The following is a 72,089-nucleotide window of genomic DNA, read 5'->3' as shown; positions in this document are numbered from 1 at the left end:
AGAATCACACAGATTCTAGGAGAACATTTTAATGCTAGTCAGCTGAAACATAAAGCTGAAATTTCCAAAAAGAAATTCCCAGTCATATTATAAAATTAAGTAAGGCAGTATTTTTTTTTCCTTCTCATAGTCCCTACCTCTGGGCTGGGCTACTTCTTCTCCTACCCCCTGAAATTCTCCATCTGGTCCCCACAAATTTTCACTTAGCCTGATCTGTTTCTCCCATCTGTTTACTGTCCTAAGAAGCTATTTTTATTTGTTTGTTAAATGTATATATCCTGCCTTTTTTTAGGAACTGTGTAGTTATTCCTGAGATCAATATCATTGAAGCTAGTTTTCAGCTAATTTACACTTGATTTGTTTATAATCCCACCCTTCAACAAATGATTGGATGATTTTCTTTTTCCATTTTATTTTGATTCTTCTGCTTCCTTTCTTAGGGATCCTGACCTTGATTTATGCACTACCTATTTCTGTACACTAATGGTAACAATTGAACATACTGTCCATTACCCCTTCAGTAGATTTTTCCATTCTTGTTTCCTCCCCAACAATCAATAGTAGTAACAAAAAAATAATAATGATAGAACTGCCAGTATATGCTACCCATCCTTCTGTGTGAGGAATGTTGCCCTGTTGAGCTGCAAAGTTGCACTTTACAGTAAATGAAAACAATATTTCTCCATTCTCACTCTGGCCTGAATGCTGGAAGAAAAGGGAGGGGGGGAGAGGATTTTGAGAAAAAGAAGTGCGTAATACTTACACGTTGACTTGTGACGGCTTCTTTATTATCAATGTAATTAATCAGATCTAAGTTTCTTTCCTTCAGTGCATTGTACTTTGATTGGAGCTCAGAAACTTTGCTAGCCAACACCTAGGTTGAAGCATATAATTGAAAAAAGGATGTGCTTTTGTAAATAAAATGAGGTCCTTATTTTAAGAGTGGTTTTCTCTCCCCCAATAAAATATAAATCTGGGCTGGACAGGGTCCAGGAGCAGAACAACTGCTTTGCTTGTCAACATCCCAGTATAATCTGATACCTTCTATACAGTGATGGGATTCAAATAATTTAACAACTGGTTCTCTGCCCTAATGATTTCTTCCAACAACCAGTTCACCAAATTGCTCAGAAATGTAACAACTGGTTCTTCCAAAGTGGTGCGAACTGGCTGAATCCTACCACTGCTTCTATAACAATGTTCATATAGCAGGTAAGCAAATATTTCTCTCTAAGAGAATTACAGAATGCAGATCAGATTCTTCTAAGTTCTCTCACTGACTTGCAACAAATTGCAAAATAAGTCTGGTTCAACATATTGCTGATGTACTAAACTAACTAAAATTCCCAGCATCTCTTATTATTCGTTATGCTAGCTAGAACTGCTACTAGGTGTAACTACATCTGAAGAAATATTGTCTTCTTACCTTTGTGCTGTTAAGAGGAACAAGCCCATCCATTGGCTATAATGAATACTTATTTTATTGTTTAATTTAACATTTATATAATCACCTGTGTTTTATCAAACTCTGAGTGGCTCCCAACCAACATTAAAACAACATCAATAGTAAAAATAATAGGGTGAGGTAGATGAGGGAATTTAACAATAGACTGCATTTGGAAGCTTAACTTTGGTGGCAGATTTTTAATAGTTATGCTTTCAATAGTTATAAATATTAAACTTAAACAATGTATTAAAACCATAACTATTAAAAACCTGGCTACAAAATTAAGTTGTGCATGCAGTCCATCTTTAAATCCCCTCCTCCACCTCGCCCTATCTCAATGCTTGGAGGAAAAGTCAGATTAGTATATTCGTGAGATCATACGCTGGCACGGGATCAAATGTCATCAATATGCGGACGATACTCAATTGTATCTGTCCGCCCCGTGCCAACTCAGCGAAGCAGTTGAAGTGATGTGCCAGTGCCTGGAGGCTGTCAGGGTCTGGATGGGAACGAACAAGGTTGCACTCAATCCAGACAAGACCGAGTGGCTATTGATGCTGCCTCCCAAGGATGGTCCAGATATTCCACCTCTTAGCCTGGGGGGTGAAATTATACACCCTTGGAGAGGGCCCGCAATTTGGGTGTCCTCCTGGATCCACAGCTGACATTAGAACACCATCTGTCAGCTGTGACCAGGGGGGCCTTTGCCCAGGTTCGCCTGGTGCACCAGTTGCGGCCCTACCTGGACCGGGAGGCACTTCGAATGGTCACTCATGCCCTCATCACCTCAAGACTGGATTACTGTAACACGCTCTATTTGGGGCTGCCCCTGAAGAGTGTTTGAAGACTACAGTTGATCCAGAATGCAGCCACGCAAGCGATAATGGGTGTACCTAGATACACCCATGTTACACCTATCCTCCGCGAGCTGCACTGGCTCCCCATTGGTCTCCAGACACACTTCAAGGTGCTAGTCGTTACTTTTAAAGCCCTACATGGTATAGGACCTGGCTACCTGAGAGACCGCCTCCTGCCATTCACCTCCCAACGACCAATAAGATCGCACAGGTTGGGTCTTCTCCGGGATGCCGTCGACCGGGCAATGCTGGCTGGCGGCCCCCCAAGGGAGGGCTTTCTCTGTAGCTGCACCGGCCCTGTGGAACGATCTACCCATAGAGATCCGGACCCTTACTTTCCCGGCCTTCCGTAAAGCAACCAAGACTTGGCTGTTCCGGCAGGCCTGGGGCTGTTGATTATATCCAGCTCCACTTAGACTGAATGGATGTTGTATTATTTTAATAATTGTATCTTTTCTTAAAATTTTTAAATGCTTTTATCTTGCTTGTGAGCTGCCCAGAGACCCAATGGGAGTGGGCGGCATACAAATTTTGTTAAACTGAAATTTTATTAAACTAATAAATAGCTTGCTTACTTTAATAAGGCAATTCTGAAATTTATAAAATAGTATACACTGAAAAGGAAGGTTGTAGTCTTTTTTTTGTCTCCTGATAAATTATCCATTTATATTCCATTCATAAAACTAGAATCAAACATTCTGGGTTTGTGGCATGACCATAGTTAGACCCAGGAGTGGGATTCAAACATTTTAGCAACTGGTTCTCTGTCTGGTTGCTGGGTGGCAGTGGCCATGATGGGGTGGCCTCCTGTACCAAGGTGGTGGGGGGCATTTTTGCCTTCCCCAAGCTCTTGAGGCTTTCTTCGAGCCTCCAGTAGAGCGAAAATGGCCTCCCCTGTACTCCGGAGGCCAGAAACAGGCCCATTTCTAGACTTTTGGAACTTCCAGGAGGCTCATTTTTCACCTTCCCAGAGCCTCTGCAGTGCCCTGGACTTACCTGGCATCCAAAATGGGCCACGTGGAGACTCCTGGGAGAGGCAGAGTGGGCGAGGCCAGCAAGTCCTTTGCAACTACCGTTTGGTGAACCAAATGTAAAATTAGCATCCGGTTCGCCTGAACCAGTACGAACCAGCTGAATCCCACCCTTGGTTAGATCCTGCTCCGAGAATAGGTGTATCAATAATTAGAGAATAAAGTACAAGAATCACAGGGTGAGTGTGCTTTGCATTGATAATAGTTTTTAAAGCTTTATCCTTTTCAGAAAGCAGAACTGACTCCATATTAAGAAATCAGTAGAGAATTAACAGACTCTGTAGCATGGCTAACCAGGCCTCTGAAGTAAATGGACAATCGTAATTTAGCATCATAAAACCATATGGTCAGGTATTGGTAGCCTTACAAATCTCATGGTGTTATTTTTTTCTTTTGTAGCAGCACATTTATGATGCATTATCTCAATGTTTTCTTCTTGGTTTAACAAATGATTCTTCAGGTTCTGATTGGTAGAGACCAGGGTCTTATGCCTTTGTGTGAGGGTTTTAATCACAGAATCTTCCTGATATCCCCAAAAGTCTGTAATAGGAAAGAGAAGTCATATTATTCATGGACAATACACATTCAGCAATGGTTACAGAAGAGCTTAGGACCCCCACCTGAGTGAAGCAGAAAGGCCAGTCCATCACATTCCTGTACACGCATGTGCACATGTGCACTCTAGTGCAGCATCAGTTTGGGAGACTGCTTTTATGAGAATAGGCCCATAAAAATCATTCATATATATTAGATCCGGTAAAGGAAGGCACACAAAGGCTCCAGTAACAACAGCTCTTTATTGCAAGTCAGGTAAACATCTGGCTGAAGACGGGTCGGCATTCCCTTTTAAAGGGATCTGTCAGACCTCTTGACCAATGGTATTCGACCTCTGTTCCTGCTGGAACAGAGGACCTTGGTGGAAACCTCTATCAGTGGGGGGGGGATATCTAACAATATGCGTTAGAGACAGTGACGTGCAGTGAGGTTTATGGCAGTGAGGCACTGACACAAGGGTTTTCAATTTTTTTTAGACTTGTGGACTTCAACTCCCAGAATTCCACAGCCAGGCATGCTCAGTTCCTATTTAAAGTGACAGCATTTGTTTTTCTCCTTTGCGAAAAAGTTTTTCTTTTTCTTCTCCCTCCCCCTCCTTCCTCCCTCTCTCTCTCTCCCTCCCCCCTCTCTCAAACAGACACACGCACACAGAGAAGTTGGATCCCTCTCTCACTCACTCACTCTCAAACAAACACAAACACAGAAGTTGGATTGGATATATTTTCCTATGGCTTGAAAGCAGCTCCTCTGCCATACCCCCCCCTTCCCCTGCTGCTTCCGATCCAAGCCTTTGATTGCAGGTGGAGCCATGTTGCTTTTTCAAACTTGTAATCAGTGAAACAGGCTTATATACTTTTATCCAGCTGTGTGTGTGTGTGTGTGTGTGTGTGTGTGTGTGTGTGTGGTGTGTATGTGAAAAGGCAACGTAGCTCTGCATGCAATCAAACTACACTTGGGGAGGGATCTACACTTGAGGATGAAGTTTGAATTCCTCTCCCTCCCTCTGACCCACATGTACCTTTTCCAGCTGTTTCAGAGGATTTCAACTCTGCTTTTGCCTGCCATCATGAAAAGAAAAAAATGTAAAAGGAAAAAGGCAAGAGCTGAGGTCAGGCTGAGCTAGTTGCTGCCAGATGACTTTGCTTAGTGCTTAACTGTTTAAAAAAGCCTCTAAAAGAGTGCCCTCTACAGGAGGAGGCGGGAGAACAACATGCCTCACCTACGTCAGGAATTTTTCGGCTTTTAACCCTTGCTTAACTCTGCTCAAGTGATCATAAAACACCAGAATAGATGAGGCACATCATTCTCCTGCCTCCTCCTGTAGAGGGCACTTTTTAAGAGGCTTTTTTAAACAGTTAAGCACTAACCAGAGTCATCCACTGTGACTCTAGCAGCAATTAGCTCAGCCTTTTTCCTTTTACATTTTTTTTCCTTTTCATGATGACAGTGGTGAGACTCTGCCTCCCCTGCCTCCCCTGACTGCACGTCCCTGGTTAGAGGAGATTCGATTTCTCCAAGGCCAAAGTAGCGTATTTTTCAGAAATGCCCTTCTGTCCTTGAAGAACATATAAAAGGCAGAAACTGATCATAAATGAGAGGATTGCTGGTTTTGCCTTTTAGAAATGAAGAAACACTAAAATAGCACTGCAGTCCTACTGTATAATCTGCCTCTGAAAAATAAGACATTCCATTCACTGTGCCTCACTTCCAGAATATACAAATAATCAACATTGTATGATACAAAGGATTTTATGTGATGAGAAAAGACGACCTGTCAAGGGAAAGCCTGGGATCTGAAGGAAAGCGCCAAGCCCTTCCTTGCCCACTTTTTCATCTAAACTACCAAGTCTAATAAATCTCTACATTGTCTTACATCAGTTTCATTAATTATTTCAAAATTTGTGCATCTGTGAAGCAGGGAAGGGCTGATTGATATTGTCAATAATTTCTGCTTTAAGCCTCAGAATCTTATTTGCAGCCTCTTTGAATATATATGTCATTTGATTTGTTACTTTATTATTTAAGCGATGATTAATGAGATGAACATAACTATTTTAAATAACGATAAATGGGCATTAAAACTAGAGGTGAGTTGCTACCAGTTTGCACTGGTACGGGTGAACTGGTAGTGGCAATTGGGACTGGGTCGCCAAACCAGTAACGCTGGCAACAACCCACCCCTGATTAAAACAGTTTTGCAAAGGGTCATGTGGCTTTTTAAGGATATGGTACAATTTCAAGCAAATCATTCTCAAGGAATGTTTTAATGATTGGTACACACCTGGTGGCAACAGGTTGATAATTTTTTTCAAAAAATGTTCGTAACTTTTATATTTGTCTATCTTCTTCTGTAGTTCCTGTTGTCTGAAGAAACAAATCAAAGACACTTATTGATGTTTTATCAAAAATACCTTGCTAGGAGATAGTTATATATTATGTCATATAGTGCAAGGTTCCCAATCCCCTGTCCATGGACCGGCAATGGTCTGCAGCATGCCAGAAATGTGCAAACAAGTGAAGCCCCATCCACTGAATGCAGGCAGCACACAAAACTATGCTACCTCTGGTCCATGAAAAAACCTCTTAGAAAAGCATACAGAGGGGGGGAAGACTGAATGGTTTGAATATGTTTATGTTTTTAAATCGTGCTAGATTTGCTTTGAGTCTTCTAAGGTGTTAGGAGAAAGAAAGGGTCCATTTTCAGGAAAGGACTGAATTTTCTTTTCCTTGGCAACAGCTTCTCAACTAGCAACTATGTAAAACAGAGCTATGCTGAATTCAAGAGGACTTTAAGAAACTGTACAGTGAAAATTCAACCAATCTTTCACTTCAAACTCATTCTGGCTTATATCAGAACAATTATTCATTAATCTAGTCCAGTTTAGTCCACCCTTTCCTACAGGAACATAGCCCATTCCCTGAGATCTATTAACTAGAAATATCCAAAATAAAATCTGCTACGCCCACTAAGCCACATCTACCAAGCCATGCTATGCTCACCAAGCCATGCCTACAGAACCAGTAGTAAAAATTTTTGAATCCCACCACTGCCCTGAAGCCTCTAGAACAGAGGTCGGGAACTGTGGCTCTTTTATATGATTTGTGGACTTCAATGCCCAGAATTCTTGAGCCATACTGGCTCAGGAATTCTGGGAGTTAAAGTCCACAAGGCATAAAAGAGCCATAATTCCCCACCCCTGTTCTAGAAGGTCAAGCTTGAAACCCTGAATCTATTCATTCCAAATGCAGAACTACTTGGGCGAAATATTTTAGGCTTGTTTTATTTTTAACAGAATTGAAATATTTTTCCATTGTATTTTATGTTTTAATTTGTAAAGATAATTACCCATGCCATGTGTCTGGTGATCCCAATATTATTTTTATCTTGCTATGGCAAATTACCATCAGATTTGGAACTCCAATCATACAAATTGACTATATAATCTCAGGCTCAAATTCATGGTGTCTCTTCAATCTGCCACATACCTTATTTTCAGTTTTTGAAGCTCTCTTTTCAATGTATGTATTTCTTGCCTCTTTAGTGCATTGTTTTTTTGTTCAAGCTTGTATTTTGCAAGTGCGCGTTCCTTTTTCAGATCACATTCTTGGAGATAATTTTGGAATCCATAACCCTGAGTCCTGTTCTGATTAAGAAAGGAGAGAAAATGTTTACTGAATTTTGCATTAATTTTACTACTCAGAAGATCTGCTTCCTCTACATCAAATCTGGCTTTGCTTTGTTCAGTTCTTGGGAGGTTGTTGTGCTGGCAAACAGACAGACAGACAGTTAGACAAAGTCCTGACCTTTATATCATTCCTTTTCAAATTATGTTGAAGAGGGGAGGGGGGAATAGACTGAGGGTAGATCTGTGACTCATTTACAAACATGTGAGAGGCTACATATGTAAAACGTGGCAGATTTGTTCTCTGATAAAACAGAGGCTAGGACAAGAAGTGGCAAAATAATATCATTCCTCTTCATAAATGTTGGCATATAAATACTTTATGTTGCTTCAGTGATAGTGCCAGTGATGACAGATGGAGCAGAGACATGCCCAGCTTCTACTGATCTCTTCCATCTATTGTGGCACACCATTCTCCATTTGGTTACTCAACGGGACCCACTACATGCATTTCGGTTTGGGCTAGAAAAGAGATTGGACATCTGGCTTACACAGTATAGATCTATCAGTTGGAGTATATTCTTGTTTTGTTTGACAGAAGACTATTAATCACATTCCTCTTAGTGTATCTCCTAAAAGTTAGAAAAAAATCATCTTACATCTTTAAATTGTGTAACAGCTCTCCTGGTTTTTGAGGATGCTGTCAAATATTAGAAACATGCTTCAACTTCATAGTCAAAGGCAGGGAAGCTGGCATAGTGATTTCAAAGAATCATAGATATATAGAATTAGAATGGACCATATAGATAAGTGGTTCCCAACGTGGGGCCCAGGCCCTACAGTGGGGCAATTTGATTTTTAATAGGGACAATTTGAACCTTGTTTAAACCAAGTGAATGGCCTTTTAGGCTTCCTCCCTGTGAGTAGAGTTCACTTTTTGAGTAGAGTAAGAATTATATGTCACAGGAGGCAGGGGGCACCAGGATTTTAAAGGGTTCCACCACAAAACTGCAGACGACAAAATTGCGGTCGACGAAAGCGCGCATTTGACGTCATCACAGCGCGATGAAAACATCGCGCTGTGATCGAAAAATGTAAAAATAAAGCGAAAACCTTACCCTAACCCCCCCAAACCTAACCCTAAACCTAACCCTAAACCTAACCCTTAACCTAAGCCTAAATCTAACCCTAAACCTAACCCTTAACCTAACGCTAAACCTAACGCTAACCTTTAACGTAAAATTTAACGTAACCCTAACGCTCTAAACCTAACCCTAACCCTTAACCTAACCCTAACCCTAACCCTAACCCTAAACCTAACCCTTACCTTTATGTGAATCGGCTTGCTTTAATTTTATTGTTATTTCAATTTTTAATTTTTTTCGTCGTGCTGTGATGACGTCAAATGCGCGCTTTTGGCGATCGCACTTTTGTGGACCGCGGTTTTGACGGGTCACGATTTTAAAGATGCTTAGGTGGGGCATGGCCGCACAAAAGTTGGGAACCACTGATATAGATCATCTAATCCAAACCTTTGTGATATGCAGAAAGACCAAATAAATAGCCAAGTACTATTCTCTGGAGACTTGGTGAGAATGCTGCCTTCTGACCTTCCAATGACTATATGCACCAGCCTTCCATCTGGAGAAACCAACCTGTTGTAAACCATGCTGTGAGATACTCTCAAGAGGAGCCTTGCCATGGTGCTAGTGAACCAAGAAAGTCGAGTGACTTTGGGCTTAGAAGAACTATGGCACATCCCTGAAGCCAACATGCCCAAGACAAGCAATGCTGTTGGTTTTGTTCCTCTTCTCTTCCCAAAGGAGGGGGAAGAGACCTTGCAAACATGAGAGGGCATTGGTAATCTCTTCACTGTCTCATAGTCTCCATGTATTTCCTGAATAGCTTCCCCGTTCTGACCACCAGCAGCTATTTGTGAGTCAGCCGCTTGACTTCGGTGGTTGAGGTTCTTCTTGAAGGCCTAACTTTCTAAAAGTTGATCTTTGGTCACTCAATCTCTCTCACCAAATTATCTGGTAGAGTGTTTGGGGGGTGGAGAACAGGCTTCTGCAGAATATGTTCTATTATGGTCATTTCTCTTTCACTCTTTTTAGATTTTCCATAGGAATATCAATCTCACAGAATATAAAATATAAAAATATTTTTAAAAATTATGGGAAAACAGGAAGTGATGCCTAAGATCAATATTAATAAGAAAAACATCAGAAAGAAAAGAGGAGATAAGAAGACTCTAGTCAAGAGAAAGCACAGAAGGAAAAATATGTTACTGTACAAAAAGCCAAGAAAATTAGCATCCACAAAAATTTCCAATGTAGGCCACCCATTAAAGTTGTTTCAATTTCATATCCCAGCTTAAAAGCAGAAGCAAGTGTCTCCTCCACATAGTTGGATAAGAAGAGGAATACTCATTTGCATGCCCAGTTTACACTTTTATGTTTTACATTTTGTGTAAAAGAGATGGTAGACCTTTCTCACAGTTGAAAAATACTTGCATTCTCATTTTTTTGTTGAAGTTTCTCTCTGCACTCGGCCACCTTTTCCATCCTCATTTTGACCTCTTGCCTCTTAGCAATCAAGTCAGCACTAATAATGTCACGTTTAGCCCTTTTCTTCAAGAGATGAAACTGTTGCTGTGTTTTCTTACTAAAAACAGTTGTAGGAGGTTGTAGAATCTTGCTGGAAGCCTAGAAAATGAATTATAAGTTTATGTTACTAAAAGAACATGCCAAAAAGGAAAAGTGGAGAAGAGCAAGCTTTAGTCCAGAAATTCCCACAAGCATTTCTAATAGTGACTAGGATGAGCTAAAAATCATTAATAGCAATAGCAGTAGACTTATATACCGCTTCATAGGGCTTTCAGCCCTCTCTAAGCGGTTTACAGAGAGTCAGCATATTGCCCCCAACAATCTGGGTCCTTATTTTACCCACCTCGGAAGGATGGAAGGCTGAGTCAACCCTGAGCCGGTGAGATTTGAACCGCTGAACTGCTGATCTAGCAGTAGCCTGCAGTGCTGCATTTAACCACTGCGCCACCTTGGCTCTGCCAATAAAGATACTATTCTCAAGATAATAAGGACATAACATGTTTATCAAACTCTCTATGAAAATGGCTTGTTGTCTGTAAGCAAAAGAATGATACAGAAAATTATGGTGTTACTAGCAGCTGGATGCACCCCAAGAAATAGCTCAGGTGGCTGACACCATGGAAAGATGTTATGGAGGCACTGCAAGGCTCTGTCTGAAGAAATGCATCATACACTGGGAGAAAACCTCTGCTGCTGCATGAAGACCATATTCATATCCAAAGAAAATATTACTAATAGTCTCTCTAATTCACTGGAGTTTTACTATGCATAAGAGTTGGCTTCATGCTTGGAGTACAGTATGTCTTTCTAATGATCATGCAATGCTGGAGTGTTCATTGTACAGGAAAGGGAAGAGAGAAGAAGGGAAAGTCACAATATAATATTAAGAAGAGATTTCCTAATGGTGAGAACAGCCAACCAGTGGAACAGCTGGCCTTCAGAAGTCGTGGATGTTCCACCACTCGAGGCTTTTAAGAGCAGATTGGACAGCCATTTGTCTGAAATGGTGTAGGGTCTCCTACTCGAGCAGGAGGTTTGACAAGAAGACCTCCAAAGTCCCTTCCAGTTCTGTTATTCTATGTTCTAATTTGGTGGATAATATAACCCATTCCCTGCTTATATAGTTTTAGAAAGAGACATTTTCCTTTAGAAAAATGCTCATTCCTAGAACAGACTACGTATTACCCAGTCTTTATGAATATTTGAATAGCTGGAAATTTATCTATCCACTTCCCAACTTTAGTAAGTAGTGTATCAAAGTATACAAATTCATATACTTGTCCTTGTATTTTGCTTTTTGTATATACACTTGCACTTGTTCACTCCTTGTTCTTATATATCATTGTAAATACAAATTACCAAAGAAACCAAACTGAGGTTACTATTTGCCTCTGGAATTTTTCATGTTTGGAAAAATAAGATGCACCCAAGCAAATTGTATTAGGAACTGTGGACCATGGACAATTTGCCTAAATAACATGCATCATATCACAGAGGCATGTTTCTCCAAAGGCTAAAATAAAATTCAATCTATTGGAATTGTCCAATCCATTTCATTCACACACAGATGTCAGGAGGACAGATAGTCTTCATTTAACAATGCTAATTGGAACCAGAAATTCTGGCATTAAACAATGTGGTCATAAGTATAACCTTCACCACTTAGTGATAGCAGTTACAGAAGTCATGGTTGCCATCATTAAGCAAGGACCACATGTGACCATGACTTCCGACTTCCTGATGGCTCTCCCAATGACATTCCTTATGGGAAGTTGAAAGGGAAGGTCGTGTGACCTGTGAACACTGTGAGAGCCATAAATAGAATGAAGGAGGTGGGCAGTTCACAAAAAAGAAAGGGAAGAAAGAAAGAAGCAAGGAAAGAACGAAGGAAGGAAGGAAAGAAGGAAGGAAGGATAGATGGATGGATGGATGGATGGATGGATGGATGGATGGATGGATGGATGGATAGATAGATAGATAGATAGATAGATAGAAAGATAGAAAGATAGAAAGATAGAAAGATAGAAAGATAGAAAGATAGAAAGATAGAAAGATAGAAAGATAGAAAGATAGAAAGATAGAAAGATAGAAAGATAGAAAGATAGATAGATAGATAGATAGATAGATAGATAGATAGATAGATAGATAGATAGATAGATAGATAGATCTGATCATAAGTACCACTCATTCAGTGATAGAAGGGTCATTAAATGAGAACCACTGTAATACTGAGTAAGCCAGAATCATGAAGTTTCTACTAAACTTCTATTCTCACATTCCTAAAAAGAAATACAGCTACTGTAATGGTACATGGAATGGCCTTGGAAGATAGAAGGAAGAACTGCAGATTAGACAACTGTCATGCAGGAACTATATCAGCCTACAGGGCAAGAAAAGGGACAGTGGAAGGATTTGAGATGGGACTCTCTAGTTTTCTAGAACATGAAAATTAAAGGAGACTTGCAAGATCGATGCTGTATCTTACAATAAGAGTACTGTTAGTACTCATAGTTTGTGCTTCATGTCTGGACTATTCTGAAGGACTGCTCTGTATTTAATCTGGGAATCTTACTGAAAATAATATGGAATTTAAAAAATAGCAACAAACCGGAATGGGAACAGGAGTGATACGTTCACTGCCTTCATCCCTGTAAAACGTAAAAGTAGAATTATTGTCACAACTCTTATTAACTCCTAGAAGTAGTTATCTCTATGTAAAAGGCAGCTCTCAACATTCTGTCATTCTTGTGTGACCTAGAAATGGAATCCAAGTGTGGCTATGCAACCCAGGTCCTATCATCTATCCATCTCCTGGGTGAGCCATTTGCTTTTCTTTCTAAGGCGTGTTACCTGGCAACATTATGGCTTCCTTGCTGTAGTCCTAGGTCAGCCTTCCAGAAGTATGGACTTTGATTCCCAGGATTTCCTAGCCAGAATAGTTAGTGCTAAGGATTTGGGAAAGTAAAATCCACACATCCAGAAAATGTCCAGATTAACATTTTGTGTAATGGGAGAGATTTGGACAATGTTGCTTGGTGCAGAAACCATATCACCAAAGTCTTCATTTCATTCATTGTCACATCAGTGGTGACAATGAATGGCTTTGCTAATCAAAACTTCCTTTGTTCTAAGATCCAATCTTTGTTTGGTATACTTTACAACAGGGGTGTCAAACTCGCATTGTCATGGCATTGTCACGTGACATATCATGACTTCCCCCTCTTTGCTAAACCGGGCATGAACATGGCCAGCATGTGACGTATCCAAGGGGTGGCACAGTGGATAGAGTTTAGTACTGCAGGCTACTTCAGCTGACTGCTAGCTGCAATTCAGCAGTTCGAATGTCACCAGGCCCAAGGTTGACTCAGCCTTCCATTCTTCTGAGATGGAAAAAATAAGGACTCAGATTGTTGGGGGCATTGTGCTGACGCTGTAAACTGCTTAGAGAGGCCTGTAAAAGCACTATGAGGTGGTATATAAGTCTATTACTTTTGCTATCCAGCCCAAGGGTCGTGAGTTTGACACCCCTGCTTCACAAGAAAATAGTTTTGAAAAAGAACATAATATAAAAGATCATAGAACAGCAGCCCCCAACCTTTTGGACACCAGGGACCAGTTCCATGGAGAGAGTTTTTTTTCTGTGGACCGAATGGGACATGGTTCCGCATGCTGCATGCATCCCGCAAATGGGGTTTTGTTTGCTCAGCCCAGTTTCTGGCATGCCACAGACCAGTGCTGGTCCACGGATCAGGGTTTGGGGACCCCTATGATAGAGGATTTAACTCAATCGTCCCTAGTTTAGTTTAGTGCTTTCCATAGGTGGTATTTAGTTTCTATAATTTTCATCCAGTTGGCCAACTATCTAAGTTATCTAAACTTTACAAGTAATATCTCACACTGTTTTTGAGGGGAGGGGAGGGGAGGGGGAAGCATCATGCATACCACATGTTTCCTAGCATCCGAAATTTGAAAACTCTGAAGAAGGTTTGGGTCACTGACAACAATGATCATGACATACTCTAGCAATGTGTAGAAATAACATGAAGCATCACAATGGCACCTCCATCTCCATGACATCTCTTTGTTTCATTCTTAAGCCACCTTAACCACAGGGAAAATTAATTCACAAGATTACACCAGACTCTCCTTGTTTAAACCCAATCACCATTAAGCAACGTAGTTGTATAATTCCTTTCTGAATAGCTGTACTACGGATAGCATGGTGCTGCAAGAATGTAAGGAAAGACATGAGCTGCATCATTATAACTCCTGGGGTAGCAGGAGCCAAGGGAACAATCCCACCACCCATCCATTATTAGTAGGTGATCAGTAATAGCACCTGTTTCTGTGGCTTAGAGGTGGAGCTCTCACCTCACAATCAGGAGGTTGTGAGTTTGATCCTAGGTAGAGGCAGATGTAGGGTCTCCTGCTTGGGCAGGGGGCTGGACTAGATGACCTGCAAGGTACCTTCCAACTTAGTTAATACAGTAGAAATAGATGCAGAATAAGGGCTTGTAGAGGAGGGTATTCTATTTTATCACATAGTTTTAGGGCTGTTAATTAAATGTATATATAATTTATTCTATTAGTTTTGTTAATGTTACCCACACACAAAACACACACACACACACACACCAGTCTATTGCTTGAGAAGCATCTTTAATCACCCATCACACAAACATATATACATTCATACTCTTACTTGCTCAGACATTTTCTTTGTCATTGGGTTTATGTTAAATTTAGTTGTATTGAACCTAATAAAGCATTCTGTTTCTCACAGTGGCCAACTAGATGTCCCTAGAAATTTACAACTTGACTTAGAGGGATCAGGCTATTCTTTGAGGTTGGTCTTCAACATTCCAGTATCTCAATACATGGGGGGAGGGATTCATTTAGCTGTCACAGCTGTGCCATTATTCCTGCTAATGTATTATATGCCATCCATCAACACATTTCTTGGACAGCTTACAATACCAGAAATGAAATACAACATTCAAAGTCAAGATACAGCCATAACTTTAAAAATAAAAACCATTAACATTTAGTATCAAAAGGTTACTTGACAAAGGCTCCGTTGTGAAAATAAAGCACAGCTTATGGACTCAGAATCAAATTCTATATGCATAAATCAGTGGTGATTTAAATGCCTTGGTGGCTTTTTAAAAAAAGTCTTTAGCTAGTGCTAAAATTAGTATCAGACAAGCTTCTTTGGGAAATGATTCTGCATCAGCATACCACTTTAATGATATCAGTCAACAAAATTGCCCTCTAGGGAAGTGTATAATATTGCTATACAAGTTACTATCCACCAATATTGTTGAGGTTAATGACTAGATATTTCACTGACATAGGTTTTCCACCTTATTTCTTCTTTTGGCATTCAGCATTCTCTAAAGCAGGGGTCTCCAACCTTGGCAACTTTAAGACTTGTGGACTTCAACTCCCAGAGCTGGCTGAGGAACTCTTGGAGTTGAAGTCCACAAGTCTTAAAGTTGCCAAGGTTGGGGACCCCAGCTCTAAAGGATGCACCATAGATGATGAGAATAGAATAGAATTCTTTATTGACCAAGTGTGATTGGACACACAAGGAATTTGTCTTTGGTACATATGTTCTCAGTGTACATAAAAAGACAAGATACATTTATCAAGAATCATAAAGTACAAAACTTAATGATAGTCATAGGGTACAAATAAGCAATCAGGAAACAATCAATATGAATATAAATCGTAAGGATACAAGCAACAAAGTTACAGTCATGCAGTCATAAGTGGGAGGAGATGGGTGATAGGAACGATGAGAAGACTAATAGTAATAGTAATGCAGCCTTAGTAAATAGTATGACAGTGGTGAGGAAATTATTTGTTTAGCAGAGTGATGGTGTTTTGGAAAAAAACTGTTCTTGTGTATAATTGTCTTGGTGTGCAGTATTCTATAGTGTCATTTTGAAAGTAGGAGTTGAAACAATTTATGTCCAGGATCCAAGGGGTCTGTAAATATTTTCATGGCTCTCTTTTTGACTCATGCAGTATACAGGTCCTCAATGGAAGACAGGTTGGTAGTAATTAGAGTCTGCTTGGATTGAGGCTGCAAGTAAATCACATAAATAATCAATTTTTACCTGTATTTCCCTAACTAGCTATAACCCCCTCCAAAAAAAACCCTTAACTCACCCTTTTTCCTCGAGTTCCTTTCTATTTGCAGAATATATGTGTGAATATTATCTCTTGTTATCATTAGAATAGTTTTTCCTTTAAAATCAAGATAGATAAGAACAAACTCATGTTGCAAAATTTATAAATATAGTAGGGGGATATATTCTGGGTTCTGGGCTCAGCAATACCAGATATGGCTTGGAAAAATCCCATCAACCACTGGATAATTTTCCATATCCATCATTTGCCGCCATCTAGTAATCATTTTAGCAGCCCAGATCTGATCATCCTACATGCATTCAGTGGCTTCCATGTTCACCTAACAACCCCAACATATCTTGTGGACGAAGTCCTGAAATGCCAGGAGACAATATGTTCTCTGTAGAAAATAATCTGGACATCTAGACACAATTTAAGTAGATATCATAACAGCCAACTATTAAATCACTCAAGAGATTATCCAAAAGATCTTTCTTCCAGGCCAATTTGTGCTAAATCTGTAGGCAGAATAGGGAAAATATATGTCAAGTGCCAAGGAAATCAGGAGATCCAGGTACTTAAAATGGCTAACAAATTTTATTGCAAGCTTAAGTTCCCTACAAGAATCTGAACTACTAATGATCAAAGCAATTCGGTGGTACATAAGGAATTCAAGGTGGGCTGGACTTAGATCTCTTGTGGGTGCAAAGTGACTCATGACTAATGGCACATTTGACCCCACCCTTGGGCTCAGCCTGGTCATCTCCTACAATATCACAGGTCAATAATTAAAGTATATGCGTTGTTTTCAGAAGGTTCCAGATTCACCATTAGTATTTCAAAGGGCCACAGCCTTGTGGCAAGATGGGTGGCAATCAAACTTAATGAGTAAAATTTTTAAAAAAACAGAAATCGTTTTCAAACTGCATATGTAGCATTTGGCAAAACACATAGTATGCTGTCATCTTAGGCAGTTTCTTAAAGTGTTGTCTTAAAGTAACTTGGGAAATAACCTGAGAAATTGTACCCCCTGATTCCTAGGTCGAGCCCTATCATTAAACAGAATGAAAAAGCTTCTTCGGGAGATAAAGCAAAGAGAACAGCAGCCAAAGGTCATAGAATGTCATTCACTCAACCCTGGAGACTCTGTAACATTTTCTACAGCATTTGTAAAGTACTTCATCTGGCTAACGGGTGTTAAAATAAGATTTGGCTAAAGGGATATTAGTTAGGGGGCATAACCTTTTGAATGTGAAATATAATGACCATGAAACATTCTGCATTTATTTATTTATTTATTTGTTTGTTTGTTTGTTTGTTTGTTTATTTATTATTTGCAGGATAGTTGGAACAAATCATTTTAGATTCTCTTCACTGTTCTACAGATTATTTGGTCAGTGGTCTTTGCAATAAATTTTGTACCCAAAAGTTTTATTATCCAGATCTTATTTGGCATAGCTGTTTGGAATCACCCATTTCTTACCCTCTACAGCTGTGCTCCTCAACTTCAGCAACTTTAAGATTGGTGGACTCCAACTCCCAGATTTCTCCTCAAAATTAATGATGGCTAGCCAATACTATGTTATTTTCCTTTTTCTTGAACACATTTTCCCTTTTGAAAGAGAAGATGCTCAGGTATGGTTCAGTGAGGATTTGCTGAAATCAAACTTGCTTAGATTACCCTTTCAATCCATTTTTGTACATCATTATCCTAACCAAACTATCTGCTTTGATCCTAGTAAATGAACCACTCCTGGTTATTCTTCAGTTCCTAGCCTAATATGCTTCAGCTTAAGTATTTAAACCAGTCATTTTAAATGCTGTAAGTTATCCTTGGGTAGAAGAGGCATGATATGACTCCGTCAGGATCCAATTGGACTGGGTCTGCAAGCTTTAAAGGCATGCCCACGAGGCTTCTCCCCCAGCTTAGACTCAGTCGATCCTTCGATTAGCTGTGTCTGTGTATCTCTCCTTGCTAAATAATTTGATTTTAAACTAAATTCTTGCTAAAAATTTCCAAATTTCTTCTAATTGGGTCCCTTTCCAAATTTAATTCAATTGGCTGTGGTCTTTCGCTTTGGAGGCTTCCTAGCCTTCCAAGAGGCTCTTGCCTCTCTCTCTCTCGGCCCAAACCATCGTGGAGATCATTACCGGCTAGCCTACGAGGTTTACCTCAGGCTCTGATCATCTGGCTGATTGCTGCAGCCACACCGCCTGAAGAGCTGATCGCTGCAGCTGTGCAACTAGAAGAACCTGCGATTGTTGCATTCTCGTTGGCTGAAGAGTCTTTGAATCGCTGCAGCTGCCCAAAAGCTATTTCGCACGCCGCCACTCTTCCTTGCCACCTCAGCAGCGTTCCCCCTTTTGACTGCAGAGGGTGCTTCTGTTTGGGTGATCATTCTCCTTGCACCAGGGTCATTGTCGGGTGGTAAATTCCATCGAGCATTTAGCTGCCTTGTCGGTTTGCTCCCTCAGCCTGGTCTACTCCGGTGGCCATTTTTGTTGGTCGGGAAAACTGTGGCGGGTATTTTGTGTGCTACCAACTATGAGTAATGTCAGCCAATGAGGCCTCTACCCCTCAGGGGGATATTCAATCTCCTCCAGCCACCATTCCTCCTTCTCTGCCCTCTGAACCATGGAGTAAAAAGAGAATCTCCACTTCTCAGCCACCATCATCCAAGCTGGCTAAGGCCTCTAAGATTTTTTCATCTCAGGAGGCCTCAAATGTTACTGCCCCTGGTTCAAACCATGACAAGGCCTCAGATTCTGCCCCACGAAAGGCTACCTCTAAGGCCAAGCATTGCATTGGTCCTCTCTCTGCCCAGTGGTTTCTCCTCAAGTAGTGGTCAATCCTCCTGAGGATCTCTCTACTGACACTGATGGGGATATTTCCACTCCTACTTCCCCCTTGAACCTGGAGGATGGGATTGGGTTTCAAGAGGAGTATGATTCTGAAGGGGATGTTAGTGTCACTCCGGGTTCTTCTTCCCCCATAGCTATTACTGTCAATCCTAATGATATAGCTGATATCATAGCAGCAGCTATAGAACAGGGGATCACAGCAGGACTTCAACTCCGGGGCCTGGCTGCTACCACCCCTCAGTGTTCCACTTCTAAGTCAAAGAAGGGCCACTCCTCCCGTTCCCTGGATGAGTACCCCTGGAAGTACTTCTCAGCCTTCTGCTGCAGAAACTGAGGAACAGGTAACCCGGGATTCCAATCTTTCAGATCATGAGGACTTGACACCTGCCCCTTTGGCCTTAGTGGGTCTGTTCAAGCCTGCCTTGATTCGCTTGCTCTTAATCAAGGCCAAAAATGTGTCTGGCATCCCGGCCTCAAAACCATCCTCAACTGCAGAGGTTGACAAGTCTCATACCACAGACCCACTCTTTTCGCATCCACCTGTCGAAAAGGACATGGTTCCTTCCCCAAAGCTATTCTTAGAAGTAATTCAAAATCAGTGGGTATCTCCTGGGGCAGGTCCTCTCCTTTCTACTCTGGACAAACAATTGTACAATGTCAGTCCAGAGCTCTCTAAGCTCTTGGAAGTCCCTTCCATTGACCTACCTGTAGTTTCTCTTTCAACGCCTAATGCAGCTTCTAATGCTCCAGAGGACGCTCTTCGTCCTGAGGACAAACACTTTGAACAGTCATTAATTAAAGGTCATCTGTCATCTGCATGAGCCTCCTCTTCTGCCTCTTTTTTTTAAGAGGGAGGCTCCGCCCAATATCACGACGCACTCACCCGCAGCTCGGCCACCTCTGCTGCCTGGTCATCTCAAGCTTCACTTGAGGAGATCTGCTGGGCAGCCACTTGGACTACTATCTCTCCATTCATCTGCAACTACAGGCTCAATAGATATGCCTCAGCTGACGCTTCATTCGGCCGGCACGTGTTGCAGCGAGTGATTTCTACTTAGGATTATTAACTTATATTCAGGACCCTCCCGATGGGATTGATTGGGCTTTGGTATGTCCCATGCCTGGATGGTGTCTCCATCTATTAGGAGAATGGGCGTTGGTTACTTACCTGATACTCCTTTTCTCGGGAAAGTGGAGACATCATCCAGCCCCACTCTTCATTTATTTATGCCTTTGTTCTTGCATTTTCTCCTTTCTTACTTCAAGGAGAGATAATATCTATCATCTGAGACTGTTTACACAGTGATCTACAAGTCACGCCTTCGTCTAAGCTGGGGAAGGAACCTCATGGGTGTGTCTTTAAAGCTTGTAGACCCTAATGCATATAAAGAGGATATATAATGTATTAATACAGATGGATTTGGAAACAGAATTAATTAAAGACTGCATGATAAAGTGGGCTCAAAATATTGAAGAACCAATAATGTTGGATACGTGGGAAAGAATTTGGGAAAGGAATGTGAAATTCACACAAGCCCAAAACCTGAGAGAAAATTTCTACAAGATGTTCTATAGATGGCATTTAGATCCTAAAAAATTGGCTTCGATGTATTCGAATTTACAACCCAAATGTTGGAGATGTGGTTCTCTTGATGCTACATATTTTCATATATGGTGGACTTGCCAAAAGGTTAAGGCATTTTGGATAAAAATATGGTGGATTATACAAAATATTCTTTAAAAAAGGATAAAATTTACTCCTCAGTTATTTTTGTTAGGTATAATTACTGATTGTACAGTGGTAGAGGTTAATCTGATCTTGCATTTAATAACGGCCGCAAGACTGTTGGTGGCGCAATACTGGAAGAAGGAAGATTTGCCTACAATCCAAGAATGGACACTGAAAGTTACAAATTTAGCTGAGATGGTGAAAATATCTGCATATCTTAAAGACCATTCAAATGAGAGATACAAACAAGACTGGAAAAAATGGATTGATTATATACAAAATAAATATGGAACTAAGAAATTCCAGATAGCCTATGCTTAAGACTAAGAATGATTTGAACTGTTTAAAGTTAATTTAGCAAGGAGGAGCTAAGTTCAATGTAAAGAGGTTATTAATTTCTTACTTTTATTTTTTATCAATATATCTTAGACTGTGATTGTTAAATATCTACTGTGTACGGGTTCTGGGAAGTCGGGGGGGGGTAGGTTGTGGGGGCTCGGGGGCTCGGGTGGGGGGGAACTATTCCAGGTTTGATTTTAAAGTAGTATGATTGCACATGTATATTGTCTTCTCTTACAACATGATATTGTCTATGTAATAATATACATGTGATTATATGTTATGGAAATGAAAATAAAATATTCTTAAAAAAAAAAAAGCTTGTAGACCCAGTCCAATTGGATCCTGACAGAGTCATAACCATGCCTGGATGATGTCTCCACCTTCCCGGGAAAGGGCGTATCAGGTAAGTAACCAATGCCCATTTTAGACTAATATAGCCTTCCACCCAATTTCCTCTAGTCCAATTTCTTGTCAATTGGAAAGCATTGGACTCTTGACCGTCTGGTTTTATAGCCCTTCCCACAGGAATCCAGTTCAGAGAAAGCAGTTAGAATTAAGATTCCTTATGTGACAGGTTCTATTTATCAAATCATCAAAGATGCTACCACTATGAAAGCCTTATCACATGAGCCACTTAAATGTTGAAGGTGAAGGAACCTGGATATATTTAGCTTGAGAAATGTTTTCCTGCTACTGCATCTGCAGAAATAGATTGAAAGTTCTATCTTTGATATTGAAATATCTAATATTTTATTGTATCAATAGTCAGTTGTTCAAAATACTGAATGTGCTTTTCTGTTTGGAAGCTATTTAAATGTACAGAATTGATAATTCCTATTTAACAGCTTCTGATTCAAAGCTTCAGTTTACCTTCTCTCCCACTCATTTTAGTGTAGTTATTATTTTCCTTCTGTTAGTATTATTTGGAAGAGAATTCCCCTCCTCTTTATTTAAAATTGTTAGGGTGTTTTAAAAAACATCAGCCAGATGAGAATTAATGTTATTAATATAAACATATGTCCCTCATCCAACAAAAAATAAAAAAATAATTTAAAAATAATAAATTAATTAAAAAGAAAACAAAAAATACCCAAATAACTTAAAGGGCAGACTTGATGGACCATTATGTTTTATTCAGCCATCAGCTTTCTACATTTCTATGTTTCTAATATGTTTGTTTGTTGTTGGTTTTCATGATCCATCTTTCCAGTTTAAGTCGATTTCTGTTATTGCTGTGTACAGTTTGTTTATCACATCATTAGATATAATCCAGGAGCCTGCCATGTTTGTTAAGTGTGGTGTTATTTTTAACTGATTTAAATGCTACACATTTGATGGTATGTTGTGCAACAGATATTTTTTAGCGTCATCTGACATTTCGTCCAGACGCTTGTGCTAATTTTAACTTCCCAGCATAGATATAGGGCAAACAAATAAATGTCAGTTTTTCAAAACAAGTTGGTGATAGGAAAATCTGATTCCTTCAAAATGATTTTAATAGCAAGTGATTGAGGCAATTAAGATTGTATTTAGGTCAAATTGTATAATTGCTTATAAAAATGTTTATGAAATGAAGTGTTAAAAAGTGGTATTGTGGAATGGAAAAGAGATAAAGAAAGTTATTAATAATACCCATGAAAAGGCTATGATTCTATTTTACTCCCAAGAGAGCCTGACTTCTATCTAGTGGTGGGATTCATATTTTTTTACTACTGGTTCTGTGGGCGTGGCTTGGTGGGCATGGCAGGGGAAGGATACTGTAAAATCTCCATTCCCTCCCCACTCTAGGAGAAGCTTACTGCAAAATCCCCATTTCCTTCCAATCAGCTGGGACTCAGAAGGCAGAGAAAAGATGGGGGCAGGGCCAGTCAGAGGTGGTATTTACTGGTTCTCCAAACTACTCAAAATTTCCACTACTGGTTCTCCAGAACTGGTCAGAACCTGCTGAATACCACTTCTGCTTCTAGCCCTATCCCTAAAGGCAAAATGTTGAATATGAATGTTTAGTGGATCGGCAGAAGGACAAGGCTGGAGGCAGAACTGTAGAACGAGGAACGCTTTATTCAAGTAAGAACTATTTACGGGCGATTCAGCACCTTCCCTGCTTGACAGCTATTTAAACAGAGCTGTCAAGCAGGGAAAGCCAATGAGCGCACCCCTAGCGGCCTGCGCTCAGCCAAGCCATGCCTTAGCCAATCAGGGCACGGCTTGGCTGGTTGCTAGCCGCCAGGTCGTAAGTCAAGGACTTTCCGAGTCCTCAACAGAATATCTATGGGGAAAGCCTATGTACTTAAACCTGGGGAATCAGAAATCTCAAACATGTATAAAGCCACTGTGGGTTGCAGATATAATTTTTATGTGCAGATGTTCATGCTAAATGTTGGGTTGTCGTAGACAAAGATAAAAGACAACTTAAAGGGTGAAAATAAGTTTCTCCAACTTTTTCCAATGAGGCATCCCTAACATCCTATGGTGCAGTAAGAGTTGTAGAAACAGGAGAAAAATTTATTACTATTCACGTTTACTTTTTCTGTACTGGTTGAACCATGGCTTACAGGCATATGTTGAACCCCTATTTTGTGGCTTAGAAATTGCAGGATCCGATATTTTTAGAAAGCTACTAAGAAGGTAATACATTCTTTTTCTGATTTTCCATGGGAAAAAAATGAAATGTATAATACTTTAAGTCTTAACACAGGCATTCTTCGACTTAACAACAATTCATTTAATGACTGTTCAAAGTTATTATGGCACTGAAAAAAGTGACATGACCATTTTTCACACTTATGACCATTTTGGCATCCCCAAGGTCACATGATCAAAATTCAGATGCTTGGCAACTGACTCATATTTATGAAGGTTGCAGTGTCCCAGGGTCATGTGATTAGTTTCTGTGACCTTCTAACAAGTAATGTCAATGGGGAAACCAGATTCACTTAACAACTATGTTATTAATTTAACAACTGCAATGATTCACTTAACAACTATAGCAAGAAAGGCCAAAAAATGGGGCAAAACTCATTTAACAAATGTCTCACGTAACAACATAAATTTTTGGCTCAATTATTTTTTATGTTTTGTATACCAAAACATTACAAAATCAAATACCTACCATATTTTTTAAAACTTTGGCCACTAAAAGATTTCCATTCTGTTTTGTTAATTGTGAATTGTTTATTTGGGCTAGTTTTAGGCCCGGGCTTAACATTCTGTAGGCAGTTAGCTACATTAAGAACTAGAGTTAGACATGTGGAGACATTTACAATTATGTAATGGGTATCATTTCAAAGAATTTTAGTCAGCCATTGGGGATAGATAAGCTCCCTGTTCCACAAACAATTTTTCTGATTAAAATTACTTCTGTTCTTTATTTTGATCTGCAATTTTGCTAGCTAGTGCGTTGACTGACTATCTGCTATAGAATCAGTATTGGTTTTTAGCAATCTCTTTTTTTATATAAGTTTTTATTTTAAACACATAAACACATCAACAAAAACAAACACATGACTTAAGACAACATAGGAACAAGAAGTTCCATCATATATCATACAGCAGTTCCGTATCAATTCCTTTGCAGTTAGTGTTTTCCCTTTCTATACCTTTCTATCTTACATTCATTGTCTCTTTATTCTTTATCCATTTTTATGTACAATTCTATATTTATTTATACTTAGCTATTTATAACCAAATATTGTTTACCTATAATGTGCTATATATTCTTACTATCATTTATTCTCTTACATACAATTCTAGGTATACATTCACATGGTTATTTTTTTTCTTTGCCAATCTTATACTATTGTTATTCAATTTAAAAGATTAAAGGGTACAGTTTGGATTGTATTGTTTACCATCCCTAGCGCCTGTTTTGACACCACCTTATTTTCTCTTTCTTTTCTTTTCTCTCTCCCTTCCTTCTCTACTTCCTTCCTTCCTCTTCTCCTTCCCCTTCTTTCTTCCCTTACTTCTCCCCTACTCTTCCCCTCTCTTCCCCTTCCTACCCTCTCTCCTTCTCTTTTTCTCCCTCCCTCCTCTCCTTCTCTTTCTCTCCCTTCCACCCATCTTTCCTTATCTCTTTCTTCTTCCCTTACCTCTCCTCCCCTCTTCCTCCTCCTTTCCTACTATCTCTCCTTCTCTTTCTCTCCCTTCCATCCTCCTCTCCTTTCCCTTCCTTCTCCCCTCCCTTCTCTACTTCCTTCCTCCTCTCATGGTTTTTATCAATCTCAATTAGCCCTTATCTAGTATGATCTGATATATTTTCTTAGAGTTATTTTCCTTCAAATCAGAGGTTGGACCAGACTTACTTCACATAAAGATTTACTCTTCAAAAATATGACAAAGGACTATGAGGATCAAATTAGTGAACGTTCAGTTGATGCTGTCAGATTGGTAAGCGGTCTGGTTCGTGAGCGTTAGGGAGGGCCATTTTATTGGAGGCCCCACACTTGTGGAATTCCTTCTTTTAAACATTTCCCATTAACATTTCTCTTAAATCCTCAGAAATGGAGCCAACATCTTACTTTGATAACATCTTACTTTGATTTTACCAAATCAACTCTTATTTTTGTTACCAGGCCCGTTTATGTGTTTTTAATCTAAAATTGTTTTCTTATGACATTTTGATCAGTTTTATTTTTTATGGTTTTTTTAAAATAAACTATCTCCTGAAATCTTTTCCTGTGATACTTAATAGTGACTGAGGTGAGTTATAAATGGATGATAAATGGATAATGAATGAATGAATGAATGATGATGATAATGATGATAATGATGATGATGATCCCTGCAGTTGTTTTGGATTTCTGTTTTCTTTGCACTATTCCTTAATCTTTATGAATGAAAAATGGTCAGTTTGTAATAAATGTCCTTTGAACATTTCTCTTCATTTATGTCAAATGTGCACAGTGTCAAGATACTGGCTATTTTTATAGGTCAAAATCATGTCAGGACTGAATCTTAGCTCTTAAAACCAGTTTGGTAGTGTAATCCTTTTTTAATGAGTAGAAGTTCAATCACACACTTTTAGTAACAGTATTTGTCACATAATTATGTTTGTTGTTTTCCTTGCTCTGCTTTGACTACTGCTAACTAGACAAGCTTTCCAAATATTTCTTAAAATTCAGCAATTAAATTTAATTAAAAATTCCTCTTAACCACATCTGAAAACAAATGATATTTGCTAAGCAAAGACCAGCTAGACAACCATGTTTATTCACTAAGGGACTGTACATTTGTATATACTCCCCTTTATGTTAGTTTAAAATCCAGTTCTATTTATAACTCCATGTTCCACTTTAACTTTACTTCCATTCTGAAGCTGTGTGCCTGACCTTCTCTTGATATTTACACAAAGTGAATCTAAGATTGTAATAACAGTCAGTTCTTCTAAGGTTTGACTTATCAGCCTAAGACAGCAGACAGCTAAAATGGCATTGAGAGGCTCAGATAACTATACTGTTTCTGTATACCAGTTTTCCCATATTGGTGCTTTTGAAGTTTATTCAAACAGGGTTAGAAAACATAAGACCCAATAGGCCGTGTGACATCAGATAGATATAGAAGGAAAAGAAGGGGGAGAGGGGAGGAGATGGTGGAGGAAGGCCTGTTCACATCCTGCAAATGGTGGGGCGGGGGAGGCTCCAGCTACAGTAACCCGTGACCTGACAAAACAGCGATCGTCAAAATAGCACCGACAAAATAGGGCCGACTACAACGCGACGTCATAATTGCGCCCACAACTTCCGTCGATATAAGCGCGCCAACAAAACCGCGATGAAGATCACCCGAATCCCACAGAAGAAAATTTTCACAACGTGTTGTCACCTTTATAGTGTCTGGAAGAATAATGTCTTGAATAGATTGTGGTCTAGGATTGGTGACATCAGGCCTCTTCTGTTTCCGCTCTACAGTCCGTTGGCTTGCTGAATACAATGGCAAAAGATGGGCTGCTTCCAGCAAGACTCCTGCTGTGCTGTTCACAATAATTTGGCGAGGTTTTTCAACACTATTTTCAGCTCGTTCGCGTATAGCCGCTTTTATTTTTTCACTTTCATTTTTGGCAGTATCTGGAGCGTGCATGTGATCAGTACTTGTTTGTAACGTCCCGTCTGTTCTCATCTTAAGTCTGCCGGCACACTCTTTTTTAATGCACCTCCATGAAGACGATCCATCTTGGTTTAACTTGTCGCATCGATATCTATATCCTTCATACAGCACTTGTTGTTTCCCTTTCTGTGACTTAATAATATCCATGGAGTCAGTTTAATTTAAAGTAATATTCAGTTGGTGAGTGTTGACTGCGTTTTAACATACTTATACGCGTTCTTCCAGCACGCATTTTTGATTTTAAAGGCACAGCACGTGATTTTGCCAGCGCATACATGTCGGTGCGCTACTGTCGCAAAACAATTAGTGGTTAAGACGGCGCACATTTGACCCTTGCGGTTCTGTCGACGCAGAAAAGTCTTTCGCGCATTTGTCGGTGAACCACAGTAACCACAATACAGAACAATAAAACTCCATACATGGAAGCATGATATAATATCACAACTGTTATGTCTTTGCTATGAGAGTGTAGTAGAAAGTATATATATCATTCAGAGTGACTGGCTGGTTAAGACAGATTGGGACCAATTCTAAGCCTATTTATCACACTTTTTCTTAAAAGGGAACCCTAATTATGCACATTAATTCTTCATCAGGTCCTTAAATCTCTGTATTTTCCATACAGATAGAGCTAAGCTACCTCCAAAACTCAAAGCACAACTCTCTGAGTGGTGGGATTCAATTTTTTTACTACCGGTTCTGTGGGTGTGGCTTAGTGGGCGTAGCATGGCTTGGTGGGTGTGGCAGGAGAAGGATACTGTAAAATCTCCATTCCCTCCCCACTCCAGGGGAAGGTTACTGTAAACTCCCCACTTCCTCCCAATCAGTTAGGACTCAGGAGGCAGAGAACAGATGGGGGAGGGGGTCAGTTAGAAGTGATATTTACTGGTTCTCCGAACTATTCAAAATTTCCATTACCGGTTCTCCAGAACTGGTCAGAACCTGCTGAATACACCTCTGTCTCTGTGTCTTATGGAATGGTAGCTCTCCTGCTGTTGCAAACCACAGTCAAGATATGTTTTTCCAATGGTCCTTTGGAAACAGGTATAACCGCCAAAGAATTACTGTAGAAATTACAGTAAGTAATTTGGGGGCCATATATATTTGCTTCTATGTGTGTGTGTATGTTGACCAAGATGCTTGGTGTATGTTTTTGTTTATTGTAAGTTATTTAAAACTGCAGAATGAGATCACATATTTAAATATTTATCAGATCTTAATGAATGTAATTGCTCAACTTATTTAGAACAGGCTTCCATACTAGTGCAGAGTTGAAAAGAAGGTTAATTTTAGTTTTAGGAACCAACCCGGGCTTTCTCACGCCAGAAGCAAAAACCTTTCCTAAAAACTGCACTTCTCACTTAATTTTGCTGCTTTCAGTTCCCCTCTGCCTTCTGGGTTTTTTTATTTTATTTTTTATTTTGCAAGCCTGTCTTCCACTTGGCCATTCCTTTCCCTTGGCAGTTCTTTGTTTGATTATGTTATCACAGTTCTATTTAGAGCAGGGGTGGGCAACTATGGCCTCTGAGCATGACTGGCTCAGGAATTCTGGGAGTTGAAGTCCACAGGTCATGAAGGGGCCCTAGTTGCCCATCCCAATTTAGAGAAACAATAAGTACCACATTCTCCAAAGACAAAGGTTTAGGATTTAGTTCTGCAGGTGACATATAACGAACTTTTACAAATACTGTGCAATTCAATATTAAATTATGAACATTAAATGGACCTGCTGGAGGAATTTCTCCTGTAGGATCCACAATGCTAATGAAGACTAATCATTTTTATTTGACATTCTTAATCTGTTTAGGTAAAACTCTGAGTGGCTTTCTGGCATCCATTCAATTCCACCAGGAAAAAGGCATAGCTATTTCTACACAAGCTTTTGAATATGACTGTTTATCAGATATTATGGTTGTGCTGAACATGGGCGTTGGCTAAAGTAATTATATGGAGAAATTATTGTAGGTGTCAAGGATATTATTCTAGGTGTCAAGAAATGGTTGTTGGATATGCGTGATTTATCTGTTTTGAAATAGACAGTATAAAAGATAAAAGAATGCAACAATACGTTGTTTATTAGTTTTGTATGCTGCCCACTCCCGAAGGACACCGTGTAATATGGCAGACATTTTGGGATATCTTATAATAATATCATACTATATTATAATTGAATTCATTAGTAAGTCAGTGACTGTTGACTATGCAATAGGTTTTTCTTCTTTTTTCTTAGTTTTGTATTATTCAAATTGTATTTTTTTTTCCTTTAAGATTAAAGATTGTCTTTAATCTTAACAAACTCACTAAATAAATAAATAAATAAATAATCTATTTCTACAAATATAAATTGGAATATTTAATATATGTGTATGTGTGTGTGTTATATATGTACAAAATAACCAACACACAACCCCCACACACATATATATGAAATAATTCTAAACTTCATGTTCTGAAATAAACAGGCGGTCCTATAATACTTACATCAGAGTGAGTGTCAAACGTAATGAGACATTGTAAATAGATATAAATAGATTAACACTGTGTGGTTTTCAATATAAGTCCTTGCACATTACCTTAAATGTAAATTTGTCAACTGTTTGATGAATTTTAACTGATTAATAATGAAGTTTATAATTGATTTACTAATTCCTTACTTTTGCTTATTGTTGAAGTCCCAATGATTTTCAGGAAGGGTGAAAAAATTACTTCATTATTTAAAAAAACAAATGTTACCCAACTTCTGGAAAAGAAAGTCATATTTAATATTTTCCTTCTCATTACTTTGGTTTCTTGACTGCATCTAGTCAAGTTATAAAACTCAAGCAGCAGAGACCAAGGAATGAAATCTTTGAGATTAAGGGGGAAATCGCTCCAACTCTCGAGTTATAACATGGACAATATCTAAACTGTTTGGGCATAGAAATAAATGGAATGCCATCTTCATGCTTGGTCTAGAAGTGTATATAAGTACAAGCACATGTACTACCCTCACGGTGAGAAGGGATTCACCTCCTCAGTAGAATATCTTAATGACCACTCAAACTGGTCATTGATCATTCATGAGCAGAAAACTGTTTGTGTTTCTGCATCCCTAATTCTCATCCGTTTGAACTTTCGACTTGTTTCTGAATGCCACTTCCTGCTTTGCCTTTTGTTTTCAACTTCTGCTTTGCTTTTGGTTCACCTCAGATGGTTGTCTGTTGTGCAGCCTTAAGGGGCAGGAACTGAGGCCAGGTTTTTCTATTGCTCAGTGGTCTAGTACAATTTTAAGAATGTCCTTTATCATTTTTGGAAGGTCTTGCCTTAGCACAAATAAATATTTCCCATAGTCTGAAGTTTCACCACTGATGGTCAGCTGGATTTGATATATCTAAGGAAAATAATGCCTCTGAGTTCCTTTATACAACCAAAGATGTTGCAGCCAGCAGAGTTCAAAGAATAGCACAACAGATGCATTCCTTGATAGATGCATGCCTTGAATTGAGAAATGATGGCCTACATTTTGTTCTAGTAACAGTATGAAATATAACATCTAAGACATTGCATTGCACAAGGCTTTCAGAAAACAAACAGGAAGGGATATTAATTCAACATCTATTTTTCCTTCATTAATGTACTCCAAATGTTATTGAATTCTGTTAACAAAAAAGAATAACTTTGTAGAACTTTTTATCAAAATGAATTTTAAGAAAATAGGAATAAACATAGATGATTAAGACAATTAAAGGAAAGTCACACTGTTTGATTAAGCTTACTCTGAAAAATCAGTGACAAAATCTTGTGGCACAAGGAAAATAACATATTACATATAACATTTCTCCCAGGCCTCTCATTTCATCATGATACTTGCCATCTTTTTTCTTTACTTTCTATTAATTTTATTGTATTTTTGGTTGCATGTTCTGAGACTTCCACAATAGTAGTATTAGTAATTTGGAATATAGTGGTGTCAGTTTTGTTACATCAAAACAGCATAATTATCCCCCTAAAGATTTATTTAATTTACTTATTAAAGTAAAGCTCTAGTTTCATTACGATAATCCTATAGAGCAGGGGTGTCAAACTTACGTCGCCACGGCGGAATCATGTGATGTATTGCAACTTTCCCACCCCTTTGCTAAACTGGGCATGAGCATGGCCAGTGCGTGACACATCTGGCCTGCGAGCTGCAAGTTTGATACCCCTGCTATAGAGGATTGTTACGATTGAGTTCCTGGGAATTGGGTAGAAGATAACAGTCTTCACCTACGCTCTCTTTCTATTTTCATTTTAAGTCTGATTTTTAAAGGTTGGTTTAAACATCAAACTAAGCTGTATTTCATATATTTTGACTTGGGACATTGTGAATTTGTATTTATATTATTTTATCAAACATGTACTAGATAGCAGGTATAAATGTAAACATGGATGTAAACAAATGAAATGAATACAAATAGATGGGGACAGTAGGACAGGGACGTTAGGCATGCTGGTGCGCTTATGCACGCCTACTTTACAGACCACTTAGGAATGGGGTAAGGTCCACAGTAGACAGTTTAAGGTTGAAGCTGTGAGGATGACTCTGTTGCTTGTAACGTTCCCGTGGTTCGTCCATGAGGCCAATGTTGAGAAAAGACAGGACACAACCTTTCTCGGGATGGAACGACGACCCAGATTGGGGGTCTGAGAGCCCCTTTTATTGAGATAGGACAAAGGCAGGAGGAGCAATAGCATGTGAGTAAAAACAGCCTGTAAAAGTACAATTTCTAATCTACTGCTCAGTCTATATATGGTCAAATCCTGGACGTCATTGGTAGGGCACATCTCAGAATGTTATGTTATGCACTATCAGGATGTTATGGCGTTTTAGGAGTTTGTTTTCTCCTGTGTGGTTCAGCGTGACTCTGCATGCCCGGGATGAACTGGGCCATGGGTGACCGTTACGCCTACAGAAGGAACTATATTACAACATCTCCTACTTTTTATTTTTATTTTTTATTTTTATTACAATAGTTGCTGAAGTCACATTTTCTGCAATCGAGGTTGGAGCGGTTTTACCTTGAGTTTGTATCGATTGTTTGCCCATGTATTATTGAGGTTTAATTTAATTTCATGTAATTTAATTATCAAATTATTTGCCGCCCAATCCTGAAGGACTCGGGCGGCTTACAAAAAGAAGAAAAAAAGAGAAAAAAAGAAAAAAGACAGTTTAAATCATAAAAACCACATGCATTCATTCTAATCGGGGCTGGACCTCAACAATGAGGTCAACAGCCTCAGGCCTGCCGGAACAGCAGGTTTTTACAGCTTTCCTGAAAGCCATGAGAGTGGGTATGGTCCGGATCTCTGGGGGTAGCTGATTCCAAAAGTCAGAGCAGCCACAGAGAGGGCTCTCCTCCGGGGGCCCGCCAGCCGACACTGTCTGGCTGACGGCATCTGAAGGAGGCCCAATCTGTGGGATCTTACTGGCTGCTGGGTGTTGAATATTCATTAGTTGGATTGTGTATGCATTACGTTTTAGCCAGCAACAGCCTCTTGCGCCCTGATTGGCTGGGACGCAGCTGAGGCTGTTGCCGGCCACAGTTACTACTGATTGGCCGAGATACGATCTTAGGGGTGTCGCCCAGTTCTCAGCCAGTGATTGGTTCGTATAATTGTATAAATATCTTGCCGTGTGTTTCCCCGCCAGGAATCGTTGTCACCTCTTTTTAATGTTAAATAAACCTGCTACTGTTTGTTAATCCCGGCTTCCGCGTCCTCCTTCTGCCGAACTACAAAACTGGCGACGAAGGTGGGATTCTCCGCAACGAACGCTGACCTACGGAATGAAAAATTTCTGGTCTCTTCTCTCCACTCCGCAAGTCCCTTCCACATCTAGCCACGATGACTTCTGCCTTGCCTCCGTTTGCTCCCTACGGTTCGGGGGGAGAATCCTGGGAGGGATTCATGGAACGTTTTGAGTGCTATCTCATTGCGTCCAGGAGCCAGGCACAGACCGACGAGGAAAAATGCAGTTTCTTCCTTTCTTGTTGCGAACCCTCCATGTTCGCCTCTGCCCGAGCCTTGGCCGCTCCAAGGCCGGCGTATAAGTTAGGCTGGGACATTCTAATGGCCAGGCTCAAAGGACATTATGCACCGACACCCTCAAAGACGTCCGCCGCTTCGCTTTCTGTTGCCGGGTGCAGAGACCTAACGAGTCAATTAGCCAATTTTTAGAGTCCCTGCGGACTATGGCTGCCCAATGTGACTTTACCAACTTGGAAGAAAACCTGGTGGAGCAGTTTGTCTGTGGTGTGCGGGATGTAAATCTGCGAAGCGTATGTTCCGCCATCAAGACATTACCTTACTCCAGGCCGTGGAGACTGCTAGAGCAGCGGAGCTCTCGGAGCAGTCCACGGCCGATATCGAGCGGCTACAACTGGCTTCGTCTACTCACACCTCTGCTGGCCCTTTCTCGCAAACGAGCCTAGTCGATGACCTGCCACCCCCGGAGGAACCCACTGATGAAATCGTGGGGCAGCTTAGGACGCAGCCCGAAGCGCAACCTCAACCGCAGTCGGTTGCGCCTCCAACAGCTGGTGCCCCTTGCCATGGCTGTGGCGGTCGCCATGCCCGTACAGCCTGCCCTAATCTCCGCAACGCAACCTGCCGCCGTTGCAACGGGCCAAGGCACATCGCTAGGGTTTGCCGGGCCTCGCTGCCTGCCCCATCCTTCCTGCAACCGCTGTCCAACCCCAAGCGCAGCCGCTCCGCCAACATCGCGGCCCTGCTCGGCGGGCTGAAGACTGCTACACCATTGATCAATCGCAAGCCTTTGACTGCTCTCTTAACCAAGCCTCTGCCGGAGCCGGAAGATCGCTACCTCGGTCCAGCTGGAAGGTCAGCTCTGCCGGATGGAGGTGGACTCCAGCTCCTCTCGTTCTCTGCTGTCCTGGGCTCTTTTCTCTCGCCTCTGCCCCATGGTCTCCCAAAGCCAGCTCCTGCCTGCTAAGACCACTTTAAGGGACTATCAGGGGAATTTCCATTCCCACCTTGGGCTCTTTCCCCATTTCGGTCTCTTATGGCCCCTTTGAGGGAAAATTGCCCGTCCTGGTAGTTAGGGATTCCCTCCTGCTCTTTTAGGCCTGGATTGGTTCCCTGCTCTGGGTCTTTCAATTGGGTGGGTGCACCGCGGTTGTTTCTTCTTCCCTAGAAAGCGTCCTGTCTGATTTCGCGGACGTTTTTGACGGCCAGCTTGGCTGTTATAAGGCACCCCCATATCCCTTAGTCTTGACCCCCAGGTTGCTCCAATTAGGCTGAAGGCCCGCAGGGTGCCTTTGCCTTAAGGGCCAAGGTTGACGCTGAGCTTGATAAGCTCCTGGCGCAGGGAGTCACGAGCCCGTTGACCACTCACCCTGGGAGACCCCGATCGTTCTCCAGACGGCTCGGTGAGGATCTGCGCCGACTATAAGTCAACGATCAACCTGGCCCTTCAGGCGAACCCCTATCCAGTCCTGGGTGCAACAACTGCTCCACTCATTGGGGCAGGGTTGCACATTCGCCAACTGGATATTGGCGCAGGCCTACCAACAGCTCCCGGTGGATGACGATACGGCGGCTGCGCAGACCATCGTCACCCACCGTGGGGCTTTTCGTTGCCTCCGCCTTCAATTCGGCGTTTCTGTGGCCCCGGGGATCTTCCAGAGCCTCATGGAGCGGCTGCTCCACGGGCTTCCCGGCATAGTACTGTATTTCGACGATGTTCTGATCGCTGCTTCCAGCCGCTCAGGACTCGTCAAAGTACTAAGGAAGGTCCTCCTGCGTTTCAGGGGCGCGGGTCTCAAGTTAAAGCGCAGCAAATGTTCGTTTGCTGTCCCGAGGGTGGAATTCTTGGCTTTCTTAATTGATGCCCAAGGCATCCACCTACGCCTTCTAAGGTTGCAGCTATCAGGAACGCCCTGCACCCACCTCCAAGGCGAGCTACAGGCGTTCCTGGGGCTACTTAATTTCTACGTGCCATTCATTCCGATAAGGCGTCACTAGTCGAGCCGCTGCATCGGTTTGCTCGACCGATCCGCGGCCCTGGTGCTGGGGGAGCCGCGAAGCGCATGCGTTCGCGGCTGTCAGAGAGGGTGCTGACGTCATCGGCAGTCCTGGTTCAATATAATGACAGGATGCCTCTGACACTAGCATGTGACGCCTCTCCCTACGGTCTGGGTGCGGTCCTGAGCCATGTCCTTCCAAATGGCTCGGAGGCCCCGGTGGCCTTTTATTCCCGGACACTTTCCTCGGCGGAGCGCAATTACAGTCAGATCGACAAGGAGGCTCTGGCTGCGGTGTCCGGGATTAGAGGTTCCACGACTACCTCTACGGTCGGCACTTTAGTCTTGTCACTGACCATAAGCCGCTCCTTGGGCTTTTGGCAGGTGACAGGCCGACCCCCCCCCAATTCTTCTCCCCACGCATGACACACTGGACGGAATTCCTGCGGCGTATTCTTATACGCTGCAATATCGTCCGGGCAAGCAGCTTGGGCATGCGGATGCCCTTAGCCGCTGCCCCCTGCCGGAGACTGCATACCGCCCCCCGTGCCAGCCCTCTCTGTCTTATCCATCGCGGGCTCCGGCCTACCCATTTCACAGCCGCGGAGGTCGCGGCCTACACGAAGGCCGATCCTATCCTTTCCCAGGTCTCCTCCTGGGTCTTGAGGGGATGGCCCACAGATAAGTGGCGGAGGGTTTCCGGCCCTTTAAAGCTCGGCAAGCGGAGCTTTCCATTCATGGGGGTGTCTCATTTGGGGGGGATCGGGTAGTGATCCCTGCTGCACTACGGCCACAAGTTCTGCCTCTGCTCCACAAGGATCACCCGGGCATAGCGCGGATGAAGGCTTTAGCCCGCAGCTATGTCTGGTGGCCTTTGTTGGACTCAGAGATAGCGGCTTATGTGGGCCGCTACGCTACATGTCAACTCTCCAGGCCCAATCCTCCGGCCGGGCCTGCTCGGGAGTGGGAGGTTCCGAGAGGCCCGTGGTCACGCCTCCACGTAGATTTTGCCGGTCCCTTCCACGGCCAGAATTTCCTAATTGTGGTGGACGCCTACTCTCGGTGGGTGGAACTGGTCCTGATGGCCTCCACCACGGCCGAGAGTACGGTTCGGGCCTTACGTAGACTGTTCGCAACCCATGGGTTGCCAGACATACTTGTTTCGGATAACGGCCCGCAATTCACAGCCGCCACATTTCAGGAGTTCTTGGCCGAGCAGGGGATCCGGCACGCGCCCATAGCCCCGTACCACCCGGCCAGTAATGGCCGGGCGGAGCGGGCGGTCCGCTCAGCTAAGGAGTCACTGGGCCGTATGGACCGGGGCGACTGGCAGACAAGAGTGGCGGCTTACTTATTAAGCCAGCATTCCATCCCCTGCCTGATAACCAACAAAAGCCCCGCGGAGCTCTTGATGGGCCGGAGCCTGTGGACCTCCCTGGATAGACTCCATCCGCTCTATTCAGGGGACCAGCCATGCAACCTGGGGGTTCTCTCCTTCCCGTTCCTTTAGACAGGGGGATCTGGTGTGGGCCCGCTCTTTTTGCTGGGGGAGCCCAGGTGGGTTCCAGCTAAGTAACTGCCCTGACAGGCCCCTGTTCTTTCAGGGTCGGATTGGCTGATGGATCTGAGTGGAGGCGCCACTTGGATCAGTTAAGGAGGCGCCTCCCAGCGGAGACGGGCAACCCGGATTTCTCTGGACGAGACGACGCTGCACACTCGGGGTTGCCGTGTGAGGCCTTCACACATCCAGGCCTCGTCTATCCACAGCCAGACACTGCTCAATCCGATGAACCGCGACAACAGGCCTCCCCCAAGCCAGGCCCGGCCTGTCCGAGTGCCCCCTGCCAGGAAGCGAAACTGTCGGCTCAAACCGCCATCGAAGAGTTACCGGCCTATGCTCCTATTCCCGAGACATCCTCCAATGCTCTCCCTTACATCTGTGGACGCGCCATCCCGGCCCAGCCTACCTGTGTTGTTGAGCCCGCCTTCTGGGCCATGCCGAGATGGCGTCCCTTGGAGCTGCACTCCCTTTGGGGAGGAGCTACAACGAGCAGGTCCACCTCCGCCGACGACTGCTGTTGAACTAAGGAGATCTGGGCGGGTCCGGCACCGCCCCGCCTATCTTCGTGACTACGCATGCTCCATCTGGGAGCATGCGCAGAACTGGGGGGGAAGGGGTGTTGAATATTCATTAGTTGGATTGTGTATGCATTACGTTTTAGCCGGCAACAGCCTCTTGCGCCCTGATTGGCTGGGACGCAGCTGAGGCTGTTGCCGGCCACAGTTACTACTGATTGGCCGAGATGCGATCTTAGGGGTGTCGCCCAGTTCTCGGCCAGTGGTTGGTTCGTATAATTGTATAAATATCTTGGCGTGTGTTTCCCCGCCAGGAATCGTTGTCACCTCTTTTTAATGTTAAATAAACCTGCTACTGTTTGTTAATCCCGGCTTCCGCGTCCTCCTTCTGCCGAACTACAAAACTGGGAGGTATGTGGCAGTAGGCGGTCTCGAAGGTACACTGGCCCTAAGCCATGTAGGGCTTTAAAGGTAATAACCAACACCTTGAATTGCGTCCAGAGACCAATTGGTAGCCAGTGCAGCTCGCGGAGGATAGGTGTAACTTGGGTGTACCTCGGTGCACCCAATATCGTTCGGGCGTCCACATTCTGGACTAGCTGCAGGTTGAAGCTGAAGAAGTCGTTGACAGGTAAGACCTTCTAGCAGACAAATTTGTGTACTGTGCTTAGATCACACTGCAAATTATATCATATCTTATATCTTATATATATATATCTTGGATCTGATATTATATATATATTAGATATAATATATTATATTGTATCTTAGATCATACCACAAATTATAGACCATGGTTGTGCCTTAGCCATATATTTACTAATTGTGGATAATTAATATACAGTATCTTGCTTAGTCCAACATGCAAACTAAATCTTCAACCCTATCCAATTTTTATATCCAATTGCATTAAAAGTCTTATCTAAAAAGCAGACACTTAAATGTTTTTTTTTAAGTTGAAGAGTTTCAATGCAAAGTTTCTAATTTTCTAGGTACTTTGCCCCTGTGATGAAAAATGGTGAGTAATACCTGTTGTTATAGAATTCACAGTTTGTTAACTCAGATGTAGAGATCTGTCCTACATCTTCTCCAATGAACTAAAACAGCACTTTTCCACTCTTTAAAACCTTTTGGCCAATTTTTAATCCTCCATTATCCCTGACCTCTTTGTTCTTATTGATGGAACTTGAGTCTTAAAAATACCAGAAGAGAAACAATCTTAGAAAAAGCCAGGGCTATAAATGAAGTAGATGTGTTAAAGAGAATCACAGGCAGTTTTTCCTCCTTTCACCATCAGCAGAATGGCCATATATGGTCTACTTGTCCAGGACGGCAAATAAATAGTGATATAATAAAAGGGCTGGCTTTGTGTCATTTAGTGAAAGGAAGTTGGGCAAAATGAAGTTCTACAAATTATAGTGCTACAGAAAGAAGTCTAAAGAGAAGTAACAAGTCATTTTGTTTCAAACTTCAGACAGGAAATTTGATATGCAGAACAACTTACATTTTGGCTTGTAAATGTTGATCATGGGGTGATCCAGAAATAAACTCCAGACTTCAAAGCAGGAGAAAGTTCAAAAGCTGCATTTTATCAACACAGAGAGACAGGAGAGCAATGCATCCAAACGGGAATATTCTGATTTAATAGTCCATGAAATAATAATTCCGCAGTAAACAACTTTCTACAAATTACAAGGTAATCATGCATGGTTTAAATGTATTATTTTGGTCCAGGATTAATACTGCATGCAGTATGCATATTTCTCTCTCTCTCTCCAAATGCTGAATTGTAATGAATTGGCTAGGAGAAAGAATTTACAGATGCAGTAGCAGGACAAACGTCATCCTTTTAAAATATATGTTAGTTTGAATTTAAATTACTTTTTACAAGGTACATATCTATATACATTTCTCTAGGAACTACTTCTGAAATATACAATGGACAATATGAACATCTTCCAGTTACTAAATCCATTTTGCAGACAAGAGGAAAAGTAATTTGAAGTTACAATTTATTTTATTCAGATAGTTTTAGCTCTTTATACCAGTGGTGTGGATGAATGGATGCAGTGATGAGCAGGAAAATAGGGCAAAATACTTGTTGCGTCAAGTGATGTGCCAACTTTACTTCATAAACAGCTGTCTAGGCAGCTGAAGATGGATGGGATTTATTTACTCAGAAATGTTTCATCATCAGGAGCTGCCCTGCTTTGTGCTGAACCAGCTTGTAAATATATATGACAGTTCTCGATCTACAAGTTATTCAGTTCATCTAAAGACATTGGATTGAGAAATCTGCAAAGTAATGTCTGTGTTAGGAAATCAAATGCTTGGAAAATTATGGCTCGTGCAGTGGGTAGTCTTAGACAATAAACAACAGCTTGCACACTATCTTGATTCATATGGTGCACTAAATTTAATTGTAGTTTATTGGATTTGATTTAGTATATTTACGCCCAAACATTGTTTTTTGAAACCTCTGTGGATGCTGGGAATTGTAGTTTAGTGGCATCTAAGGGGGATGCCACTCCTCCAAAGTTTAGTTTTTATGACAAATTTAGCTTTGTCTCCAAGTCATATTGTTCGGATTTAAAACATTTAAAACCACTATGCTGTTTAATGCACAACTTTTCCAGGGTATCCAGATAATTGTTTTATTGCTGTTACAAAACAGCAAGTGACACTGTATCTTCCAAAGGGAAGTTTTGCTTTGCAATGCTTTTCACACAGTGACCTGCTGCAAGCTGTTGTTTTGTTTTATTGTCATATGAAATACTTGGCAAATGCCAGTTGCAACCTGACCCAAGCAGAATATTTTTAAAAATGACACAACCCTAGAAATGATGAGTGGGAAGGAAAGAGGGAAAGCTGATTTGTGATAGCACTAATAAGAGGCCCCTTCTGATTCTGTAGAAAGCATACAATCCTCTGAAAATATCAACTAATGGGAATAATCTTTTAGATTTTTAAAAAAATTCTGCCAATTTTTTAATATTTATTTCTTCATCAAAGTGCATTTTCCTAGGTTTACAGTAGTTGTTTTTCCTTTCTATTGCTGTGCATTGGGAAGAAAGCTTGTGTGATGAACATCCTTCAAGAAGTTTCCTTTCAGATCCCCAGAACCTATTCAACATTTTAGAGAAACAGCCATCTAATTTACAAAGTTTATAATAAAATGTTTATGATGGTAAAATTGACCATATATGCCTTATCCCCTTCCCATAAAAAGCAGGCGTGGATTATTATTTATTTAAAATGGAGTGAATGGTGAAAGAAAGTAGATAAATCCCTTCCCTGATTTATTTTTTGGATACCGAACAGGGATGCAACGCATCAGAGGCCAGTGCAAGGGAGAAGGAGATTATTCTTCCAAGTAATACATACAAACACTCTGAATAGGAAAACTATCTCTACGTTGTATGTAACTGAGACAATGAGTGCATAAAATTCACATGGCTATCATGTTGCTTCTAATTTGGTACCTTTTCCTTTAACCCTAATGATTTATTTATTTAATAAATTTATCTTTGATGGATTCCCATCTATCCAAATACTATCCACCAGTCTAAGCAATTGCAGAAAACCACACCAGCATAATATTTGCTACTTCCATTGTCAATCTTTGTCTTGTTTCTGCAGCCACTATTGGCATCTTAGAGCCAAGGTGGTGCAGTGGTTTGAGTGCAGTACTGCAGGCAACTTCAGCTGACTGCTCGCTGTAGTTCAGCAATTCAGCTCTCACCAGGCTCAAGGTTGACTCAGCCTTCCATCCTTCCAAGGTGGGTAAAATGAGGACCCAGATTGTTGGGGGCAACATGCTGACTCTGCAAATCGCTTAGAGAGAGCTGTAAAACACTGTGAAGCGGTATATAAGTATAAGTGCTATTGCTATCTTCAGAGAAATTTGAGGTAGATCCTACTGATTTTATTTCACTTCTCTTCCGTCAAATGCTACCAGATGAAAAACTTCCACCAATGACTTTCATAATGTGAAATGAGAGGAGGGCTGGTCAGGAGAGAAGTTCTGATACTTAGCTAGACTAGCAAAATATATTCCCAGTGTGTATGGATAAAAAAAACCCATCCTGACTAACAGCTGGCTGAAAACAGAATGGCTATGCAAAGAATTTGAATGATGAAGCAAGACAGCTAAACCCACATTCAAAAGAAACTCATCTAACCCTTGACTGGTATAGTGCCAGTCACCTTGGCCTGACTACCCCTTCACTTGCCACTTTTCCCTGGGGAACAGCTGCCAGTGTTAGAAAGGAGGCAGTTGAAGAAAGGGAACCAATTTCTACTGTCTGGGCTTCAAACCTACGGAAACTTGGGAGCTTTCAAGATCTGGCTTTCCTCTTCTTCCAGCATGAGAATCAGTTGCCTAAGTTGTGGGGGAAGGCAAGTATATGGGGAGAATCAGATTTTAATTCAGAGATCTGCTGACTCATGAGTTAGGTATTGGTTAAGAAGAGCCTGATTGGAAAAGACCTGGATTTCCCTTTGCCCAAACCAGAAATGTCCTGAAGGACAATGTTGTGGTACCAGAAGTAGGAAGAATGGTATGCATATATGATTATACCCACAATAAAATTGACATGGGAGGAAAACATTGCTTTAGCACTGGAACAGTTAAGGACAGTTCAGAAGTGTACCAGATATAGGCTGGGGATAAAATGAAGGTAATCTCCTGGTAAGTCATAGAGAAATGAGGTTTCCAGGACATATTTGTCCTAGATGGGGAATGCCCTCAATCAAGAATGAATTTGCTCTAAATCTCAAAAGTTAAGTTCTTCTTTATCAAGAACATATTGATCAGGCCCCCAAATCTAAGAAAGACATATGTTGATTCTTCCAAGCAGATTTCTTTATTATTCCATAGCCAGAATCTTGCCAAATTAAAGTACTCTATTTACAGAAGCCTATACCCTTAGAATAGGGAATAGGGACTCTAAGAATAGGGACTGAAAGAGACATAGTGGCTCAGTGGCTAGGATGCTGAGCTTGTCGATCAGAATGGTCAGTAATTTGAATCCCTAGCACCACGTAACAGAGTGATCTCCCATTACTTGTCCCAGCTTCTGCCAACCTAGCAGTTTGAAAGCATGTAAAAATGCAAGTAGAAAAATAGGGACCACCTTTGGTGGGAAGGTAACAGTGTTCCATGCACCTTCAGCATTTATTCATGCTGGCCACATGAACATGGAGACATCTTCAGACAGTGCTGGCTCTTCGGCTTTGAAACAGAGATGAGCACTGCCCCCTAGAATCAGTTCCGACTAGCACGTATGGGCAAGGGGAACATTTACCTTTACCTTTATATTGTAACTGTCAAGGAGGGGATGTTTTCATCCTCTTTGTCTCACACACTGAGCTGTCTCTTACTCCTCTGGAAAGTACCCTCTCACTCCTGGGAATCCAAACAAATACAGTCAACCAAAGGTGCAGTCATTATGAATAGAAGGATAACTTATTCGATTTCAGACTGAGTACCTACCAGCATTCTGTTTTTAGTTGTTGCCAGCCAAAACATATGCCTGAAAGAAGAAGAAAAAACTGTTCTGAAACATTGCTTCTTTTAAGGATACTTCCATATTCCCCCAAGACATACTGGGATACTTCTGTATTATAAATGTAGAGTAGAATAGGCACTTACTATATAAGTCATCTAAGCAACGCTGTCATCTATTTGGTCTCACCCAATGATTTACCTCCACACTCGTTCTGTTTTTACTCAACTTTAGTTCAGGCATTCAAAACACAAGAGCTTGAGAATGCAAAAAGATCTGCCAAAGAAAGATATCATTTGAGTGATGTCAGTGGGGTTAATGTTTTACCAGAACCATCACATGAACTGGATGCCTGAACAACAAGTTGGACAACAACAAACCTGACATATGAAGACGCTGGGAGAAAGAACTAAATAATAGTCCAATTTTTGCAAATATACTGTATTTATTCATGTTACTATTTAATTATTCCAAGAAATGTTTTGACAAAAGTAGGTATCAAAATTGGACCCGGTCACTTAATGCATTTTTATGGTCAAATATAGAGTTGAAACAAGGTTTCTCTAAACATAATGAAACATTCTATCTATTAGAACAGACTAATAAGACGCTTTTAGTTAGTAATGTGATTATCCCAATAACACTCTGCCTTAGACTTGAAATATTGCATTGAGCTGGAAGAAAAGTGGGATATAAACCAAATGAATAAGAAAATTATCAACAGTAGTAACAATAAAAAAAACATTAAACAATCAGACAACCATTTTAACTACTTTATAAGTTGTACAAGTTTAATTTAAGAATTAAAAAAACAAATGAGAAAAACATATTTATTCCAAAGAAGGTAACTGTGAAATTAAGATGATCCATCAAGAGGATATGGAAAACTCCTGTGTCACTTGTTTTTTAAATGATATGTCAAGAAACCATTTCCACAAGTTTGGTCACAATAAAAGATGGGAAGAGGATTGAAATTAAATGCATTTAAATTACATTAAATTGTCTTTAAACCAAATAAATATAATTACTATGATGAAATGAAGTGTTAAATCACATAATAACTTCTCCCCTTCTTTATGTCAAAAGTTAGCATTCAGTGGAAATTGTCTTGGGGTGGGAGTGGAGGTCACAGCTGATGTTCTCCCCGAGATGGCTACAAGTTTTAGGTTCAAAATCAGGTGTGAAGCCTTTATCTGTTATATGCTTGGAAACTGGGGAGTGAAGTATTGCTTGAGTGACAACAGAATCCATGTGATCTACCCATGATAAGGTATGTGATCTGTATTTATATGCATTCCAGGGTTATTTTTAACCATCCCTTCTGACTTACAAGAAATTGGAAAATGACAACGCAAGTTACCGTAGCAAGAGCAGGTACAATTGGACACGAGGAATATAGCCTCTACAGCAGCATGACTGAGGAGGAACTTATTCAGTTGGCCATTGAGCAGAGTTTGACAGAAGACCCTGCTGAGCAAATAGCTGCGCAGAAGACAGTTACTGCCGCACCACCTCCCCGTGAACCCTACTGTCAGAACTTCTACCTTTATCCTTGGGAAAGGTAAGCATGCCAGGGAGAAAGGACAGGTGAGAGAGAACTCAGACCAGACTTCTGCACATGTCTACATCTCAGTGTTACACCTTTTTCTGATACTGTTTTCTTGAAGCTTTGTTGAACTTCCCCAATAGATATTAAGCAGAATAAAGCAATTGCTCCAGGCACTAGATTTGGAGAGGGTGGCAGCAAGGGGTAGAGGAAAAACTCACGCACCATGCTCCTTCTAAAGTGGCACTCTTTCTGGTACGGTGGAGGTCATTGGTCTTTTGCCAGTGTGACACTTGCTCATTCTGTTTTAAGGCATGTCTTCCTGGACCACCTTTGATTTCAAATATAATATTTTCTCCAGCCAGTTCTATACAGATAGTCCTCCGCTTAGAGACAGTTCAAAGTTACAATGACACTGGAAAAAATGACTTACTGTTTTCACACTTTATGACCCTTGCAGATCCCGTGAACAAAATACAGATGATTGGCAACTGATTCATATTTATGATGGTTGCAATATCCCGGGGTCATGCCATCACCTTTTGCAACCTTCTCACAAGCAAAGTCTATGGGGAAGCCAGATTCACTTAACTAACTTAACAACTGCAGTGATTCATTTAAAAACTATGGCAAGAAAGGTTGCAAAATTGGGCAAAACTCACTTAACAAATGTTTCACTTCACAACAGACATTTTAGGATCAATTGTGGTCCTACGTCAAAGACTAACTGTACATTTTCAGAGATGTTCCAAGGATGTTTGGTATAATGTGTAGCTTGGCCCTGAGTTAGGTTCCAGAAGACAGCTTAAAAGGCATGGCTCTTTCTCAGGCAAGTATTCTCCCCCACTCTGCTAATTAGAATCTGGGGATTCTTCCATAACCACTCTATCTGAATCTGGATTTCCTTTGTAACAATAAAAATTAAATTATTCTTCTCACTCAGGTATGAGGACTTACAACCTTCTAGATTCTGTTATAACATCCAATATGCCATGTACTGGTCATACTGACTGGAGCTGTTGATAGGTGTAAATCAGCAACATTTGATTGGTCACACTTTCCTTATCTCTAAAATCTTTATTTGCCAAGTTTGCATTCTTAATTAATCTTAAACCATCATTTTTCAGTACAATTCTTCCATATCGTGTCTTTCCCCCCAAACATCATACTATAGATTTCTAGAAATAAAAAAGTATGTTGTTGCATTCAAATACCAGTAAAACACACCTTAAAAGAAAACCTAAGGTATCAGTTCAAATCTAATTCAGCAGCAAATGGGTAGCATTTGTCCTATTAGTTGATGAAGGAAGAGGTAAAATTAATTTAATCTCCCTTGACAAACAGTTCTGAAGTTTAGAGAGCAGCTATTAAAAAGTCTTTCATATTCACAGCAAAGATCCTTCTCATGCTGAAGGACAGAGAGAGAATCTGAATACCCAAAGATAATATAATTTTCCAAATTGCTTGTTCTGAGATATAGTCACATATGGGCAAGTTTCCAATGCTCCTCATAACTGTCCTGATGTATAATCTAATCCCTCAACATTTGGGATCAGCTAAATTTTAAAGACCAATCTCATTTAAAATGGTAAATACACGTAGTCCTAATTTATGATCTTCTGTTGCTGGCAGAGAAGGACAGGATGGTTATCTCATCTCATCCAAGTTGGATTAGATCAGGGGTGTCAAACTTGTGGTGGCACATTGTTGTCACATGATGTATCACAACTTTTCCCCCCTTCGCTAAAGTGGTGGTGGGTGTGGCCAGCATGTTATGCATCCGGCCCATGGGCCGCAAGTTTGATACCCCTGGATTTAGATGAATGCAGGACTATTGATTGTAAAATGTGATCCAGCACACCTGAAGCAGTAGACTAGTTTATAGACTGAGAGCAAAGAATGTGGCTTAGAGAGTTCTGTCTTTAAATAAAGGGAATGACTGAGTTTCCCAAGGTGATCCAGAGGTAATATTGACTCCACTCACAAGTTGTTTACTCACAGAATTTATATTTGACTCAACTCTAGCAGCCTTTATCCAGCTGTCTTGGATCATCATAACAAACAGGTCAATACAGCACTGTTCATCTTTACATTTTTCTGGTCTGCTTCTCAGTAAGAAAATTAGGTTTATGTATCCTGTACTATAGGATAGGGATATAAATTGTCCCTAATCCCTTGCCCAATATTTTTGCAGATAAGAAGATAAACATTCCACCACCTAAAGTAAAAACTCTGTATGGGTAAAATACAGACAAACCCCAGACAAAATCTCTATTTTAGTGGTCCTGAAAGGCATATTTTAGAAATTACAATTTGCCATAAGGATACCTGTATTTTAACCTTATTTTAAAAATATTTATATCCTGTCTTTCTATTTGTCCAAGCAATGAAGGTAGTCAGCAGTAAGGCACTAGGCTAGAAACCAGGAGACTGAATTTTATTCCTACCTTAGGCTGAAAGCTGACTGGGTGACTTTGGGCTGTAAGACTCTCTCAGCTCAAAACACACACACAACACACACAAACACAGAGAGAGAGAGAGAGAGAGAGAGGAAGAGAGAGAGAGAGAGAGAGAGAGCTGGATAAAAGTATATAAGCCCAGCTTCACTGATTACAAGTTTGAAAAGGCAAAATGGCTCCACCTGCAATCAAAGGCTCTGATCAGAAGGCAGCAGGGGAATGGGGAGGGGGAATATGGCAGAGGAGCTGCTTTCAAGCCATTGGAAAATATATCCAATCCAACTTCTGTGTTTGTGTTTGTTAGAGAGAGAGTGAGTGAGAGAGGGATCTAACTTCTCTGTGTGCGTGTGTCTGTTTGAGAGAGGGGGGAGGGAGGGAGAGAGGAAGGAAGGAGGGGGAAGGAGAAGAAAAAGAATGAAGGAAAACCTATTTCGCAAGGGGGGGGAAATGCTGTCGCTTTAAATCGGAACTGAGCATGCCTGGCTGTGGAATTCTGGGAGTTGAAGTCCACAAGTCTAAAAATTTTTGAAACCCACCACTGTGTCAGTGCCTCACCAGCCATAAACCTCACCGCATGTCACTGATTCAGATGCTTGACAACTGACTCATATTTATGACGGTTGCAGTGTCCCAAGATCATGTGATCCCCCTTTGAAAAACGTCTGACAAGCAAAGTCAATGGGGAAGCCTGACTCACTTAACAACTGGGCTACTAACAACTGCAGTGATTCACTTACTAACTGTGGCAATAAAGGTTGTAACATGGGGCAAAACTCGCTTAACAATGGTCCTGCTTAGCAACAGAAATCTTGGGATCAATTGTGGCCTTAAGCTGAGGACTACCTGTTCAGAGGTCACAATGGAGAAAGCTTCTCCCCCCCCCCTTACTTTTTTGCTGCAGGATGACACTCAAAGACCAGTTGGGTTACTCAGTCCTAGATAAAAATGAAGCTGCATCCCCTTAATGTGCCGGTGATCCAGACATCCTTGGTTCCCAACCTTTTTTTGGCCATGCCCCACCCCATCTCTATAAAATCCTGATGCCCCCTCCCCATGACACGTAATTCTTACTTTACTCAAAAAGTGAACTCTACTCACACAGAGGAAGCCTAAAAGGCCATCAACTTGGTTTAAACAAGGTTCAAATTGCCCCCATTAAAAATAAAATAAGAGCCGAGGTGGCGCAGTGGTTAAATGCAGCACTGCAGGCTACTTCAGCTGACTGCTAGATCAGCAGCTCAGCGGTTCAAATCTCACCAGCTCAGGGTTGACTCAGCCTTCCATCCTTCCGAGGTGGGTAAAATGAGGACCCAGATTGTTGTTGGGGGCAATATGCTGACTCTGTAAACCGCTTAGAGAGGGCTGAAAGCCCTATGAAGCGGTATATAAGCCTAACTGCTAAAAAAAAAAAAAAAAAAAATTGCCCCTTTGTGGGGCCTGCGCCTCATGTTGGAAACCACTGGTTTAGATGAATGAATCCCCCTTCTCTGACTTGCTTAAATTGATGGCCTTTCACAATTCAGTTGCATTACTCTTTTGGTTGCCTCTTTAAAAACACTTTTAAGAGAAAATGGAAACCTTTGTGTCATAGGGAAAGGGGAACAAAATCTCTCGTATCTGTATTGATTGCATTACCTTTCAATTTTTTTTTAAAAAAATCAATTAAAATACTTGCTAAAGCACAAACCTTCCATATATGCTTTGGCCCATCATTGCAAACCTCTGATGACTAGAAAAATGCATCTGATATCATTCTATCTTCAGGGCAACTTGAAAATATATTGGAAGCTTATGAAATTTAGGCCCAACCTAGCAATCTCCTCCTGGCCCGGTTTAGTTAGTTGTGTAAAGTTCTCTGACACAGCATTCTTCTTCAAAGCAGTCAAACAACCACATGTTTTGCAAGACCCACACAGCTACTTCCAAAGCTTCCCTAGATCTCTCTCCATGTGCACCCACACTCCATTCTGTCCCTGGCACTGGCACAAAATAGTTCTGCTTACCAATGGTGGGTTCCGGATCCCATTGCAACTGGTGTAGTGCAACGGGGCCCAGTGGCCACCACATGAATGCGTGCAGCACGCGCATGCATCCTTACCTCCTGCAATGCTTCGCGAAACCTCCGCAACGCTCCAGCTGCTCAGCGGAGCATTGCACAGGCGCCGTATGCTCCGTGCACGGAAGTGCCGAAGAGCTCAAATACATGTAAGGACGGCGGGTGTACCGGGGCATACCGCCTGCAACCCACCACTGCTGCTTACGTTCAAGGACTTAAGCTGGGAAAGGAGAAGTTGCTTTGGAGTGTATGTGTGGAAGACAAACCTAATACACATCTATCTGCAATTATTTTAAAGAAGCTGCACATTTTCCTGGGATTGTTTGGCTGCCTCCTATACCTGTCAGACGATCTTGAGAAAAGCTGTATTGGGTTTATAGAGTTGCAGGCCAATTTATGAGTCTTGGGCCCTGAAGCACTTTCTGTCTTCTGATCTGAAATCCTGCATACACACATGCAGATAGCAGAAGCAACGTTCAGAGTGGTTGCACAAGCATTTTCAAAGACGTGGCTCTTTCAAGCTTGAAGAGACAAGCTTTGAAGCAGTTATTTCAGATGTTTTTGCACAACCTTGTCACTCAGAACCAACCTTGGTGCTTTCTTCTTCTTTTCATTTCTGAACAACACTCTCAGGCCTTTCTTCCCCCTGAAGTGAAAATGCCTTTAAGTAGCCCGCTGTGTGGTAGTGGGATTAATCTCACTGCAGTCATATATGGTCATTTAAATCCCATGACACTTCCTCTGAGGGCCAAAAATAATCTAGGAGTGAAAGAGCAGCTGAGACCAAGGCCTAAAAAAGCCGAGGCCATCTGCTTTTGTTTAAGTCTCAGAAAGTCTACAGGTTCTCTTTGTCTCTCTTCTTCGGTCTCATTTTCTGACTTCTTTACAAGCCCAGTTATGATTTGCTTTTCTTATTCGGAGTATTTTTCACTATTTTATTCATGCTGTCATCACTTCAGGCGTGCTGCACAGTCCAGAGGCCAGACTTCAGCATCCGGTTCAGGACTCAGACGGAGGTACGATGGCAGCTTCTTCATCTTACCCCAAGCTGAGTAAGTTCTTCCTCTCCTTTTCCTGTTTAAAAAAAATGTTGTTTTTATGAGATAGGCTTGTTTGGGCAGCTGGAAAGACATATTAAGCAGTTCATGAAGAATTTACAAAACTAACTGAAGGAAACTTTGCTCCCTTGGTCTGTTGCCCCCTTCCTCTGTTTCTACCCTTGCTTGAGCTTCTCTCTCTTGAAAGCCTAATAGTTAACTCTATTTGATTTTGGTGCCACTTGTAGGATTTTCTGGTGCACTGAGCTGAGTCAGAAAAAGTAAGGATGAGTGGCTTCTCTAGTGATTAATTTTGGATGCCATATAGCCGGATTTTTTTTTCCTTAGCTACATTGCATTTTACTCCAATATAGAATACTTAGCAGTAATCAATTTTTCATAGTCCTTGAAGGAAGTATAATGTATGTATTACTGCATGTTGCACAAGATATCAGCTCTCTGATGAGGGCCCTACTATGGCCATAATAAATACATGCTGTCTAGTAGTTAAATTAGCTACAGTATGATTAGTATACAGGTAGTCCTTGACCTATGACTACAATTGATCCTAGAATTTATTTCACTGTGAGAACTTTGTTAAATGAGTTTTGTCCCAGTTTACAACTTTTCTTGCCACATTTGTTAAATGAATCACTGCAGTTGTTAAGTTAATAATATGGTTATTAAGTAAATCTGGCTTCTCCATTGATTTTGCTTATTAGAAAATTGCAAAATGGGATCACAGGGCATTGCGACCGTCATAAATATGAACCAATTGCCAAGCATCTAAATGTAAATCACATGATCATGGGGATGCTGCAATGGTCCTAAGTGTAGAAAGCTGTCATAGATGACTTTTTTTCAGGGCTGTTGTAACTTTGAATGGTCACTAAATGAACTGTTGTAAGTTGAAGACCATCTGTATTTACAAAACAGTTTTGACAGCTGCAGGTTTTTTCCTGGGCACTCTTGCCTAAGCCAGATCTGGCCTAGTTATTGGGATGGGAGACCATCAGGAAACATCAGAGATGCAGACTAGACTGGGAAGACAAAACAATCCCAAAAGAATATAATGGCAACCCAATTTTGAACTGTTGCCAATAAAACTATGAACTGAATTTGAGTTGAAGGTGACTTTACTTTTACAGATATAGCAATAGCACTTAATCTTATATACTGCTTCACAGTGCTTTACAGCCCTCTTTAAGCAGTTGACAGAGTCAGCATATCGCCCCCAACAATCTGGGTCCTCATTTTACCAACCCTGGAAGGATGGAAGGCTGAGTCAACCTTGAGCCTTGAGCCTGGAGAGATTCGAACTGCCAAATTGCGGGCAGTCGGCAGTCAGAAGAAGTAGCCTGCAGTACTGCATTCTAACCACTGAACCTCATATGTTTGCCACTAGTAATATTTCCTTTTATATTTTCATCTATACAACATTTTGTTTCAGTTCGCTTACTAAATCTTTTACATTTATTGTGCAACTCTGTCAATCCTTGTGGATTGTGGTGACATCAAATGGTACTTGATAAATAAATATGCAGACAGACATTGCAAATACTGTATCAGAAATAATTTCAGAGAAAGTGATCTCCCTTTTGTTTTAAAGAGTGCTGGATCCTGTAGTGTCGGTGATCAAGGAAGGAGATGAAACAGCACTGCACAACATGATACAGGCAGGAAAAAACCTTGCACAACCTAACAAAGATGGATGGTTGCCACTCCATGAAGCTGCTTATTATGGACAAGAGGGCTGCTTGAAACTGCTGCATAGATGCAAGTATCAGGAAAGGGGCTGATTGCACAGAGGATGAAAGATAAAGTCATTTTATTTTTTATTTTTTCATTTTATGATACAAAGGAACCTGCTAGGTTGTATTACAACATAGAAAAGGAGCTTCACATGGAACCTGTTTCTACACGTGTAAATTTTATTTAAACAGTTTCCCCAAATTTGAACATAATGAGTTTGTTATCTGCAAATAACAATGAAAACAAGTTTTCATAGTTTTATTGTTTATTTCTTTTACGTAGAAACTCATACGGTTACTTATCTTATACAACATAATCTGGGTAATTCACAATAATGTTAAATAAAACCAGAACAAATAAATGATTACCCCATGACTATTCTCTCTCTGTGTGTGTGTGTGTATCGCTTTAGAATAATTATAATTTCTTCCAAGTTTCAATGGCATTTATTGAAGGATTTGTGTGCAAGGACATTTGATTCAAACCCAGCTTAGTTCATAATTTAAAAAGACTGTAATACTTTTTCATAAGAAAGCTGTAGACTTAGTATATGAAAATCTTGTCTGTTTATACTATTATATTGATATAAGGCAGCGTGGTGGTGATGGTGGTAGTGGTGGCGGTGATGATGGTGATGTTGATGATAATAATAATAATCTCAGGCAGTGGGACTTTCCAAAGCTATTCTACAATGAGCATATCTTCCTACAAAGCAAATCAATACAACACATACCAGTTAAGTCCCAAAGACATTAAACTATCAATATATGCTATTTACCAAAGTAGTTTACTATCTCATATAGGTTCTAATAGTAATTGCCATGGGCAAGCTTTTAGCCTTGATCATTCAGGGGTATTAGATTACAACTTTATTTATCTACTTGGCTCTGCTGCGAAGAACAGATTTGTGTTTTGATACATCTAGGGTTCATCAGTTTGGAGAAGGCTAAATAATACTCACTATTAATACTATCTAGATGCGCTGTATGCCTTGCCTAATGTGGTTCAATGTTTTCTCAATAGCTTTTCCTGGGACCATTGATCAACGTACACTTCAGGAAGAAACAGCACTCTATTTAGCAACAAACAGAGGGAATATTGATTGCATGCGTTCATTGCTCCAAGCTGGAGCAGAACCTGATATTGCAAACAAAGCCAGGGAGACCCCACTTTATAAAGGTATGTAACTTCATTCATGTTGGGGTTTAAGCTAGAATGTACTAGTGTCTTTAGATTTGGAAATGCTTTCTGCCCTGGAACCTTCATACCTGTAATGAGTGTTGAATGTTCAGAACTTGCCTTGAAAGCAGGGTATGCCAGAGAAATAAAGAAGCTCCCATCCTTTTCCCTTCCAAAATTCCACCATACCCCAGGAATTTCCATTTCTGGTTCTTATGTTTCTGGTTGTAAAATTATTTTGGGCCCAAGAAATACATTTGTTCCAGTTAAAAAAAATAAGTTCATGGATTTCAAATTATCTTGTCCCCCAAATCTCCCCCAGAGAAATAAAATAGAAGGTATGTTTGTATGCATAGCCCTGTGCCGTAGCTAGTGTCATAATTAATGAAATAAATGCTCTCAACATGCAGATTTTTTTCTTTTGACATGACAGCCTGTGAACGCAAAAATTCTGAAGCCGTGCAGATGTTATTGCAGTACAATGCTGATGTGAACCATCGCTGCAATCGTGGTTGGACGGCCCTTCATGAAGCTGTTGCTCGAAATGATTTAGAAATAATAGAACTTTTAGTTCAAGGAGGTGCCAAAGTTGAATCTGCAAACTGTTATGGAATTAGCTCTTTATTTGTAGCAGCTGAAAGTGGCCACTTAGAAGCCTTGAGATACCTGGCGAAATGTGGTAAGTACCAAATGCAGGAAGCCACAACCGAATCGTTGTTGGATCGGTTGTGGTCTGCGCATCATTCATTCATTTTTCATTTGTGCTTTTCTTTAGATTTAGATTTAGATTTTAGATTTTATTAATATTTGTAGGCCGCCCTTTTCCCTGAGGGGACTCAGGGCGGCTCACATAAAATCGGGGAAGGGGAATACAGACATTAAGATAAGACATATAATAAAATAGTAAACAACATACATTCATCATTCGGGAGGGGAACTATCCTTGTCCCCAGGCCTGACGGGCGAGCCAGTTCATTCAGCCTATGTTTTGTTACTGGTTTTGTTTTGAGTACATTTAAATATTTATATTTACTATTATTTCATTTATAAAAAATACAGCAACAGCAATAGAAATATCAAGAAGAATCATTACACCTGTGTATTATTCCAAGCTTTAAAGCCTCTCTGAGAATCCTAAAATAATTGTATTCCTCTTGCAAATGTGCAATATTTGCATAAATTGAATATTCATTTTTTTCTTATTGAAAGAAGTCTAGTGTTGTAATTGTGTTTCTAGTTACAGTTTTGTTAAGTTTGCCAAGCATAACAAGAGTTTTCTGTTGTTTGCAAGGGAAACAAATTCTGCTTGGCAGAGATTTGTGCAGCTGAATTTTAGGCATGTTTATTTAAATGAAATCACCACCCTATTGAAAGAAGTTTGTTCTCAAAGTGTGTGTGTGTGTGTGTGTGTGCTGTGCTGTGTGTGTGAAAGATTTCAGGGCATTGAGATCAAGCAGCAGACCTACATATCCATTTCTTTAGAGTATTTTGTTGTCACCTTTGCAAAAATGATTAAATTGGTACAGAAGCATTCAAAAATAATAATTTGTGAGATAAAACATCAAAATAGTGAAATCCATTAAAATAATATCCAAACTACACGCCAATTGTTCTTAAGTATTCCAAGTCAAAGGGCATGTTTTTCAATACAAATCTTATTACCATCTTTTTAGTTAGAAATAGTAATATCCTAATTTCAACAAAGAATTCATCATTTCTTTAACTGTGGGATTAGAAAGTTATGGGCTTAATTAAAAGGAGTAGCATTCATCCCCAAACATTCCTTTTAATCTACTAGCTAAAATGAACCCAAACTGGACCATTTCCAGGACTACATTTTCTTCATCTAATCTAATATTGACCAAATTAAGTCTCAACCAAGTAACTTTATCTGCAAAGAACAAAGGTGTCCCAGCCATTTTTTTGTCTGCATCTCTATCTCCCCCCTTGCTTGGTCCAGCCATTCCATTGTCCTCATGGGGATGTTCCTAGAAAAAGGACTTCTTGAAACCTTAATCAGAAGAGATCATTTGACCATATCATCTCTTGTCCTAACTGACTTTTCTGCTAAGCTGAAAAAAGAAGATAAACAGCTGGAAAATACAAGGAGGTTACATTTTACGGTGTAAATTAATTTATTCTGCATGCATTGAATCAAATTATTGTATGATTTCCAGCACTTCAAAAGCATAAAGCAGTTGCTGGAAATCTTTATGTTTTCTTTGGACTACAAAGTTCTGGTAAAGAACTATATGTGCTGTTATTAATTCCAGATCTTTTTAGATTTTGCTTTACATATCTTTCATTCTCAGGTGCTGATATCAATACTCAAGCTAGTGACAAAGCCTCAGCTCTCTATGAAGCTTCTAAAAATGGACATGAGAAGAATGTGGAATTTCTCTTGTCTCAAGGTGCTGATGCTAACAAAACCAATAAGGATGGGCTCTTACCAATTCATGTGGCCTCCAAAAAAGGCTATTATGAGTAAGTTGCTTCTTTAATTTTCATTATTTGGTCAGTTTAAACAAATAAAGATTAACTGCATAAACTGTAGATTAAAATTTTAAAAAATGTTATTTTTACCACAGCAGCTGACATCAAAAATTCAGTTATCATGTATATAAAAAATAATCAGGATATGATAGATCATATACAATTTAGAATACCCAAAATAACAAGAGAGAGAAAAATATTCAAGTTTATACTGTGGATATATGTGATATATCTTTCTCAATCCCATATACACACTTTTATGCATGGAATTGTGGCTACAGAGTTATTATGGTTATTTATTGTGAATTATTAATATAAAAAAATAAAGACAAGAAAATCTTCTGTCTCCAAGATTCTTAAAAGCTAGATTCTTTGTGAAGGTACAAGACAAGGAACAGAAAGAAGTAAGACTAACAAAAGTTGAACCAGTGCAATTGCTTTGAGGTTCTAATAGTTAGTTAGATTTGAATCATGGGAAAATGGGTTCTTTAGGCCACAAAGTTATAGTTTGGCAACAAGGTTATACAGATGGTTATACAGTTGGCCCCCTTCCAAGTTAATGATTTTTTTTTAATCCTAATGATTATACTACTTTAGTAGTATTTTTCAAATTCATACATAATGTGAAGTGATGATTTGAGACCCATTCTAGGTTATATTATTGAGTCAGCATCTCTAACCAGAATGGTCTTGGACAGATCAGCATCATAGGGTCAATATTTTTAATTTATTTTCAGTCATTCTTATTTTCAAGTAAGTTTCAAGTTACAAGTGAGATTCATTGCACAGGAAATAGCAATAGCAATAGCAGTTAGACTTATATACCGCTTCATAGGGCTTTCAGCCCTCTCTAAGCGGTTTACAGAGTCAGCATATCGCCCCCAACAACAATCCGGGTCCTCATTTTACCCACCTCGGAAGGATGGAAGGCTGAGTCAACCCTGAGCCGGTGAGATTTGAACAGCCGAACTGCAGAACTGCAGTCAGCTGAAGTAGCCTGCAGTGCTGCATTTAACCACTGCGCCACCTTGGCTCTTACAGGAAAGTTTTTGTTAGGGTTAGTTTGTCTTTGAAATTCTTAGTTTTTGTTAGGGTTAATATGGATTTATTTTCAGAAAGAATTTAAGATTGAATTTTTTGGTGAACAAATCTGAATCTCAGTGGAACTCTTGTAATGTGTATGTCAGTCTATATTTTGATATGTTAACTCAATTTAAGAACTCTAGCCACAATTACTAATCTAAACAAGTAAACTAGAATGTTCTTCCTGTTGTGATAGACTTCCATTTACAGAATACTACTCTATAAAGCAGCAATTTACAAAATGAACTAAAGCTGACTTGTATAAAAATAATAATATGAGCTAAAGCTGACTTGTATCAAAATGATCCAAGTTTCAGGTAAAACCATTCATAATATCTTCCTATTTTCTCCATTAATGAGCCCTGTGTACCTGTAAATCAGATGTTCTCAAAGAACAACATTAATTTTTACAGTTCACATCAGAGGTGGTATTCAGCAGGTTGTGGCCAGTTCTGGAGAACCGTTAATGGAAATTTTGAGTAGTTTGGAGAACTGGTAAATACCATCTCTGACTGGCCCTACACCTACCTATTCTCTGCCTCCCGAGTCCCAGCTGATCAGGAGGGAATGGGGATTTTGCAGTAACCTTCCTCTGGAATGGGGTGGGAATGAAGATTTTACAGCATCCTTCCTCTGCCATGCCCACCAAGCCACACCCACTAAACCATGTCACGCCCACAGAACCAATAGTAAAAACTTTTGAATCCCACCACTGGTTCACATACTGAAAACGCCTACTCATACCTACTCTTCACCACAATCATATCCATGCAATCCAAGGACAATGAACAGGAAGAAATTATTACCTATTTTTCCTTAATACCCTACATAACTGGGGAGAGGTACTTGCCCCTTTTAAATATCAACAAACTCCTCCTCCCATTATTCTAAAGTACTGACCATAATGCACAATGCTGACAGGAGTTCACATCTACAAGTAATGTACCCCTGTCAGAGGAGAATTGTTTAAAAATCCTGTTCTGTCTCTTTAAGAAAAGGAAGTACAGGACATAAGGGCTTGGAAACTAAAGGATAGGGAAATGAGGCTGGAACTGTGTCCTGTGCTTTTATTCAACAAAATGATGTTACTATTTACAGCTACTAAAGTCTTGTGCAATTCTTTGCATGTTACTATATAATTGTAAACACTGAATAAACCCCAATATGTTCATAACTTGCGTATGAAAATATGGTGTGTGTGAGAGGGGGGGGTGATAGGGAGGGAGGGAGAGAGAGAGAGAGACAGAGAGAGAGAAAGAGAGAGAGAGCCAGATCAGTCCACTGGAGCATGAGGGTCTCTTACTTGAAGCTTATCTACCATTTATAATTTATTTATAATCAATAACTTTGATTATATTTGTCTTTTTAATTTCATTTTTGCCAGGATTGTGAAAATGCTACTCCCAGTAACAAGTCGTACTCGCATCAAGCGTAGTGGCATCAGCCCTCTGCATTTGGCAGCTGAGCGCAACCATGATGATGTCTTGGAAGAGCTGATTGATGCTGGCTTTGATGTAAATGCCACCCTTTCTTTTGAGCGTTCCCGACTCTACGAGGATAGGCGCACCACTATCCTCTATTTTGCAGTCTTCAACAACAACATATATGCCACTGAGCTTCTGCTTGAGGCTGGCGCTAATCCCAATGTTGACTTTATCAATCCATTGCTCATCTCCATCCGCCATGGCTGTTTGAAGACAATGAAACTGCTTCTTGATTATGGAGCTAACATTAATGCCTATGTTGCCTCTCACCCTACAACTTTCCCTGCTACTGTAATGTTTTCAATGAAGTATCTTGTTCTGCTGAAATATTTGATGGACATGGGCTGTGATGCCAACTCTTGCTTTATATGTTGTTACGGGTGTGGCCCACATCCTCCTATTGATATTAGGAGGGACCGATATAATGATCCTGCAGAGAATAACGATAACAAAATTGTACAGGTAATTTTTTTTTATTATCTCATCTTTTCTATGACATTTATAGGAATACATGGGAAAAATAGCTCAGAGGTAGGCAACATAGCAGAGGTAGTATTCAGCCAGTTCTGACAGGTTCTGGAAAACCGGCAAATAGGCGGGCCCTGTCCCTGCTGCCTCCCAGCCTCCTTAACCCTCCCAGCTGATCTTCTTTTGTTGCCCTGAACAGGAGAACGGAGCTGAAAAGCTGGTTAATGGGATGGGGTGGGAATGGGGATTTTGCAGTATCCTTCCCCCATCACGCCCACAAAGCCACACCACACCTACAAAGCCATGCCCACAGAATCAGTAGTAAAAACTTTTGAATCCCACCACTGCAACATAGTTTTTTTCTTAGAACAGTTATAAGTTTAAATTCTGGTTTCTCCAGTTTAAACAACAATCATCTATCTTATTATCTAGCCCATAGAAATTCAAGCTACTTTGCCTTTGGCAATATCATCCAGCCTCCAGAAATCAAATTTCTTATTAGCTCCTGGACAGCTGAATTAACCACAAAATTAATATTAAGAGTTACTTGTGTGAAATGGGCAGCTATAGACAGACAGACAGACATATAGAATGAGGACAGCAGGAAGGATAGCATTTGCTTAGTGAAGGTTTGAAGTCTTCTGTATTTTGTGTTTCCAAGCTTCTCTTTATACAAATCCAACTTCCTACAAACAAGGTTTTGTTTAGCAGAAAAAATACCATCCCAGATATTGTGGTCCAGAATATTGATTTTTTTTAAAAAGTGAATAGGATGTGACTTTTACTGATATTTTATTTGCCACTAGAAGGCATTTAAATTATTTTATGGAAAGTAACATTTTTTTTTTCAACAGCATGTTCTTGCTTTATTAGTCTCCTTTAAAAGAGTAATATTTGACACAGCTACAAAATATTTATTTTCCTTTCAGTACCAACTGGTTGGATGACGTTTTGTTAATATGGAAACAAAAATGTCTTTCTCTGGTTGGAAAGCATATCATATTGGCATAGGAACAATCATACTGAAATAAAAATTGATCCCTTTATACTCTTGCATTAGGTGCTGTTATGTACACATATAACATGTAGCTAAAATAATATACAATTCAGTAAAAAATAATACTGCTTACTATTATTTTAGGGTGAGTAGAAAAGAACTGCAACCACATACAAGAACCCAATAAAGACTATATTTTAATTATGATGGACTGAGACAACTCGTCGCGCCAACTTACCATGGGACACTTCGCCCTAGGACAATTTGCCGAAGGACAATTCCATGCAGGATAACACAATGCAATAAATAGTATCTGCCACTGTTATGTCCATTGACAAAAATGGAGATAACATAGAAGAAACAGTGATGGGTAACATTTATCACACTATGTTATCCCATGTGGATTGTCCCATGACAAGTTGGCCATGGTAAATTGGCTGTGGCAAGATGGCCATAGAAAATTGCCCTAGACCCAGAGAATTCTATACTGAATAGCTTCCAGACTGCAGGCAGAGTCTTATTTTTGAGTGCCGAGTATAAACTTTTCATCCCATAATAAACAATAGATGAATTTTTATGTAGAAAAGAATCCAAAACACAACTTTCCAATCCTAAATGGTAACATTAAATATTCTGTTCTCTCCATTTCCTTTTGTGTATCTACCTTGGTGTCCCTATGTGATTTATACAGGAATCAGTAGATTTCAACTTTTCCTGCAGAATAGTCATCTATGTTGTAGAATTTCCTCTTCTGAGTTTTTTGAAAATGTCCCACATTTCTGTTGCGATGAAAATAAATCAGTGATTAATGCTATTTTTTTCCAAAGTAATAATAAAGAAATGACCTTCAAGGATAATAAACAGGCTATAAATATGAATTCAGACACGTATCATACTTAATAAAGATAATACTCCTTTGATTTACCTCAATTTAGCTACAAGTATATTTCATTATATTTCAGTATTTTCTAAACAAAAAAAGATATAAATAAATTAAGAAATACAATAATCTGAAATTCTTTCGTTTGGAATGTCAATCCAAAAAAACATGTCACTGGATGCATTCAATTAAACAATTTTGAACATTTTGGAGAAAAACAAAATGTGTATCTAGATTTAGACAGAATTAATGCATATTTGTGTGTGTATGTGTGTGTGTGTATGTGTTAGAATTTAATTCATTGTAATTATTAGAACATATATTGAGAAAATAAATTATATTTCCGTGAAATAATTATTGCAAATAATTATACTTGAAACTGTTCTATGCTGTTATGTCTTGTATTTTCTTTTGCCTTTTGATCACTTACAACATTGATTATATATAATTTATTCTTCGCCATCCACCCCAGTTTGTGAAATGGTTTCAACCCCCGAGATGAGTCGTTGGGCAGGCCCTATTATAGATGTTCTTTTGGATTATGTGGGCAATGTGCAACTTTGTTCCCGGTTGCAGGAACACATTGACAGTTATGAAGATTGGTCTAACATTAAAGTCAAAGCAGGTTAGTTACAATATGGCTTGCGCTTCTATTATTCAAGTAAATAATAGAAGTAATACTTAGTAATGCAACTATTACAACTAAATGCTGTGGCATTCTGAATAATGGCCAATTTATAAAGTTACTATACAGGAAAAAACATTCAAGCCTCTAAGATATGTTGAATCTTAGCTTAATGTTTCACAAGAATACTATTATATAATATATAGTCTGATTGTCAGGAGATACTACCTAATGATTATTTGTTCAAATTAGTTTATCAAAATATGGCTATGGCTATGGCTATTTTATCACTGGAGAGTTTAAAGACATTAGATAATCATTTGTCTAAAATGTTAGAGTCTCCTGCTTCAGCAGGGGGTTGGACTAGAAGACCTCCAAGGTCCCTTCCAACTGTTGTTCTGTTAACATCTGAATATTATCTTACTAAATTGAGATATGCATACATTTTAACCATTCATATTTAGTTATTTTATTTTAAAAGTCCCTAGTTTTTTAAAGTGTATTTGTGATACAGTACCTTTGAAATATATACTAAAGTTTTAATGAAAAAATATTACTTCGTAGATAACTATTTTAGGCCAAAAGTAGTATAAACATAATCATAACATGCTACTTGCTTGCTTGTTTACTTATGTACTTGACAATATTGTTTCATTTCCAGAGCCACCAAGGCCACTTGGACACCTTTGTCGAATCAAAATTAGAATTGTGATTGGAAAAAACCGTCTTTCACTTATTGATACTTTACCTTTGCCAAGAAGACTAATTCGGTATTTACAATATGATTATACCCAGTGATCTATAGTGAACCTGACATTCAGCATTATATGGAGTGATAATCAAATGTATTATAGAGCGAGCTGCCATGATGGAAACAGACCGATATGATGGAACAGAAAACTTGTTTTGGTATGTAAAAAGAAAAAAACAGAGGACTTCTGAAAGTTAAATCTCAGAACAAATGCAACAGCATTTAGAGTATAGGAAAGACCTGAAAAAGTGAGAATAAAGCACTCGGCAAATAGTGAAAGGGATATTATGCTATCTTGCAAGGAAAAACACTCTCAGTAGCTCAACATTTAGTACAAAATGCAGGCAGGGTAAAATGTAGATTGAAATCTACCAATAAATCTCCAGGTGATCTGCATGTCATAAAGAACTTCCAATTCTCCCTGGTTTAACAATGGTGACAGAAAACCTTTTTCCTCCTTAATTAAACTGCTAAAATAAATGTTTAAAAGCTTTGGAAGAAAATAAGGAGGTTTTTATGATGTGAAAAACATAAGCAACAAACTCCAGTTCTACTACCAAAAGAAATTCCTGATCTGGGATGTGTCCAGTAGTTCTAAATCTGCCTTCTTAAATTGTTATTTTGTACTTGATTCTGGTTGACGGACCTCACAATAGTGAAAAATAAACATGCATAATGTAAGCCTAAACTATTCATAACCAGATATAAGGAAGAGGTAGCAAAAGTTGTATCTCTCCATATAGATAAATGCAATGAATTATGCAGATGATCATGCTGTAATCATTCATAATGATATCAATCAATTCTTTTTGGGTTGCAGCAATTATAAATATTGCTGCCAACTGTATAATATGCTGGATTTTGTGCCTGTTGCCATAATTGATCATTGTGTTAACAGGCATCAGAAGGTTTACTCATTATATGAATAACAAATGTATTTTGTCAATAGTCACATAACAAACCATCTTGATGCAATGCAAAATTAAAAGAAGTCCAATAATGGTTAAATCAATATAACATTTCAGGTTTCAGATTGTATTTTATTTTACTTCAGTTTGCTGAACTTACCAATGTTTAGCGATTCTAGTCTACATCACCATAGTTTCATGTCTCCCTATCTAATTTAACATGTATTCACCTTTTATTCTTATTTATAAAAATATTTAACATTATTTTCTTGTTCCTGGTCAAGAATTGTGCAAATACTGGATTCAAGAAATGAAAGATTTTGAAGAATTTAACTTAAATAAGAACACAACATTTAACTCAGATGTATAAATCTGTATCATATTGTAAATCTATATGTACATATATAGTTATGAGGATTAATGTAACTGAAACCAATGGCATTTAACATTATTTTAGCAGCATTGAAGGGGAGAGTAGATTCAAATCCTGTGCTGTTTCAGAAAGACTCAGGAGAAAATTCTTGACCTGCTATTGATGAAAATCAATAATAGTGAGTTGCATCTTTAGGCCACTAGTGGCCACTAAACCACTAGGTTAATTTCAGAATAAATATTTAGTTTAACAAGATTATGAATTGAGAATCTTATTGCTTAATTAGATTATGTCTAACAAACTTAGGGTTTCATTAGAATAGTCTTAATGACCAATGATCTATATGTAAGCAATGACTTAGCAGCACTATAGTTTTTAAATAAAATTCTGGTTTGGTGGCATTGTATACTTTTAGAGAAATAATTTAGTGGTATTAAGTTATTAGAAGAAAAAATTATCCTCATGGATGTTGGATTGTAGATACCTTAAATTGACATCCTCTTAACAATACTTCCATGAGAAAGTATTCATCTTTCTAATTCAGATTAAAAAATGCTTCAATTGATATAATTCATGTTTGCTTTATAAGTGTGATAACAAAGAAGCTTAATGATACTGCATCTAAGTTAATTCAAACCAATTTAAGCAGAGTTCATTATATGCATTTCAAGAGTGCTTTGCAGAAATGTCTGAAATAAACAGTAGGACACCTTGGAGATGTTGTATATAGGCTTAATATTCACAATATTACAGTTCCATGAACAACTTTTCTTTCAAAAATATAAACTTTGAATGGTTTTAATATGACATAGTTGAGGATAGCACCAATTCAAAAAATATATACAATTTCATACTTTCTACAAGCTGAGAAATCTAATTGATTAACTCTTTTTAGGGAAACGTTCACATATCCAGTATATTGGAGGAAAAGAAGCATTAAAAGGGCTTTCTAGTTTTTCTCATTAGATATACACAGAATAATTGTCAATTTGAATTCCTCACTCACATAATCAGGATTAATTAAATGGATGCCATAGAATGAGGAGGAAATTATCCACTAAATGTCCCTTTGAGAATTGTCCTTTCACTTCATTATTTCTTGCCATAAAAAATACTTTACATTTATTTGCACATTCTGCATGCTACCTCTTAATCATTTCACCTAATCCAGCAATAAATATTTGTACAGAAAGATTTTCAAGAAATCTGCTTGGCTCACATAGGTCTATTAGCTGAGTAATGCCTTAACACTGGTTTAAATAATAAGAACTATCTACTCAGTTTTCTATATGCTCACCTGCTCCAGGGCAATTACAAGTATAATGGTAGATATGTAGCTTTCTACTGCTCCAGTGATTTTGTGATTTTTTAAAAATTCACAAGTTTTATGAAATCTGTACAAATTCTGTTGTTTTATACAAGTACAAAATATTATTGTAAATCTTAAAGTTAAGAATATTTAGGTCTCAAAAATAAGCTTAATAGTTCCATGCTTTACTTGATAGTGTTGAAGATGGAAAGAACCTGTTATTATGCTCTATATCATATTCAAAGAACATTTTAGGATTTTTGCAAACTGTTCTATTGACATTATATGTTTGATCTATTATTTTATAAATTGTGTGCCTAAACAAGATTGCAATGTATTTTTGAGATTTTTGTTATATTAACAATAAAGCACTGTGTTTTTAGGTGGCGTTGTTTGCATTAAATTCGAGTAAAATTGCACTGCGTTTTTACTTTTAAGACATTTCTGAAAGGAGTACACACAGTGACATGCGGTCAGCTTTAGCCCTGGTGAGGCACTTTTTAGACTTGTGGACTTCAACACCCAGAATTCCACAGCCAGGCATGCTCAGTTCCGATTTAAAGCGACAGCATTTTTCCCCCTTGCAAAATAAGTTTTCCCATTCTTTTTCTTCTCCCTCCCCCTCCTTCCTCCCTACCTCCCCCCTCTCTCAAACAGACACACGCACACAGAGAACTTCGATCCCTCTCTCATTCACTCACTCTCAAACACAAACACAGAAGTTGGATTGGATATATTTTCCAAAGGCTTGAAAGCAACTCCTCTGCCATACAGCAGCTTCCCCTGCTGCCTTCCGATCAAACTTTTTAAATTCCTCCCCACTCCCCACACGCACCTTTTCCAGCTGTTTCAGAGACGATTTCAACCCTGCTTCTCCCTGCCCTGCCCTGCCCTCCCCTCTTTAAAAGCCAGAGCTCTGTCAGGCTGAGCTAGTTGCTCCCAGAGAACTCTAAAAAGCCTCTAAAAATGCCTTCTACAGGAGGCGAGAGAATACGTGCCTCATTTGCATAAGGAATTCTTTGCTTGTTAACCCTTGCTTAACTCTTAAAAGGCGAAAAATTCCTTAGGCAAAAGAGGCCCCTAGTTCTCTGGCCTCCTCCTAGTTAATACTGAGAGCAGACACCAAGCCACTGTGACTTGAAATCTGGTAGCAACTACCCTGGCTTTAATTATTTTAAGAAAATTATTTAAAATCCTTTTTTTCTCTGAGGAGACTGTTGAGGCCCCGCCTCCCTTGCCTCTAGTGACTGCACGTCCCTGAGTACACACACTACATATATGTTAAACAAAATACATGTGTGAGAGGGAAGATCTAGATAAATTTGGCCTGTAAAAGTTTAATGCAATATAATTTATCAGACCCCTGCAATGGAAACTGCTTTTCCAGGTACATTTGGCTACCATGTTTCTCTAACTCTAATTTATAAACATAAGTTCAATTAAATATTTATCTGATATTGTGTAAATGTTATCCATTAATAGAGTGCTACATGAGTTGCCTTCTCTAGTGATATTATAAAACATTGTGCTTGCCAATTCTTCTACTATTACTATTGAGTAGGAAAGTTCCTAGAGTAAATAGGGATGTTGAAATAAAAACAGGTTTATGTGTACACTGACATCCCTCTGCTTGATGTATCAAATAATATTTCAGATGATGTAGTAAATTTAAGCAGACATCAGATGCCAGCATCCCAATCAATGACATACTATGGAATATGTCTCCTAAGATATCTGTTCCACTTCCCACACCCAACACAGAACATGGTACTGAAATGTAAGCCCTGATAAATTCTGTTTTTACCAGCATATAGGCCCACATCGAAAGCCTGAAAGAAAGTGATCTTTTTCTCTAGTTAATTAAAATGTCATTGTCTAGTCCCATAGTGTTATTTTCACATATCACAAGTGACCAAGAGAGTCTCTTTAAATCATACACTTATTTGCATGGAAAAGGCACAAAGAAAAATTTAAGAGTTTAGTATCTTTACAATTGTTTTCATTTTAAATTTTTTTGAAGGCATATTATTTGATACATGTGCAGTCATACAGGAAGAACACTGAATGTATAATTCTTTTCGAATAGGTCAGTACAACCCTATATAGGGGGGAATTTCTTGCAAACAGAACATGTTGTTAAAACCACATCATAGCTGTTCTTATTCTATATAGTAAGCACAGTATTGTTAATTTCTTTATACTTAGATTTGAGCTCATGAAATACATGTGCACACTACAGAACTCCTCATTTAGTGACTGCCTCACCACAGTGATAAAAAAGTAATTTTGTGATCAATCCCCATGTTTATGAGCTTTCTACGTCTATAAAGCAAAGGAAGTTAAAGTAAGATATTGATAGTCACAATTTCAATTAGCAATCTCTTTGCATACAGCCACATTTCTAGTCCCTATTGTACTTGCTAAACAAGGACTAGTGGTAGCAGCACAGAGTTTTGAATGCAGTACTGCAGGCTAATTCTGCTGAGTGACAACTGTCAGCAGGTTCAGCAGTTTGATTCTCACCAGCTCAAGGCCGGCTCATCCTTCCATCCTTCTGAGGTCAGTAAAATGAGGGCTAAAATTGTTGGGGGCAATATGCTGACTCTGTGAACCACTTAGAAAAGGGCTCCAAACCTTTTGGACACCAAAGACTGGTTCTGGACCGGAAAGGGTGTGGTTTCATGTGCTGCCTGCATCCTGTGAATGGGGCTTCACTAATTTGCATGGCCCAGTTTCTGGCATGCCATGGACCGGTGCCAGTCCACAGATGAGGGTGGGGGTAGTGGGGATCCCTGACTTAGGGCTGTAAAACAATGTGAAGCAATATATAAGTCTAAGGGCTATTGCTACCTGTATATGTTCTAATATATATTTGGTTTGCCACAATCTCCAAAAGGTAATAAAGTAAAGTGTAGTTCTTCTTAAATAGTTCCTTGAAAGAGTAAGAAAAAATTCTTACAGATAAATCTAAACTTTTCAATTGCAACATCATATGCCATCGTTCCAATGGGAAAACTCTGGAGTGTGGAGAATATACCCAACAAACATTGAAGAAATTAATCCTGACATAATCAAGTTGCTAAAAAAGAGAAATTTGAAAGGTATTATAATAATCAGAAACATTGGGAATTTATGCTGAAAAATTAATATGAAAAATAGGTATAGTATATAAATGGTAGCCATTTTCCCTAAATGTTATTCCATATTAATGAAATGAATAACTCAGTGGGGAAATAAACAGAATACAGGCCACGTTATTCAACACCTGTGACTCCTGTGCAATAGGGCTATTAAAATTACAAAAAAAGTGCTGGATCAAATAATAGGAGATATCCTTTTTATACTGAAGGCAAGTGGGAGCCTCTGGGAAGACCACAAGACAGTGTGCTAATGCCTATCAAAACTTAGTATTCAAATGCATCTTTTCTTTAAACAAAGTTATATAGATTCCTTTTAAAAATACCTTTTGAAAAGAACAAAACCTCACTTTTGCAAGATACCTGTATTTCATCTATTTTCAATATTTCCCAAGTCCAGTCCACTTTTGGTTAAGATATGTTTCATATCATTGGATTTGCAGCTCAAACAAAGCTGTAGCGTATATGTAGTTGGAAATTCATTTATTAGTAGCTTAGTTTATTGGTCTCTTGCCAGCTCATGCAAGTTGTATTTTCAAAAGAAAGCTGAATCACAAGTGAAATATTTGAAGTGTAAAGTAGTTTTCAAAATAGCATTTATTCTGCTATTATTCTGCTTCCCTACTTCTCAAAGGTTAATTGTATGGCAGTTTTATTGGTTCATCTAAAGCTGCTTACTGTAACTGGTCTAGTTCAGTCAGTACATTTCTAATACCTGCTACCTAGAGCACTTTGATTTAGAAATTAAGGAAATGAATCTATGTTTTTTTTTAACATACAAATCTTTTTCATATTGACAGGAATATCCTTGTCATAGAAAAAAAATCCCATATTATTTACTCTGTACTACTAAAATATATAAATAATAAAGTAATTATTTTCAGCCTTACTATAAATGATTGCTTCACATAGAGTAGTACAAAGCTTCTTGCTTTTAAATGACCAAATTTCATAGAATCATTCAGCTAAAAACAACCAAGGAGAATTTTGCTAACAGAGCTACCTATCCAGAATTAACAAGACATGGGCTATAGTTTAAAAACAATTGATGCATTTACACAAGAGTAAAACAATTCTCTTCTTCCAAAAAAGATAACACTTTTCCACTTAAAGACATTTTAACAGTGGAGACTCAAAGGAAAAACTGTATGGGATTTATTTTTGTTTGTTACAACAGTCTTGGTATTTACATGTCAAGAAAAAAGAACAGTATCCTTATTTACAAAAGTGTGTATTACATTTTCTTACATGACCTTTTTTTTTAGCAGTGCAGACAAGACAAGCCCCTGCCCCTTGAATAATTTCATTATTCACAATTTGTTATTAATTCTTTCTTGCTCCCTCAGGCAGGGGCAGTCAACCACCAAACTAAAGTGTGGTTTATTTTTAATTTTATTAATTAGTCTACCACTTTTTTTTATCCTGGCCCTTTTTCAAATAACTCAAGGGGTATATATTTTAAATTCCACACATGCATACTTTGCCTTCACAACATCTTTGCCAGGTAGATCAAGTTCGGAGATAATTGGCCCAAGTTCCCCAAGAGAACATATCTTAGCAGGAGACCTGATACATCAACAATGGGTTGATTTCAATACCCTTCCACACTTTCCTGTTTTTTGTATTCCCTGATGAACCTCCAGAGCAGGGGGACCTGAGATTAAAGAGCAGATCAGCTGTTTTTTTTCAAGGTCTGGAAGTAGCCTAAGGCACTGTTTCAAAATCAGCACTGTGAGCAACCTGATGATTGATGTCCTTGCAAGCTGAGGGGAGCTGCTACAGCTAAAGATAACTAAAGACGCTAAAGATGAGGGGCGGCGCGGCAGGCTTGGTGGGGATGGGCTTCCACACTACAGGCCGATACACTTTCTGCCCTGGCTGGCAGAAGGGCTCGCCCTCCGTCGGGGAAGGCGCATCTTTCCGCCACAAACCCAAAGCCGAGAAGGGAGCCAAAGGGGGCAGGGCGGCCGGCAGCGGGGGCGGGTAAACACCGGGGGAGGCCTGTGGCCCGTGGTACTGAAATGGACAGCAGCCCCAGGTCCTCAGTCCCTTGAGGGCGGCCTCGGCCTCTGGCCTGCGCGGGGGGCTCTCGAGAACCGCGCCAGTGCCGCCGCTGCCGCCGTCGAGGCCTATTTTATTTTTCTTTCCCTCGTAAGGAGGCAGGTCTTTGGAGGATGACGAGGAAGAAGAGGGCGACGAGCAAACTCCCATTGGAAAGATCACGCCACTGACAACACCGGGGGAGCCCGGAGCAGGCCGGGGTTCTTCCCAAAAAGAAGCGGGCAGTTGCCTTTTCCTCATGGGTACTTGGTCGGGCTTAGCGCCTGCCTCCGAAGTCCCTGCCTGCTGCTGCTGCTGCTGCTTCTCCTCACCGCCCAGGCGCTCTGGGGCCTTGGAGGCCTTGTCGCCCTTGGACGCCCCGGAGGCCGCGTGGCCTCGACCTAGCGAACTCTCGGGGCTGAGACCTCGTGCCCTCCCTTCAGGCGGTCTCCGCTCCCGAGCGGGAGGCAACTGCGGCTGCAGGTGGTGGTGGTGGCAGCAGCGGGGCAAGCGGGAATATTTCTGGGAAAAGCGCTTGAGCTGCTTCTGCAGGTATTTCCTGTGGTCTACGGAGCGGCGGCAGGGGGCCGACTTGTCCAGGGCGGCCTTGATGTCGCTGGAAGCCAAGTTGACGAAGTTGAGGAGGGTTTTCACCTCGCTGTCTGCCGAAGCCATCGCTCAGCCCGGCCGCGGATACGAAAGGGCGAGGAAGAAGGAGGGCCCGTCCATGAAAGGGTTGGCTCCCTCAGAGCGGTCGCGCGCCTGGGAACAGCCTAACCCGAGGCGACGGTCGGTTCGCTGAGGCTAAATGGGATGACGGGGAATGTTTATCCTTGGCAGGAACATCGGGCCGCTTTTGCCAGATGGAAGATGGGTAACACAGGTAGCCAGCCACCCGCGGGCATTTCTCTCCAGATTGTGCTTTCACGCCATACCGGAGGCTTCCAAAAAGACCGTTCCAAGCGTTAATTGATCAAAATGCGCTGCGCCTTCTCCTGGTTTCTTGATTCCCCCCCTCTGGTAACGGGGAAAAAAAAGAGTCAGAGAGATAAAAAATCACTGGGAAGATACAGATTAAAAACAGGGTGGACCTCTCCTGGAACTCAAGGATGAGGCAGAGTGAATGCTTGATTAAAAACTTCATCTAAAAGTATCTTGTTAGGGATGCAAATGCATTTATGAATGCTTTCAGTGATGTGTCGACTCCCACAATACTGGTGGCTAATTATATTTTTCATCTTATAAAAGTTATATTGTATATTGTAAAGTCCTCAAAAAAGTTTTTTTTCATTGTTTACCCGCTTGTATTCAGTTTTAACATAGTATTAAAAAGCACACTCTACCTTCTGTCCTCATTGATATTCCACATGTCTGCACAAATAGGGTAACGAAGACTAAAATGCCTTTTTACTTTCGCACGTGACATTTCCTGAAGAAATAACTCGCATTCCTTTTCACATATCTGCAATGATCATATTCATATACACTCAGCTCTGCACAAAACCCCCCAGTTTTAACACTATTAATTACAACTTCACATATACCCCAAAACTCTTTTAGCTTAATAATGCAATTGTATAAACTGTTAATGTATACAGTGGATCCAAATAAACATGTTTAGGATTTCAGGCTTTAAATGCCTGAATATTCTTTCTCTATTACTCTCTCATTCTCTCCCCCACATAATATATATATAAAATACACAAACACTAAAATATGCTGGGCACAAAGGCAGACCTGCAGAAGTGAGACAGACATTTGTTTCAAATAATTAATCCATTCAATATATACATTGTTTCAAATGCTTTTCTCTCCTGCAGGATCATGAACTCCACAAAGGTCTTGCAGTATTGTATACATATTTGTTTAGAATTATCCTACAAATTTACAGCTTGATAATACAATTACACCATATGTACAATCATTGCTATATACCTCAATATATTCTGTTTCCCTCATTCCAGTCTTATACTTGCTGTGACTGTGGCCCTACTAGTTAATCTTACTCAACAGGTAGCATTTAACCTTTGAGTAGATATATATGCACCATTTTCATGGCCTTCCAAGTTAAATTACACCCTTCCCAGCAAGATTCTCTCTTAAACATTGAGTGTTACTGTAACTCTGTGGTAGAGAAGAAGCAGCTCACCAGCTAATCTTGTTACATAGGTTAGATACTACCAACCTTTAGAGAAGCAGCCGGACCCTGTGAGTGTTTTGCAGCACTTGAGTAAGCTGAATGAATATCAAGCCCTTCTAGTTAGGAGGCTTTCTCAGGCCAATCAGAAGCCACTTTGCCAAATACAAAGCATCCCAATCAGGCATTAGGCTCCCTGTTCTCACATTCTTTGCCATCACAAATAGTCACCATGGGGACAGCCACAGAAAGACAGCTAATAAATACGATCATTTCCCTGTGATTCCTACCATTCTTTCTGTTCCAACCCCCTCCTCCCCCTTTTTAAAACACAACCAAACATGATATGCTGAGGATGAGTAAAGAAAGCTTGTTGAGGCTCTTTTCTCTAAACTACTCCAAAGCTGTCTGAAGACTGGCAGTAACCATGCTTGAGTAACACTGGACAATGCTAGTTTGGGAGACCTGGCTAGCCTACTTTTTAAACTGTTCTTGATCAG

At 40.0% G+C, this 72,089-nt stretch overlaps 2 protein-coding genes across 2 annotated transcripts; one reads left to right on the top strand and one right to left on the bottom strand.

Moving 5' to 3' along the window:
• Positions 1 to 44,218: 44,218 nt before the first annotated feature.
• ASB2 (ankyrin repeat and SOCS box containing 2) lies at positions 44,219 to 61,868 on the top strand. Its single transcript, XM_032237226.1, has 10 exons — positions 44,219 to 44,436; positions 49,896 to 49,988; positions 51,583 to 51,749; positions 52,749 to 52,904; positions 53,338 to 53,583; positions 55,217 to 55,388; positions 57,865 to 58,426; position 59,958; positions 60,782 to 60,934; positions 61,596 to 61,868. Exons 1-10 carry the CDS (start codon positions 44,219 to 44,221, stop codon positions 61,730 to 61,732), a joined length of 1,905 nt encoding a protein of 634 aa, XP_032093117.1. The 3' UTR covers positions 61,733 to 61,868.
• Positions 61,869 to 69,194: 7,326 nt separating this feature from the next.
• Positions 69,195 to 70,127, bottom strand: FAM181A (family with sequence similarity 181 member A). The gene has a single exon (XM_032210606.1). It carries the CDS (start codon positions 70,125 to 70,127, stop codon positions 69,195 to 69,197), a length of 933 nt encoding a protein of 310 aa, XP_032066497.1.
• Positions 70,128 to 72,089: the final 1,962 nt, after the last annotated feature.

This window comes from Thamnophis elegans, chromosome 1 (assembly GCF_009769535.1).
Source record: "Thamnophis elegans isolate rThaEle1 chromosome 1, rThaEle1.pri, whole genome shotgun sequence".
NCBI classification, from domain to species: Eukaryota; Metazoa; Chordata; class Lepidosauria; order Squamata; family Colubridae; genus Thamnophis; species Thamnophis elegans.
Note: the sequence above shows the minus strand (reverse complement) of the source record. Positions and strands in the feature narration are given on the sequence as shown.

Excerpts from the sequence above, each read along its gene's own strand:
- ASB2 (XM_032237226.1), top strand. The coding sequence starts at position 44,219 with ATGACAACGCAAGTTACCGTAGCAAGAGCAGGTACAATTGGACACGAG. Across the intron at positions 52,905-53,337 it reads GGAGACCCCACTTTATAAAG|CCTGTGAACGCAAAAATTCT; the intron begins GTATGTAACTTC and ends TTGACATGACAG. Across the intron at positions 53,584-55,216 it reads GAGATACCTGGCGAAATGTG|GTGCTGATATCAATACTCAA; the intron begins GTAAGTACCAAA and ends TTTCATTCTCAG.
- FAM181A (XM_032210606.1), bottom strand. The coding sequence starts at position 70,127 with ATGGCTTCGGCAGACAGCGAGGTGAAAACCCTCCTCAACTTCGTCAAC.